This window comes from Phyllostomus hastatus, unplaced genomic scaffold, assembly GCF_019186645.2.
Source record: "Phyllostomus hastatus isolate PE091 unplaced genomic scaffold, TTU_PhHast_1.1 phas_contig_86, whole genome shotgun sequence".
Classification (NCBI taxonomy): Eukaryota; Metazoa; Chordata; class Mammalia; order Chiroptera; family Phyllostomidae; genus Phyllostomus; species Phyllostomus hastatus.
This window is the reverse complement of record NW_025333977.1, coordinates 73,822,085-73,894,173: the sequence shown is the minus strand read 5'-3', so window position 1 is coordinate 73,894,173 and position 72,089 is coordinate 73,822,085. Positions and strand designations below refer to the sequence as shown.

The 72,089-nt window shown below is 35.4% G+C and overlaps 1 non-coding gene and 1 pseudogene across 1 annotated transcript; one reads left to right on the top strand and one right to left on the bottom strand.

Moving 5' to 3' along the window:
* Window positions 1-49,160: 49,160 nt before the first annotated feature.
* LOC123827611 lies at window positions 49,161-49,227 on the top strand. The gene has a single exon (XR_006787270.1). It is a non-coding gene; the product is annotated as a small nucleolar RNA SNORD29 (small nucleolar RNA).
* Window positions 49,228-63,287: 14,060 nt separating this feature from the next.
* On the bottom strand, window positions 63,288-67,949 carry LOC123827420 (annotated as a pseudogene).
* Between the last annotated feature and the right edge of the window lie 4,140 nt (window positions 67,950-72,089).

Sequence of the window (72,089 nt, the reverse complement as noted above, 5' to 3'; positions counted from 1 at the left end):
TCTCTGTTTCTCTCTGATTTCCTCATATATTATTTCTCCCCTTTTAGGTGTTTTCTTTTGTCTTCAGTGTTAATCTCTTTGCATGTGTCACTTTCATCAGCTTCCATTCTTTCTGCTTCCCTTTCTCATTATTTCTCTGCCCTTTCCTTTCTTTCTCCACCTTTTTTTAATATACCAGCAGATTTCAGGCATAAACCAAGAAGTTGTGCTTAAATACAAATTTAAGCTTTTATTTTATACATTTTTACTAAAATAAAAACATAATTACTTTGCATTTTTTATAGTTTAATGTATTTTAATAGCAAACTTACAGGAACAGCACAAGAGACAGACAACATTAAAAACGTGTACTTGCATGTAGGACAACTCAGAAAAGTACAGTGTAGGGATGGGATTCACTGTGTGATAAAAATGCAACAAGCACCATTCAGTTCTAATCAATAAGAAATTTACTCATTAAAAAAAATTCCAATGCTGGCATTATCCAGAAATATTTAACAGATTTATTTATATTGTTTTAAAGTTGAACTGCTGAAACTTGTTCACTGAAACATTTTGACTTGCATTAATGCTTTATGCCTCTGCATTTGTATTTAAAAAATTCACACACAAATGAAAATGAGAAAACGGTCGATACCTGTTTCTGTTCCCTATTTCCCACTTGCAATCACACACTTAGGTACATTTTGACCCTACAGAAAAAAATATCTCATGTTCAGAACTACCTAAAACAGGAAGGAGATAATTTTTTTTTAAAGAATGAAATGTTTTCCATCATAGTGGGTCCTTCAGCACATTCTCCACATAGGTGGTGTGCTAGCTGGATGTCTTTTAGCATAATTGTTACATGTCTGGCATGCAGGGCACACATGGATATGTTGATATGCGTTCAAAAAGACCAAATAATGGGCTTCACTTGTCTTCTGCAAAGCACTAATAGCTGAACTCCAGAAGCTCAGATCTGTTTTGAGATCCTGAGCAATTTCTCATACCAGATGCTGGAAGGGAAGTTTGCAAATCAGAAGTTCAGTGGACTTCTGATAATGTCTAATGTCATGAACTCTCACAGTACCTACCAAGCCTGTAATGATGAGGTTTCTTTACCCTTTCAACAGAGGGCACACAATTGTGAGTGGCTTTGGTAGCAAGTTACTTCCTTGGTGCTTTACCACCAGTGGGTTTGAGGACGGTCTACTCTTGTACCAGCCATGGTGTAGAGACCTCTTTACTCACCCCCTTCTACGTGGCTGGAGCTGGACAAGCAGGAGATGACACTGGTATTAGAGACCAAGTGTGGCTGGGAGCACAATTGAACTGGCATTGTTTTAAATTGTGAGATCTTTATACATGTTTCTTGACTTGAATATAAAGGACCCATGGACAAAGACAGCAGGGCAGGGGGGAGGATTGAATATGGGAGGGTTGAGTAAGGCAGGGGAGAGTAATGGGGGAAAATTGGGGGCAATTGTAATTGGGCAACAATTAAAAAATTTTTGAAAATGGTCAGATCTTTAAAATCTGTCATAAATATCACTATACCTCATTATACCTCACTGCCTCGAACATGAAACATGGTACTTGTATGGAGTGTACATGTGGACACATGACCACATACACATGTATTAAATTTAATTATATGTAGTTCTTGGTGTGCTGATTTCCACTTCATTCCTAATTTAGGCACACACATGCACACCATGTGAACACATCCTGAGATGCTAAAGGAGTATGATAATGATGGACTTGTTAAGCCCTATTCAGTCTTGATAAAGTCACTATAGGAGGCCGGGGATCCTTTCAACTGCCTCAATTTATAACAGAGAGCTGCCCGTTTTCCTTATGTCTTGGCTGCCACTGGCTGCAGATGTCTTAAGCTTGTTTCAGTTCAGAACTGAAATCCTAAATGAATTTAGAGACTTAAGCCTCCCAACTCTTATTGTGCTTGAACAGATTTTCAGTGGTTACAAGTCCTCAAATCCTTAGAATTGATTTGAAACTTTGAAGGATATTACCTTCTTCACAAAGGGACAGGCAAAGAGTGCCTTGAAAGGTGAGTTTTCGGCAGTTGTGCATCTCCCAGACTGTGATTATTTTGTAAGTGGCAAATTGTCTAGGTTGTACTGTGCAGTGCTCCAGGGCTATATGCAAGCTCATGCCTCATGAGCTATTGTTGACTCCTTGTGGGTTGAATGTATTATGTTTATATTAGGTTATGCTTTGACCATCAGTTAAAAACTAAATCATATGGTACTCTAATTTTCATAATGCCATGCAAACCTCATTGCCTAGAAAGCAGGTGATTTCTGAGATGGCTGTTGAAACTGCTGAGATGCCATGTGGAAAATATCCATGAAGGTGAGAGCTTTATCCAGCCCTAGTTTCAGCAGCACTAAAATATGTTGTTGATATCAGGCTGCTAGGTGGTTAAACTTACTAGGGTGAGAACATCTAAAAATAAATGGGGGAAATGGCACGCAGGAATGACCTTTTGATGGAAACATTCTACGTCTGAGACCTGAAGTAGCCGACAGCACATGAGCCATAGGGGGCTGACAGGAAAGCATTAAAAGGCATCCCTGCTGGATGAGGGAAGGTTTTCATTTTTTTATTGCTAATTGAGGAATTTCACTATTGTTTTAAAAGAAATATTCTTATGGCAGAGAATCTGAAGAGCTGCTATGCATGTATAGACAGAATCTGACAGTGGGTGCATCCAGAACACAGAGCATATCATGAAGATTCTAAGAACTGCTTTTCCCCCCTGGCTAGCATAGCTCAGTGGATTGAGCGCGGGCTGCGAACCGAAGTGTCACAGGTTCAATTCCCAGCCAGGGTACATGCCTGGGTTGCAGGCCATGACCCCCAGCAACCACACATTGATGTTTCTCTCTCTCTCTATCTCCCTCCCTTCTCTCTCTAAAAATAAATAAATAAGATCTTAAAAAAAAGAACTGCTTTCTTTTTAATCTATATCTCACCCAGGGAAATTTTTATTATAAAAATATGCAATCTATTTTTGACTACAATTCTTTTAAAACTTTACTTCAGACATTTTTCAGCCTGTACTAAATGTTCCACATAATAAAATCTCTCTTCCCTCTACCCTCCCACCCTAGTCCCCCTTTGGAACACTAATGGCAGTTTTTGTTCCACTTTAGATAATGAGCAGGTTTAGCTGCAGGTTTCAAGAGGACTGGTGCTATCAGTTAACAAAAACAATGAAAGGGACTTGGATCCAGTCCCTGTTTCCTATTAACCATTTCCTGAAATGGGGTGGGTACCACATACCCATTAACATAGCTCAGAGAGATGTGAGCAGAAGTGCCTGCTCAGTCTATTTTAGGTTTATTAAATAATACTGTTTCAAAGGAAGTGATTTGTTTCCTTTTACCGAGATTAAAAAAATCTGATTATTAGTGTGGTTCATCAGTTCAGAATATTAGATCCTATTATGAAAATACAGATGTTACAGACCATTTGTGTGACAGGCAGTAATATTGCATCTCTTGGAGCAGGCCAGGCAGATAGACCCAGCTGCCCCTTTTCCCTGGACGAATTTTCTGCCCCTCACCACTGGGAAATGAGCAAAAGTATCAGTCAAAGGTCTCTGACTACAACCTCACTCAGTGTCAAAAACAGAATGGAGCAAGCGAGCGCACTTACGTGAACTTTCATTGGATGCTCCAGGCAGGTAACCCACTGTCCTCCACAGGCCTTCCTTCCCTGCTGGTGACTCCTTTTCTTTATCATTGTCACATTGAACATCACTCAGCGTTTTGCACTGTTAATCGTTTGAATAAGGAAGTGATTCCTTATTCATATTTTCACCAACCAGTAACAATTGCCATTTTAAAGAGAAAATTGCAATATTGTGTTTTGTAAAAATAACTTATGTATGTTCACCTTAGAGAATTTAAGCAATAGAGAAAAATACAAAATAACATTCAGGAAAAAAAAAATTACTGTTTAGGAATAATTATTACTCTAAGTTAACATTATTCCAGACTTAATCCAAATAAATAACAAAAAATAATTTTACAAAATTTAATTATACTTAGGATGTCTTCAAAGATAAAAGAACATTAATTTTACTTTTACTTGAAATCAAGGGAGAAAAATGTGATTAAAATTAAAGGAAATATTGAACTTCAAATAAATTTGTCTTTAACAAAAAAATTTCTTAATTTTTTTCTAAAAATATAAAAATAATTAAGACATTGAAGTCATTTTTTAAAAAGAAAACACACTGTGCCCTGGCTGGTGTGGCTCAATGGATTGAGCACCGGACTGCGAAGGAAAGGGTTGCAGGTTCGATTCCAAGTCAGGGCACATGCCTGGGTTGCAGGCCAGATCCCCAGTAGGGGGTGAGCAAGAGGCAACCACACATTGCTGTTTCCCTCTCTTTCTCCCTCCCTTCCCCGTCTCTAAAAATAAATAAAATTTAAAAAAATGAAACAATGTTTTTAAACAGTTGAAAACTTGCTGTGAAGAGAACCATTTTACCCCTTTAACATATCTTCTCAGCTCTTCTACCCTTATATCCTGATTCTTGTTGCTTATGAAATTGATTTTGAATTTTCTAGAATTGTAAAATTGATGTTTAGTTTTATAACCATATTTCTCTGATTTTTTTCACATCATTTTCTGTCTAAATGGGTCAGCTTCATGAACACAAAGAAATTGACTTTTTTACCACTTCACCTAGAGTATTATTGCCTGGAAGAGAGTAGGCACTTAAAATTTACCCAATTGAATTTTGTTTATCTCTGTACTATTTACTAAGTTGAATGAATACAGTCAGAATGATTCCTGTGTTTTGAGAATGACGTCAGTATCTTTTAATATAGGGCCTCTATATCTCAGCTGTGTACATTAATTCAAATTTATGATTTCACTCTTATGTGGAATCTAATGAATAAAATAAACTAACAAACAAAACAGAAACACAGTCACACAGATAGAGAACAAACTAAGAGCTGTCAGAGGGGAAGGGAGTTTTGAGGCTGAGTGAAGGGATTAAGCAAAAGCAAACAAACAAACAACAACAAAAACCCTCATAGAGAGACAACAATATGGCAGAGAGAAAGGGACTTGGGGGCAGGTAGAAGAGGGTAAGGGGGGATAAATGGTGATGGAAGGAGGCTTGACTTGGGGTGAACACACAACACAGCATACAGATGATGTATTGCAGAACTGTACACCTGAAGCCTATATAATTTTACCAAACAATGTCATCCCAATTAATTCAATTAAAAAAAATCTACATTATCTGGATTTTGCACACCGCCCCCCCCCCCCCCCGCCCCCTGCCGCAGAAGAGCTCTGGCTAACATATTCCTGGAACTTTTCTCATGTTTAATAATAACTTTGTGGAAAATAAAATGGAATGATATCTTGTGTGGATATAATGTGGGTATAATGTGTCACAGTTTCTGCCTTCAGGACTTCACAAGCATCAGTCTATTTTGCTCTGTTTTTGAATATTGGGGAGAAACTTGGTGCCAGACTGATTTCTTTTTACTTTTGTAGGTGATGTTCTTTATTTCTGCCCTGACATATATTTAAAAACCTTTTTTCATCTTGAATGTTGTCTATTTATTCTCTTAGGATCTTTAACGTATTAATTATAGTTATTTAAAATTCCCTACTGACAATGTCAATATTGGTGTCATATCTGAATCTGGATGAATTGATTCCTCTGGCGCCTAGTAATTATTTGTTGATGGTAGCCATCTTGGAGGGGAGAGTAGAGATTGAACTAAGTATTTCTTGTCTCACAAAAGGATACAGCATTTTCTCTCAAAAGTGATAGAGTGGGTGTTTGACTTAATCTGGTCTGGAGTTGGGCTGAACTGGAGGTTTGTTGTTGCCTTGGTGATCCTCAATGTACTAGCAGCATCAAACATCTCTAGTAATTCCACGTGGTTTGGATGAGCGCTGACCTGCCAGGCAGTTTCTCTCAGTGCATACTCCACCTTAATTCAGCTTTCGGTCATTCCTTTGTGCTGCAACTCCAGGAGGCTTATCTCTAAGTTCCTGGTACAGTATTTCCTTGTTACTAGTCTGCTGGTAATGGTGCTAGGTAGGGCATTGCATTCTTTATTATTCTGATTAAGTCTCAATTATAAACAACACTGCGTCCTTGGGCATCAGTGCCCTGGCCATTTTAGTGCTCATATTCCTACTTCAGTTGTAGTTCTGGTTATAGGATGCATTTCTCTTCCTTCCCCAGAGAAAAGACTTTTTTCCTCTTCCTTTCCCTTAGCCACATGAATTTTTACCAGTGAACTAAAAGTGACCAATTTTGTCGTTCTCCCCATACACATTAAATCACTTATACCATCAAGATCATGGGTGGAAGGATTCCAGTAAAGATGTGTAGTCTTGTTGTGGCTGCTGTTACCCTCCCCCTGCCCCGCACACATCATGGAAGACATCTTCTCAGGACTCTCAACAAGTGGGGGGCCCATGGAGTGAAAATTAGAAAGAGAATACGTACTCTCCTTATGTATTCGTCCTGATGGGCCCCCATACTCTCTTAGGAGCCCACATTTACTTCCACAATTAGTTAACTATTCTAGCTGAATTTTACTGGTGTTGAGTTGTATTTGCTTCATATAAGAAATGTTAATATGCTGTCTCTTCTTGAAGGCTTCTGAATCTTTGCAAGTATCTCTTTGCACTATCCAGAAAAAATCAACACCTATTCTGTTACTTAAAAATTATTATATTTTATTTTTGAAGTTCAACTGCTCAATAAAAGATGTCAGTGTGACCCTTTTTGTCACATTTTTCTGTACCCTCTTTATATCTTGTCTTTTCTTTATTTCCCACAAAAATTTCTTGAACTATACCACTGAATAAAGTCCTTTATTAGTTATTAATTTTATGAATTGGTTTTTTTTACTACAGGGACAGCAATTATCATCATAATGGAACATCTTTGTCTTTCTTTTAATCATTCACTTGTCTCTAGTCTTGAAGCTCATTTCCTTTAAGTTTGATGATAACAGTATTTCTCCTCTCTGAGCTCTACAAAATCTAAGGTTCTCCATTCTGTTACTTTCTTTGTTATAATCTTACTTATTTGTCAGTTATGGAGCTGGCTTTAGTCTTCAACTTTTTTCCTTGGGTCTTAAGTCACTGCTTTGTATTTTATTCTTTTATTTTATTATTTATTTATTTGTTTATTTATTTATTTTTAGAGAGGGGAAGGGAGGGAGAAAGAGAGAGAGAGAAACATCAATGTGTGGTTGCCTCTCATGTGGCCCCCACTGGGGACCTGGCCCACAACCCAGGCATGTGCCCTGACTGGGAGTCAAACCTGTGATGCTTTGGTTTGCAGCCTGAGCTCAATCCACTGAGCTATCCCAGCCAGGGCTTATTCTTTTATTTTATTGTTCATCTCCGAGCTTTTGTTTTACTGAATCAATAGGTTTATTACAGCATGGAGCAATTGTGAGGAATTTCCCACTTTTACATAAGATTTATTTTGTTCTAACTTAAGATCTTTGTCTTTTGTTGGATACATTTCTTTCTCTTTTTTTTCATGTAATGTGTTTTTTCAGTATGTTATCATGCTCTGTTCAGAATCCAGAAGCCCTATATGTCTGCCTGCCCAGGAAGCACATGCTAATATGTATTCTATTAGACATTAAAACTTTCTCTAAACTAAACTTATTATTTTCCTCCACTCCACAATGACTAATATACAGCATATGCTAATAAAGTACACTACCATTTACCTACTTTACTGATTTACCGACTTTACTTTCTTTTACAGAAAGCTAGAACTCATCCATGAGTGTCCTATTTTCTTCATCTCCAAAAGGCTCTTGCTGTTGTTTAGGTAAGACATGTTGGGGTCTGATCTTAGGCAGTGATAATCTGGATGTACAAAAAAAAGTTTGGGAAGGATTTGTGACTTATTTGTTGCATGACCCTGCTCAGGTAAATTAAATGAACTAAGCTTATGTTTTCATCATTTTAAAATTAGTGTAATATTATTGGCCCACATTTCATATTACGGTGAAATTTAAGTGAAGTGATAACTCTGGGTTTTCATAGTGCTCCATTTTGCAGAGACCAATACCTAATAAATTGTCCAATAGTAGTTGCTGTTATTATGCATTTCAAGTGGATTAATATGCCAAAAGTCATAGAGTTAATAAGTGGCAGATTTGAACTTTGAAACAAGGCTGCCTGAGTTCCAACATTAAACTTTTTTTCTTATCATGCCATTGTTTCACAGGTAGGCCTAGAGTGAGCAACAGCCTAGTGGGCAGGGGGGCACCAATTCAGCAGTAAGTCAATATACCTCTAAACTGAATGCACAGTTTTTTGCTTTATCACAAAACAAGGGAGGATTCTATCACCTGTACTTTTAAATATTTTCTGGTCAAGATATGTGACTTTTTATTTTTATTTTGACTTCTCCTGCTTCTGTGCTATCCACCAAGGAACATATGCTCAAAACTCATCATTTTTACCTTCACCTATATTGATAAATCAGAAAAGGCTTTTGATCGGAAATTGTATTTGTCCCACCTGGATTAGAAGGCAGACCATCAACTACACAGTGATTGCATGCCCAGGAAGCCTCAAGAATCATAGATCAGTTGGAAGACAGACTGTGAAACATGCAATGTTTATGATGATCTGTGTTGTACAATCATATGAGATAGATTGCATATATAATGCTCATCAGTGTGAAATCATCTGGGGAAGCATCTGCTGAATTTTGTTTGCCAGCTTGAGGAAAAGATATTGCCAAAATGTTGGCAAAAGCATTTACGTTCTTATTGTATGAAGCAAATTTATACTCTTTACTGTGACTCCTGTAGTGAAAGGGAAGTAGCACCTCTCCATAGAAGTAACCATGGGGCCACACTCACTGCTTTGCACTGCACCAAAGTGCAGTGCAGATGCCATATGCCACAGAATCCTCAAGGGATTTGAAGCAGAGAGCCTTATTCTAATGGAGTCATTTTCTTTAATGTAAAAACACAGTTGGAAAATATTCTTCTTAAGCAATAACAGCATCAAAGTGTGCATATTACATATACACCTAAGGATATGAGTCTACAGATGTGGTACTTGTAGTGATATTTAGGGGACCACACAAATCTATCAATAGAAGGAGAAAGTGATTACCAGATATAGACTACACTAGTTTTTTTCTCCTCATCTTTCACATAAATTACATACATACAAAAATAAATTATTCATTACAAAAGTGTATCTCTGGAAATGTATATTTAAAGAGCCTTATCAAAGCATAAACTCTCAAGCTCAGATGGAAACATAGCTCATTATAAATTGCTAAATTACAGTGTCTATTTCATCCATATGATTTGAAGAAAATCTTACAACTCCTTATGGTTTCAGCATAACATAGAAAATAAACATTCTTTTCTGTCGGCTGTCTTTACCTTGAAAGTCTCTCACATAGTTTACTCAACTGGGAACGAGATGGAATCTAAGATTAGGAATCTTATTTTTTGTCTGTCTCAACATCTTCTGTATTTGGGAAGCACCATGCATTGGCAAACTACTCTTTAAACCAAGTTCTAACTCAGTATGAGTAGTGACCAAACCATTTTCCATGGGGACAATAACTTTTATTCTTCATTTATTTCCAGCAATAAATTCCAATAACATATTAAACCATTGACCTACTTCCAGCCTCACTAGGTGTTCTGATCAGATCAATTCCAACTGATCTTCTATGCACCGCAGTATATGGAGTTTTCAAAGCTCACTGAAATGATCTTCAATAACTATTCTTGGGTTCTTTCCCAAGACAGGCAATGTTCTTTTCACTTTCTCAAGATTTTCAATAATGCCTCATTCTTCTTTATATAGAAATTCAGAGGAATCTTGTTTTTCAGTTTTTTCATTTGGCCCTTACTTCATAACAGAGAAAATATGTTTTCCCATTATTTTCCTGTAGCCATTGGTGCCTTAACCACATTTCCATCATGACATCCACAACCAAGATTCTTTTTTCCCCCAATAGTGTGACTAAATTTGGAGACTCCTTAGTCATAGATGAATTAGGCAAATATTTCTTCCTGACTTATCTTTATGTAATAAATTTCTTTTCATGACCCGATCACTCATGGCATAATCTCAGTCTGAATTGCTCTGATGGAGTTGTGACTGCATTCATCATTGTTATTACCAGTTATTATAAACATAATGCAAGGTGATGTTTGGCATTAATTTGTTTCTTCTGTCTTGTAAAAGCTTAGACTTTATAGGATTTGACTTCATTTCTGAGAGTTTTCTAGAAATATAGGATATTTGGCATAATACTACCTTATAAAGTTCTCTTCTTATTCCCATATATAATTGCGTATTAATCAATTAATATTTACTTATGTTTAGCAGTTAGGATACTAAAATTGATATATACACATATAAAACATTAGCATATATATTATATTGAGTGAAATATTTAGAGACACAATTCAAGTAAGAGGCTAATTAAATAACAATATTATGAGATAGTTCATCTCTATCAAAATATAAATGCTTTTTGGGCAACTTAGAAACTTGAAGAATTATATTGTCAGTGTGATGAGGTCAGCAAATGCCCAACAAATAATTTAATATTTTAGAGTTGTAAGCTGGTCAGTTTTTAGGGAAATGTTAAATTGTAGGCCATTTGGTAGAAATTAGTAAATTATATATTAAAGCTTATTTAATGATAACTGAGTAGTCTAAAAGCACACAATTGCCACTAATGTAAAGGTTTCACCTTTTCCTCCCTACTCCTGAATCATTACTTGCATATCTATTATGAATAAGGTGCTTCAAAAATAGCCAATAGATTTCTATCTATATATGTGCCATAAACTTTTAGTTGGACTTCTCTCAGAAATCCAAAATTAATACCCACTTGGAAACAAAGCTATCTAGTTCATAGTGTGTTCATTCAGATTGGTTTGATCTAAAAAGTCATTAAAAGATGAAGCTTTCTTTTCATTTCTACTACATTAAATTCTGGTTCAGCTGGATTGCTATTTATTTTCTTTGTTTTATGTAGCTATGATTTCACCCAGAATGAAAATGACTTTATAAGCAATTATAGAAGAAGTTGATGCTTTGAAGGTTATAGGACTTAAACTGTAATAGGCATAACAAGTCATGATGACCCTCTATTATAAAGGATATAATTTAAAATGTGTGTCATATGGTTACAATAAGAATGAGTATATCAACTAAATGCAAAAAAAAAAATCAGATGACTTCATCAGGCAGAATCAGTGTAATTAGGATTGGGAATGAACCTGAAACCTGTGAAGAAGCTGATGCTTCTGATATTCCTCATGTCTTCCTTACAAACTGAGTTTTCCTTTACCAAGCAACTCTTCACATCACTGTTCCTCCCTTCAATCCAAAATTAATATTTAAGAGATTATCGTTTTCTCCAATCTCTAAGCCAAACTGAGCAGTTAAGGTATTTTCATAGGAGTTCCATGTCTAAAACTGATTTTTTTTCATAGTGCCTATTCTTTATAATCCTCTGACCCATCTGAAGAAAAGGCAAAGAATGAATATAGTAAAAAGTATTCTGGAAAATTATTTTTATGTATCCATCCACTTTGTGCAAGTCATTGTAGAATGGACTGTGATATGTCAAACTAAATAAAGTTCTTTCTTTTTTCCTTTAGAGAGAGAGAGAAAGGGAGAGAGAGAAACACCAATCATTTGCCTCTTGTACGTGCCTTGACTGGGAATGAAATCCACAACCTTTTGGTGTACTGGACCACGTTCCAACCAACTGAGCCACCAAGCTAAGGCAATAGTTCCTTCTTTTAAGGAGTTTATAATCTATCAATTTTGCACAGTAATCCACTAGTACAAACAATTATTATATGAATAGTAATATATAGCCATCAAACCAGAATATGGTAAAGTCTCCATAAGTAATTCCATTAAAATATTCTATAGGAATTCATAAGAGCTGTGGGTTCAAGTTATAACAGAAGATATCATGGAAGTGTAATTGGTGAATAGTCCCAAAAAGTGTCATTTGCTGGTTTTCTTAAAACAAACTAGTCCAACAACCAAACTTGTTCCATTTTTTAATTTTATGGTTTATTAGAACAAAAATCACACTCATTTATTTATCTTTGTCTTTGGCTGCTTTCACACTACAAAGGCAGAATAAAGCATGTGTTTGGCCAGAGCCCCTCTAGCCTGCAGAGGCTATAATATTTACCATCTGGCCCTTTTCAGAAAAAAATGATCTGTTTCCTTTGGGATTAAGTTATTAAAACAGACAATCTTGTTAGACAGGGGGAATAAGTTTAAGATAGGCTCATTTCTAGACATCATGACTTTGAAGTAATTGTGTGATATCCAAGTTGAAGCATAAAAGGTAGTTGATGGGGCTTTATAATTGATAAAATTGTTCCAGGCTAAGACTACTGTTTTGATCACTTTTCCATAGTGATGCTATAGTTGACATTTTCTGATATAAGATATATTTTCTGATGGGTATTTATTAATGAAATAAAGAACAAAAGTCTAAGGACTTTTGAAGTTTTCTTTAAAGTTTATTTTAGAAACTGAAAATAGCTCAGGTTATAGGAGGTTAGGGAATGAGAGCTGAGAAAATAAAAGCATGTTCAGGAAGTTAGGTTGTAAATGGAGAGAAAGAAATATGAGTGTAACTCGAAGGGCATGAAAGACACAATAAAGATTTATTTCAAAATAAGAAGAAATCCATACAAGTGAATATTTCAAAGCAGATTGAAGAAGCCACCAAAGGAAACATGATGAAATATTTTGGTGAGAGAAAAGGACAATTGAAATGTGTGTGCATGTGCGTGAGAGGTCCCAGAGGAACTGGCATTGGGCAGCACTGAATAACACAGATGTAGGGTGTATTAGACAGGGCTCTTTCGGTCATAAGTAACTGAAACCAGTTTGAACTAGCCATGACCAGAAGAAGAGGATCTTTATTGACTCATGTAACCCAACTGTTCTCTCTTCTTCCTTCCTCTCAATTTATATCTTGGCTTCTATGTGTCAGTTTTAGCCTTTGAAACTAATTCTATAAATAAGATGTTAAACCATGAGCTGTTGGCTGCTGTTGGGCCCAGACCCTTGCAAAGTCTCATTCTAGGAGGAAAGACTCCATTTGGGAAAATTACAACAAAATTCTGTGGCTCAGCTAGATTCATATATGTGTACCCAAGAATAAACACCTTGACCTTGTCCTCTAACTAGCGAGGATATGGTAACTTCTTTGTCCCAGCTTTGATCATGCGTTCACCCCTCCAGCTAACCACTGGGGCTAGGGTAATAAATGATTGGCTCAACTTGGATCAAGGGTCTTCCTTTAGGTTTATCAATGTGTCCCCCCCGCCAAAATAGCAGAACTCTAATTTGAAATCCTGATTAAAATAAGGGGGGAGAAGACATGTGGAGAAGTCTTGTCTGTTGAAGGAATTGTTATGAACTGGTAGCTGTTGTGATCTGTGTGTGACTCTTTCAAGCCAGGCTGCTAGTCTCTAGTAAGTACCTGTCTGGCTGGACTGATTCATTGTGGTGTTTCAAACTAATTGGTTGTGGCACCTGTCATAATTGGTTGAAACTTTGTGTTAAAGACTTTAAATATTAGTTCTATTTATGAGAGGATAATCTTAGAAATAACTTATGTCATCTCATTCCCTGAAACAGGAAGGAAAGAGAAAAGAATAACAATTGGCATAGGGCTTTAAATGTGTAGAGAAAATAAAATAAGAAGCCTCACTAGATTTGATTAAAAGAGTAAATGTACTGGCAAGTCAATTTTATTTTAGAGATAAATTGTGATACTGTGAATTAATACAAGACTAATACTTGGCAGTCACTGCTTTAAGCACTTTGCACATTGTATTTTACTTAAAACTCACCAGAACTTTTAAGGTAGGTGGTGTTGTTATTTTATAGACAGAGGAACTGAGGTTGGGAATACTCTTGTGTGAGGTCACTATGAGGTGAGTAAACCTCAGCACTTCCTGCTGTATTCTTCTGGCTCTCTTAAAAATGGAAAAAAAAATTACAATAAAGATTAAATTAAAAAAGCAAAAAAATGAGTTGATTATATCTGTTTTGTTTTTTCCCCTCTCTTTTCTTTTTCACTTTTAAAGATAATCCTTTTTAAAAAAATTGCATCACTTTTAGATATATAAAAAAGTTGTAAAAATAGTGCAAATGAGTGTTCTCTTCACTCAGTTTTCTCTAAATAAATAATAGTTTATGAAATCATGGTACTATTTGCAAAACCAAGAAATTACTACTATTACATTGTTATTAATTAAACTACAGAATTTATTTGTGTTCTACTATTTCTCTACTAATATCCTTTTTCTCTATCAAGATCAAACACAGGATACCACATTATATTTTGTGCATCTTTATTGTCGCTATTTCTCTCTTTCTCTCTCTCTCCATCTCTCTCTCTCACTTTATTTTCCTCCAACTTTCCCGTGATCTAATCATCATATCTTCTTTTTCCTTTTCTGGTTTTTCTTTCTTTTTCCTCTCTCCATTGTTTCATTTTATCTGATTATTTCCTGCCAAATTGATACCATTAAAAAGAGGAAATATTTTGATGGGTATTGAACTAGCTTGGGAAATTTCATTGTGGCCTGATAAAGAGGAGTTTAACATGGAATTCTTAGTATTTTGTTGTTGTTTTATTGTAATAAACTGAGGAAAACTTATCAACTCTGTATCACTTTATCTCTCCTTAGAATCACAACCTGAAAGAGTACATTTATTCTCAAAGTCACTGGTTGAAATCTAACTCCCCATAACATAAAATGTTTTTTAAAAAGTGAATTTAGAAACAAACTTTTCAAATGTTGTAGGATTTTAAATTGGGGATTGCCATTGTACTCTATACCCTTGAAGATAATGCCTCTGGTTACATAGATTGGTTGATGGACTAGAGTATGTTTCTTTGGTAGTTTGAGCTAAGGAAGAATTACAATGCTGCAGTGCCATGTGGTGTCTTAAGGTCAAAGCAATAGGCATAAAACCCAGAGTTTGAGAGTAAAGTCAAGGCAAGAAACCAGCTTATACCTCAGTTAGACAAAAACAAAAACAAAACAAAACAAAACAAAATAAAACAAAACAAAACACACTGCATGTGCTCAGCCTGAAGAGAAAATGCAATTTTACTGGCAATTTTTTGAAATTTTCAAAGTAGAGGAAGGGGTTTTAAAGTGAACGTGATTGTGGAAAGATCGTGAGGAGTACAACCATTTCTCAGGAGGATGACAACTTCTAGAACCAAACCTCAGTTAAAGATAAAAATGAAGCCTAGCAAAATAAAAACAAGTGCATGGAGAAAAGACAAACTATGTTGGACATTAGAGTCACTTAAGTGTCTTTTCCTTTTATTTTGTTATAGTTTATTTGAAAACAGAAGAAAGGAAAGAGATCCTGTTAACTTTAAAAAGTAACTATCACGAAATGAGGAAGGATTTTAAGGCAATGTTATTTTTCCTGAAAAACAGTGGGAAAATCACACAGCACACTTGTTTAAGGTGACATATATAAGTGATGATGCAGCTCCCAATGAGCCTCCAGGGATACACTGCACTGTAATTAGATTGGCACCCTTTGCAAAGTCGCTTTCTCGCTTCCTCACACTTGGAATCTTTTAACTCAGTTGGCGTATAAACAGGTCTGAAAAAAAAAAAGACCCAGACACATTAAAAATTTTATCATCCTGGGAGTCCTACAATTTAACATGCATGAAAATTACCCCTACGTTTTGCTTATTTTGTTTTCCAAGATGCTGGCTTTTCCTTTGTTTAAACTGATGGAACTCAAAAACTGCTCTACCATGAATCCTACCATGTGTGTGAATGTTATTAGTGGGTTTCTGTGTCAGTGTGAGGCTGTGGGTCCTGGAAGGTGGTACTTATGTGCACACTTCACTTGGTGTGAGAGGTCTTGCAAACAATGTCAGTGCACAGCAGATAGAGAACTGTTGCATTTTTTATTTGTATTTATTTTTATTTTTAGCAATATAGTACATTTTTCAAATATCAATATTTCACAGCAGACCCTGCCTCAACCCTCTATATTCTCAATTTCTACTCCCCAGGGACAACTTCTTTCTTATCTTTTAGATATCGATAGAGGACTTTTTAACACACAAGGTGAAAGGTGAGTAATGACAGGTACCTGAGGAGGAGAAATGAAAGAAGCTCTCAGGTAGACTGAACAGTTACTACAGAGAGTCAAAAGGCAAACAAAATTCTGAAGGAAAAAAAATGCAAAGCAACTCATCTGGCTTACTTTAATTGCTCTCTTTATAGGCAAGGGGAAGGCATAGAAGAGCACAAGACTGCTAGGAAGTGAGAAAAAGTTTTCCATCTGATCTGGATGTGGTTTAATGGAAATTGTCAGTGGTGCCACTTGGGAATGAGAATGTGTGGTATCTGTTGGCAGTGCCAGAAGGAAGGAAGTGTTCATTATGCAAAAAACAGCTGTGAGTAGCCAGTCAGGCTTGCAGCTCTGATTCTCATTAACCCTGTTCATTGTGTTGTCAATCTTTAACATTCATTGGGCCAATCTCTAGGGCAAAATGACATGCTTAAAATAGGGAAGGATCAAGACTTAGATAGAAGAAATTGATTCTAGGAGCTCGCTTGTGCTGTCTTAGAACTTTATGTTAGAAGTTATAAGAACATCAGCAACAGCTTCCCAGTATCCAGTTGTAGTATAAGAAATTCATTGGCTTTTTGTCCCTTCTTCCTGTGACAAGACTTCTAAAATTATTGGAAATCTCTGAGTGACAGAGATGTCTTCTGTTATTCACAAAGATTCCCTTTTGATTTAACTGAGTTTATGCTAATGCAGTGACTTAGAATGGGTCCCCAATATAGCCTTAGGATGAGGCTGGTCACCAGAAAGATAAGTGACTATAGGGCTGGAACTTCCTAGGTTAGTGAACATATATAGGTCTTGGAGGGTGGCACCCCTGGAAGAGGCATGGAAGCTTCGCATACCCATACCCCTGCCCCTGTGCATCTCCCTAGGAACCTTTTCCATTTGGCTGTTGCTGAGTAGTATCCTTTACAATAAACTGATAAACTTAAGTGCCTTCCTGATTTCAGTGACCAAAAGCAAACTTAGCAAGAGAGTAACAGAACCCCTAATTTATAACTGATTAATCAGCAGTTCAGGTGACAACCTGGGACTTGTAATTGGTAGTCTGAAGTGGGTGCAGTCTTATAGAACTGAGCCCTTTACCTGTGGCATCTGTGCCAACTCCTTGTGGCGAGTGTCAGAAACAAATTGTAGGATACCAGTTGATATCCAGAGAATCAGAGAATTTTTTGTTGCTGTTGGAAAACACTGTAGACATGTTGTTTGCAACTATTTCCCACCTGCTGGAACATGGAACACTTGCTGCTCAGACCAGCGGTGTCAGCCTCCTCTGGGAGCTGGAGGGAAATGCAGAATCTCAGGCACCAGCCCAGACTTACTGCTTCAAAGTCAGTCTTTTACCAAGAGTCTCAGGTGATGCACTTGCACATTAAAATTTGAGAACCACTATGGGGGAAACTTTACAAAATTCATCTTAAGATTTATTACCCAATTTAAGAGCATGCATTTATCTCTAGCATGAAAGCTAAGCAGGTATGTCTCTTGGAGTTTCCAAAGTAAAATTGAATTTACTTGTGAGACCTGAAGATTTTTAGACTATATCCTCATTATGCAGAAAAGTAAGTGCTGTTAAATTTGAGGCTGCTCACTCAGTATTCGAGTCCAGTACACTTAGCACAATATTCAGAAGTAGTGTCTAGGCTGGGCAGTACAGGTTGCTCTGTTCTCTTGTTTTAACATTTCTACACTGGCAAAATTGTGGGAAAACAGTGAGCTACAGAACAAATCACAGTAGAGATGCAAAGGAAGACCACTAAACTGAGAGGGGAAAAGAGATGACATATTTTGTTTGGTAGATATTAGTGAGTTCAAGAGCAGGAACAGATTTCTTACAATGCTGAGCAGTTTTTGAAGTAGATTCTCTGCTACCTCCTCAAAGATCTTTTTTTTTCTATATATTTAATATTTCTCCCCCAAAGTCTCTTTTGTCACTTTTTTCTCAACGATAAGAGACCACTTAGATTTATACACAGAAGGCAGTAGAAAAACCTCACTCATCCTCAAGTACAAGCACTGGGGAGGTGGTGGAAGAACATTTTACGGAAGGAAGACAAGATGGAATTAGAAATGAAATGAGGTGAAGAGACAAGTAATAAAAAGGGGCAAGAGGTTATTTACTTCTAACTAGCTGAGGAAAAAACGGCTACAAAAATGGTGTTCCCAGTAAAGTATTTCATATATAAATGGATAAAGATTTGCATGCCTACACTTGCTTCTACTCTTGAGAGCAGACAGCACACAGACTAATCCTAAATTGTAGCAGGGATAAAAGTACTTTCTAGTTTTGCTCTAATTCTCCTTCTTCACCACCTTCTTCTGAAAGAATAAAGTGAAAAATCACTACAAAGGCATGTCTTAAAGGGGTTTATCACCCACTTTTGTTCTTACTGCGCTCAGGCCTGTAATTTGAACAGTTTCATTCTGCCTTTAAAGAATGCACAAAAACAGGGCCAAAAAAGAGAATTTGACTACTCAGCAAACCACAATCAGCTCAGTTCTCCACATTTATGAAATGAAATCATTTTTTGCATCCCATCTGCCATAATAGGGTGTCATAAATTTGGATTATATGTCAATTATCCAAATTTACCTCTCTGTACTTTCTCCTTTGAATATGAATGGGGATTTTAATGTAAAGCTTTCTTATGCACAAAACTTCCCATCGGAACTGTGTCTTATCCACCATCCCAGCGACTTCATATTGCCAAATGTCTCTTGCCAAGGTCATCAGTTTCACCACATCAGTGGAAATGAAGTGGGACGTATGGTTCTGTGTAATCAAATTTCATGCTCTACTGCTTCCATCTTACCGCCTCTCTGCTAATTGATCAAGTTTTCAATTAAAGTCTTCCATCTTTGTTTTAATTCTTTAAGGCTTTTATTCCATGAGATGATTTCATGAGACCTGAGCTGCTCTAACCCCTGCTAACCACCCCTTATCTGCCCAATGTGCAGTTGCTTGCATGGAGGAAACACTGGTAGTTTTTCTCTCTGACTTCATCCCATTTCTCACAGTTAAATATCTCTGTAGACTGGCTTTGTCTCCATTCAGCATCTTTAAAATTTTGATGTATTTGTTCAGCAGGGAATTAACTTACTTCATGTGTTATCAGGGATTTAAAAAGAAAACCCTCTTTGCACACTCTTCAGCTGTCTTGTTCAGTAACAAGCAAATTAGAAGTATAGTCTTCTAAGCAGCAGCTAAGAATTGACTGTAGTTAATAAATAGCAGGCATGTGACATTCTCTTTTACATAGGGTGCTTCTCAGTGAGGTCTCTTTAATGACCTGTAACAGCACTTGATTACCAAAACCATTTGTTGTTTCTGTAGATCAGTGAAGGCGCTAAGACAACAAATATATGTAGGCTGCATCTCTCAGGTGACACTGACTACTCACTTTTATACTTAATAAGGAATATTTTATCCCCAAAACTGCAATAAATCAAATTTTCCTTGAAATTCATGAATGGGTGGCATATTAAAATATAATAGTCATTAAAGTCAATATGAATTTAAAAACCTGGGAAAATATGCTGACAAGATCAATGTAAATAAGGTTTGTCTAGAAGGGCTTTGCTCTTTGCAATATAATTCTTAATTTCAAAAAGATTAAGGTTTACTATTTGGAGGTTTTACAATATGAAATTCTCACTTTATGGTAATCGTCACATGAAGTTTAAAAGTCCATAAAGTATCTTTCCTTTGCCTGCTTAAGATGCAAACAGCAGGCATACTTTTTCACCTTGGTTTCCTGCATCTCACTGGAACCGAGGCACCCACTGGGCCAGTGGCTCTTGGCACTCGCTTCGAGGTTCTCTGTTCACCCTGCAGGCAGTCGTTTGTAGAACACACGCTGTTTTGCTTCAATAAATATGTTTTAAAGATTCAGAACATAGTGATAACTTTAGCAGGACTTGTTTATATTTTTACAGCTTCTTTTGCCTTTATTCAGGGCTTGATAACAATTTAGCCTGTTGCATGGATCAAAATGCCAAAGAGCAGTTTTTAAAGACTGGTGTATCTAGGGCGCATGGGGTGGCAATGTCCCTTGAAAACTGGAAAACTAAGAACTCCAACTTGTGAAATAATTTTTAACCACATTTGAGAGTGCTGAATCAACAAGACTCCAACCCTAAGCTGATGTGCATTTAAGGATATTTCTGAAAAGGGGCATAGAAACATAATTCAGGAGGAAGTTGTACAACCTACTGTAAAATTTACCTGTATTTTAGGTAGATAAGCCCTTATAAAATTAAAAAAACCTTAACTGAGCATTTTGTGAAGAGCATAACTGCCTATTTTCCATGAACATCTATAATCTCCAGATATAAAACTCCCCAACTATCCCAGTGGTTGCTTGTTTTAATAAAAATCATTTTGTTTTAAAAAATTTATGATGTGCTGTGCATGATCAAATTGAACTGTACCATATCATAAATTCAAAACCAATTTTGTCTAAGAATGCACACTATCAGTTAAAAAGGCATTTTCCCCTACATTCTGTTGTTTTTAAAGTAGGGGATTTCCACCTTTCAGGTGAGTGTAGAAGAAGCACTTGGGGAGGCCATAACCCTGCACTTTCAGATTCAGATCAGACTCCTGCAGTAGATTCAAGAGTCTGAATTAGGTCACCCTCCCTCCCTCCAACTTCCCCCAACCCACTCCCATTCTGAAGCAGCTCATTCTTATGAAGATCCTCAGAGCACACTGTGAGGAACATGGTTTTTTGCAGATCAATACTCCAGTTTCTTATATAGACCTTGAACTTCCTGTTTGCTGGAAAGTGTCAGAAATTCAGACATTTTAGTTGATTTTGCAGATTGCATGATTATTGAATATTGTTTCTCCTTGTCATCATAATTCAACTTAGTATTTATTCATAACAATCTGGAAAGGCAGCTAGACCTGCATATTTTTCTTTGAAACATTCCTTAAGATGGCCATCTTCTCTAATTTTTACTTAGGTAAATTTGGTTTGAGGGACTAAATGATCTGTTTTCTGGGTTTGGGTTATTTTTTGGAGTGATCTTTAGAGTGAGCCTTATCAGGCATTAGAGTAAACATACTAAATTTTTATTCTTTAATCTCATCAAAGGAAGGAATAACCTCCATAAGACAAGACTTCTTGTTAGTTTAATTTTTGTTTCTATTTCTCGAAGGCAGTTTCTTTTCCTTACATGTTTCAATTTGAAATAAAATGACAAGTTTGGAGGTCAGTTGTGTCAAACTTGTGTTTGTGACATGATCCTCTTACTTGCTATTTTCGTTGTCAGTCAGTGAGGTAGTATTTATGTCCTTCAATGTCCTTGGGTCATTGGCCATTGGAAACCCATGTTGATTCCCTGGAGGATAGAAATCAGATTGGTGGTTGACGGATGGTCCTGATTGGTGTTCACAGACAATGAATGGTGAGTTGTATTTAGAAAGAGAACAAGGAATTCCAGATTCTTATTCCTGATAAAATTCTTGACTCTGAACGTGCAATTCATCCCTGTCATTATCCTGTATTCAGATCAACCTCACTGAAGAATATATTAGTGTAGGTTCAAATTGTTCTGTGCATTCAAGCACATGGCCATTTACATTTTTATCTGTTAGCTAAAGAGTGCACAGAAGAGCTTCCCTATAATGATTTTTGAGTGGGACTACCCTTTGAAGAAATTTTCCTTCAAAATAGTCTTGCTGGTTAATTATGTTCTTTTAAGGAGATTTTAGACCTTGGATAGCAAGACACTTAAGGGAGGGATTGGTGATAAATCCACTGGCTATCCCTTTTCTCCCCATCATAGGACAGCCAGCCCAGCTTCTGGAATTCTAGCCCCAGATATAGCAACATAAATCTCCAAATCATAGACCAGAGTTTACCTTCACAGTGGAAACTGGATGAGGCATTAATTTAAAAATAAAAATGAAGATTTTCTATTTCAGTGCATCTGCAGAGAAGATACATTCAAACCTATTTCCTTCTGAATTGTTCTACCTTTTTGAACTTCAGCAAGTGTTTGGAGAGAGTGACATGAGGGGGGGAAGGGAACAAAAATATCAGAGATCAGAGATTCTGAGAATGGGGCCTTCTGCCTTTTTAAGGATGGTGGTTTATTCCCTCTGGTAGTTTCCTGCTTAGAGTGATTTGGGAGAAAGTTACTGATAAATAATCGCATTAATCAGAAAGATTTTTCATTCAGCAGTTTGGGAAAGAGCAAAGGGATTAAATGCTATGTTACCCTATATTTGCATCAGCAAGATGAAGTCATTCTAAAACACGATGGAATCAGCAGTGGGCTTGGAATAAGAAGTGAGACCAAGGCCAGCCATGTAGGAAGAGAGTGTCCTGGTGCAAGCCAACTTATTTCGACAACCCACCCATTCTTATCTATAAGAATGTGCAAGCATGGGCTTTTAGGGTTCTTAGCCTTAAATAGGGACTGGTTATGTTTCTCCTACTTTTGGAATTGCTAAACATTTCTGCAGGATAGATACGTGCTTGCATGTTTTCTGTGCCGACTGAGGCATCAATTCTAAAGCAGGGTACATGTGTAAGCTTTAGGTGGTTTGTGGAGCCAGATGATCTTGTGCATAATTTATTAATGAGTACTTATATGTAAGGTACTTTCATGGTGCGGGTGGGGTGGTTTCAGGATTTTAAAAATAAATCAGATTCTCAAAGGAGTTTATGTCCCTAAACAATTACCCTCAAGAAGGGGAGTGTAAGAGAAACTGTACTTGTGCAGATCCAAGGAGAAGCTTGCAGATAAGCATGGAAGGAGCTACAGGAGATGCATGCCTCCTACCTCCTTTCTTGGACATGCCAATATTTAAACAGGGACTTACATGAGATATTACTATTTTGGCAGACTTAAAAAAAAACATTTTGTTCTAGAAAATGAGAAACTGTTTCAATAAAACAAACAAATAAAAATAAAAAACTAACAATGATGGAATATATCAAAGGGGCAAAAGCCAACTGAAAGCTCCAAATGACCAAAACTAGAACTACTTGAGTAACAAAATAAAGTAGTGTTGGATTGTAACCCAAAGTATAAAGTAAATATCCACAGATCTTGTATTAGCTGAATAAATGATTGAATAAATAAGTAAACTGGGAAGAATTAACAAATCTCTGGTACACAAGAATTTCAAATAATTTATGTAGACACTTCATTCTTGAGGAGGTAGAGAACATCTCACCATGCATTAAGAATGGACTATGCATAGTGACTTTCTACCAGGGGGCAGTGAATATGAAAACGTTGGGGAAAAGTGATTTTACAGTGTAGAAACCTGATAATACTCTCTCAAGTCAGGTAATCAAGATGAATATCAACAGTTATAAGTCATATTAATAGTATGTACCTTTGATATGATGTGATAATAATGTCATTTTACCTCTAGAATCTTCCTCCTAAACACACATGATCCCTAGTCATAAGACAAACATCAGAGTAATTTCAATGAGGGACATACTACAAAATTCCTGACTAATAATCTTCAAAACTATCAAAATCATTAAAAACATGGAAATTTTTTCTGGGTTCTCCATTCTGTTCCATTGATCTATGTGTCTTTGTATGCCAGTACCATGCTGTTTTGATTACTATGGCTCTATAGTATAGTTTGATGTTAGGTAGCATGATTCCTCCAACTTTGCTTCTCTTTCTAAGGATCACTGTTTCTATTGGGGCCATTTGTGATTCCATATACATTTTTTAAATGTTTGTTCTAGTGCTGTGAAATATGTTATTGGTATCTTGGTAAGAATTGTATTGAATCTATAGATTGTTTTGGGTAGTATGGAAATTTTAATGATGTTAATTTTTCCTACCCATGAACAAGATATGTGATTTCACTTTTTTGTACCTTCTTCAATTTCTTTCTTCAGTGTCTTATAATTTTCCTAGTATGGATCTTTTATATCCTTGGTTAGATTTGTTCCTAAATACTTCATTCTTTTGGAAATAATTGTAAATTGAATTGTTTTCTTAATTTCTCTTTCTGATAATTCACTATTGTCACATAAAATGCAACTGATTTCTAGATATTAATTTTGTATAGTGCTGCTTTACTGAATTCATTTATCAGTTCTAGTAATTTCTTGGTGGAATCTTTAGGGTTCCACATTTTTATAGTCAACTAATATTCAACAGAGGAATCAATGAGCTAAAAATAGTTTACTCAATAAATGGTGTTGGGAAAATTGGGCAGAAAAAATAAAACTAGACCACTTCTTTATACCATGCATAAGAATAAATTCAAAATGGATCAAAGACTTAAATATTAGAACCAAAACTGTACAAGTCTTAAAACTAAACATAGGCAGTGAAATCTTGGACATTGCTTATAGCAATATATATGTTTTTTATTGTTGTTTAATTATAGTTGTCCCACTATTTCCCCTGTTGCTCTTCCCTGCCCCACCAACCCTCCCCCCACACTCCCACAGTCAATCCCCACCCTGTTGTACAGGCCCATGATTCCTTTATACATGTTCTTTGACTTATCCCTCACCTTTCTTTCTGCTTATAGTGACATTTTATCTGACATATCTTCTCAGGCAAGGGAAAGAAACAGACAAAAAAAAATCAGACTACATCAAACTAAAAAGATTTGCATAGCAAAGGAAACCATCAACAAAATAAAAAGACAACACACAGAATGGGAGAATATGGTCACATATATATCTGATAAGGGGTTAATATCCAAAATTTATAAACAACTCATAAAACTCAACACCAAAAAAACAAACAATCCAGTTAAAACATGGGCAAAGGATCTGAAAAGGCACTTCTCCAAAGAGGACAGACAGATGGCCAATAGACATATGAAAAGTTGATCAACATCACTAATCATCAGAAAAATGCAAATTAAAACCACAATGAGATATCACTTCATACAGGTCAGAATGGCCATCATTAATAAATCAACAAAGAAGTGCTGACAAGAATGTGGAGAAAGGGAATCCATTTGCACTGTTGGTGGGAATGTGGTTTGGTGCAGCCACTGTGGAAAGGTGTATGGAGATACCTCAAAAAATTAAAAACGGAATCGTCTTATGACCCAGTGATTCCATTCCTGGGAATTTATCTGAAGAAACTAGAAACACTAATTTGAAAGAACATAAGCACTCCTATGTTCCTTGCAGAATTATTCACAATCACCAAGATCTGGAAGCAACCCAAGAGTGCATCAGTAAATGAGTGGGTAGAACAACTATTTATACAATAGAATACTACTGGGCCACAAAAACAAATGTTTTACCCTTTGTAACAGTATGGATGGATCTGGGGAATATTATGCTAAGTGAAATAAGCCAGTCAGAGAAAGACAAATAGCACACGATTTTATTCATATGTGGAATCTAATGAACAAACCGAACTAATAAGCAAAACAGGGACAGACCCATAGAGACCAAATTGACAACAGTGGGGGAGAGGTTAGGGAGTGGAGGGATCAGACACAAAGGAAAAAGAACTCACAGGCATGAGCAACAGTGTGGTTATTGCAGAGAGGAGTGGGTATAAGGGGGATAAATGGTAATGAAAAAATATAATAAAATGAATTTATAAACTCTTAAAAAAACATGGAAAGTCTGAGAAACTGTCATAGCCAAGAGAAGCCCAAGGAGACATGATTACTAAATCTAATATGGTATCTTGGAAGAAAAGAATGACACTAGGAAAAATTCAGATAATCTGGATAAAATATAGAATGTAGTTTTTAAAAATGCTAAGTATTTGTATGTGTATATTAATACATCCTTGGAATTGTAATGAAATTTATTAGAAATGAATTCATTAAGAGCGGACTCAAGATCTTGAAATAATGGTTCAAATCCAGGCTCTCCCAGTAGTTATAAACTGTGTAGCTCTCAGTAGTTATTGAACATCTCTGATTCTTGTTTTCCTTAATTTAAAATTGATACATGTAATGTTCTTAGAGTGGCATCTGAACCACCAAAACATAATTATTATTAATTGGAAAAGTGAAGTGATATAGAAATATGAGCTTACATATTAACCTATATAGTTATACGTGTGTTTAATTATAATGGTTATAAAAATGCTTGTGTTTTATAGTTTATACAATGATCACATGTGCATAAATCCATTGGAGCTTCATACCATCACTATGAACTATTTTAATATATTATGATCCTTATTTAACAGATGGGAAAACCAGTTCCAAGAAGTATTGGGGATTATAAATAAATACCAGAGCTGGGGTACAACATATTCTGATTTCAAAACCCATGTTCTTTTAATAGTGTAAGGCAACCTTTTAGACAATTTCTACATATAAATTCTCCAGAAATTTAAATTAAAAACAAAAGAGTCCTGAAGACATTGTTCTAAAGTTTTGTTCTCAACATTTTATTACATTATTTCTCATAGCACCTTTAAAGAGTCAGAAGAATCAGCACTGGTTCTACATTTTGCAGATACATGTGTGAGTCTTTAAGATTTTTTTTTTCCATATTAGGTATTTGTGAGACTCTGGGAGAAAAAATCTACCTTAAAGCATTAACTTTTATTATGGTCCAATATACAATGATCTGTGTTAGATATTTTGGGCAACGCAGTGATGAATGCATTATTTCCTTCAAGTGCTTGACTATGTATTACCTATGTCTTCTTTTGATCTAAACCCCAATTAGGCAATACATCCCTCATTTCATGCTTAAAGGTTAATATATCACAACATGATCATATTTTTACAACCAAGCATTAGACAAAACATAGCCATATTTTTTTTGCTTTATGAGACAATTAAATCTAATTTATACAGTGAATAAATCAGCTTTGTTAAGTAAATTTAAGTTGCATAAATTTAGATTTTCTGAAACTACATACCTATATAAATTCGGTAAAATATACATGCATTTAAACATGTATATATGGTATTTTCGGATGATGTATGTGGGTACTCTGTAGAGACATAATCATATAGGCATGTAACTATGGATGTTTGGTAAGGGAGGGGAGAGGAGAAGATGGAAGCCCAAGCTGTCCATAAGTCACAGTTTATTTTCTATTATTGTGTAACAAATTACCCCAAAACTTAATGACATATATCAGTAAGTATCTCAGTTTCTGTGGGTAAGGAATCTGTGTGCCTCCCGCTCAAGGCTTTTCTGATTACTGATCTCTGTAAAGGTGTCAGCTGGGGCTCTGGTCTCTTCTGAAGGCTTAACTCTGGAAGGATCAGCTTTCAAGCTCACTCACTTAGTTGTTGGATGAGACTCTCAATTCCACACTGGAAGTTGGCCACAGGCCTCCCTTTGTTCCTTGACACATGGGTCTTTCCACAGAGAAGCTCATAACATAGCAATTGACTTCTCTCAGAGCATGAGAACAAATGAGTATCCAAGAAAATCAGTATTTTTATAACCAACTCCTATTAGTGACATCCTTTCACTTCTGCCATATTCTTTGCAGAATTTAGTCACTGAACCCAGCACACACTTGAGGGAAAAGAATTACACAGTGCATGCACAGAAGGTAGGGATCTTGGGGAATCATCTTGGGGACTATCATGTGACTATAGTTTTTATAAGGAAATCCTGACAAACACTGAAGGAAATTTGTCTTATTTTGACCTGGGGATAGATGAGTTTAGGAGCAAAGTTGGCTGATGGGTATCTCAGATCTCTAGATGGGATAAGGGGAGTATTGCCTCTTGTCTGCAGTTCCAATATACAGAATTGACAGATATGTCAGACTGGATAATTGTTTATTTAACTCATTTTCTCTTTCTGGGCTAGATCAAATCTGCAAACATTTTTTTTTCAGGGAAATGTGCACATGCTCCTGAGTTCTAGACAAAGCACAGTCAAATCTCAGTTCTCAAACATCTTGGTTCTTGAAAAATTCCATTCTTGACCAAGTTGTTCATAGAAAAAAACTTTTGGTCTCCAAACAAAACTTGTCTAACAAAACTTCTGGACTCTCATCTTGACCAGACCACCCTTTCATGCTGATACCTGTATGACCAGTCATGCATCGACCAAGTGATAAACAAAGAGGATTTGGCTTTTGAACAGGTCACTTCTGGAACAGTTTTCCAGGATGAATTAAATTCAAGAATGGAGATTCCACTGTAGTGCAAATAGCAGTTATATGAACCACATTTAGGTGGATACAAAAAAACTCGCACTCACAGTCCTCCATGTTCTTTTCTACTCCAGGCTGGATAGGATGGAGACAAACGCAAGAGGGACTTTGTAAGTCCCATGTTGAATATGACAGGTCTCAAGATGAAAGGAACATTGGTATCTGAATACATGACTGGAGGAAAAGCTTCTACCGAATGAAGCCACCAAGGATACGGAGTTCATTGACTGTAGAAGCTAGCTTCACTGTAACTACGACAAGAGCCAGGTATCTGAAGGGGCAGTCCTGGACAAAACAGCTGAGCTCCAACCATGCAAAGACAAATCAGAAATGTGAGATCATAGATTAATTATTCTTTAATCCAGATGTTTTTGTACAAGGTGCATTTTTTGTCATTTTGGTTAAATGATAGAGGCTGAACCCAGTTATTCAGCTAATAAAGGGCACTGATGTATCTAAGGTTTGAGAGTTAGCAGGAGGAATTTGAGCCTACAGCAGTATTCTGAATAATTTTCTTCCATGGTAGTATTTTTTGACAGTTTGTTTTGCTGTTGTTAATGAATTGCCTTCAATCTCTAGTGTGCAATTCTAATTAAACAGGTAAGAAAATGAGAGGCTCTAGTTAGGAGCTTTAGAGTCAAAAATTCAATTTAACAGCAAGTAGTTTAGAGGCACTGACTACAACAATACATTCAGTTTACTAAATACTCACCTTTTCAGCCAGCTTTCCTTATTGACCCAGATATATCACTGCTTCCTTTCCCACCAAAGCTTATTAAAGACTTTTGATTCCTTTATAGATTACACTATATCTTATAAATTGGTTCTGTACTGTGTGTCCATTCTCTCCTATTTTTATTTAACAAACATGTACTAAGGACTTATTATGTGCCAGGCATTTGGCCACTTGTTAAAAATATTGATATGGAAAAGATAAGGGTTGCTCAACCTAGGAAATTTAAGGGGGGGAAAGGTTACCTTTGTAATGTGCTTTAATGACCAGTAGCTAAAGTTTTAGCATTAATAACATGATACTTGCAAAGAAAATGTAAGGAGAATACGACAAAGTGATGTTAATATCCGCCTAAATTTCCTCTTCATTATTGTATTCCTTGTTTTCAAATCCTGTACATTTGCCACATAGTTCATTTTTGAATTATTTTCCAGTGTATTTTCTGTTTGCTAACATTGTTCCATTTGGTTTGTAGCTTTAAAAAAAAAAGAAAATAAATCATGCCACATACAGCAACACTTTCTATATTGTTTGGGTAAAAATGTTACAACTCCACAATCAGCAGGAGTTTACTTCCCTTTTGTGGCAAATAATATGTCCCAAGGGGCAAACATCTGGCTGGCAGCTTGGGGCAGAGCAGGCTACATGATGGCTGCAGCTTAGGAAATGTGGGCGAGGGAGGTAGGACACTTAGGAATGGAAGGCCTCTCTATGAACCTAATCATGTCCTGTGGATTTGCAGAATAGTCAGAATCCTGCTGAGCACTGAGGTCTAACACAGTAAAGGGAGGCAGGCCCAGCCTGAGGTTTGCTTTTCTCTATTTATGCTACTTTATTATTTTTTTCTTGACACTGTGGTTTTCTTTGACACTCTCTTGCTTGTCCTTAGTGAACACCTAGTGCCCCAAGCACTTAGGCCATGCCTGGCACTGGTCTAGCATCATATCAGGTAGTACTCATGACAACCTCATGAGAAAGGGGCTTCATTTCATCCCTAAGTCACAGGTAAGTGAGGCTAGGTCTAAATGTTGCACCTCTAATTAATAATGTGGCAGTCTGGCTCTGGCGGACTGCCTCTGATAACTTTATTTTCTAAATACTAATCCACACTTTTTCTAAAATTCCTTACTTTCTCTATTAAAATTAACAATTAAAATTGCTCCAAATATTCATGGTTACTAAATCACTTGCTTATTTTGAAATGTATTTTTTCTTCTCTTCAGAAAGAATTGTAATTGGCTTAGAAAGCAAGAGAAGGAAATAAAAATCACTGTAAGCTCTCTGCACACCTTTGGTGTATTTCAAACACATATAAACACATGTAGCTGACATCCACTGAACTTTTATGATATGCTAGGTCTTACAGATGATAAAACGTGTTAGGTTCTTTCAAGTTTCAAGTCACAGACACACACTCAGGCTAGTTCAAATGATGATGTTTTACTGGAGTATTATAGGATAACACAGTGGCTAGACTTCTCGTACTAGATGACTTCAGGAAAAAGGTAAATTTATCCTGGAGTTGCTCAAATAGTCTTGGGTCAAGCCTGTTAATCCAGTGTAATTATTGGCACATCCTTTTTCCCTATCAATAATTTTTCCCAGTTTGAATGATAAATCATATGGTTATCATGTTCCCAGCCCGCTCGCTGGCTAGTCAGAAGAGGGCGGCCAAATTAAGTGAGTTAATAATAGATCCATGACACAGGTAGGTAAGCAAAACTGTCATATTAAGATTCTCCTAATTAGATTGACAACAAGGAGGCAAAAAATTAATTTTTAAAAATTTACCTGAACATCATGACAGTAGAATAGAATTAACCATTATTTGGAGAAAACATGGGGAAAGGATATGAAAATGTACTTCCTTTTCAAGTGTAGTAGGATCTTTTCAAAAGGATCATCTACTGGAATGAAAATGTGTGGAAGCAATTCTTAACAGCTGATATTCTATAGAATACATTTTAGGCTACAATACATTAAAAACAGAATGAAAGAATGAGAATGGAATGAAAATGAGCCAAAGGTAAAAAAAAAAATCTTAAAAAGAAAAAATCCAATGCCTAAGTTAGGGAAGGAATTTAGTATGTAATAACAAGAAAATGAAATGAAAATATAAATACAATATATAAAAAGAATGGAATTCTGCCAAAATAGCACTTAGAATAAAATTTGTTGCTCAAAATACCTCTCTTTGTATGGAAAGAAGGGAAAAGCAATGAACTAAGCCTCTAACGAAAGTATTTAAGAAAAAAATTAAGTAACATGTCAAGAAAATGGAAAAAAGAAAATGATAAAAAGTAGAAATATGTGAGAACAATAAGATAAAATGGATTAAATTCACCATAATGCAAACATGAAATGCTTAGGAATGAATCTAAGAGCTAAAAATGATGCATAAAATTACCAAAGTTTATTAGGAGAATACTGAAATAAGGGATAGTAAAAATATATTTAACACCACACTTAACATTATTAAAACACTATTCTAAATATGTCAGATGTTCCCAACTTTTAGTAAAGCTCTGTGTGATCTCAGTGAAAGAATCGACATGATTTTTGTTTATTCTAAGATAAATGAACAATTTTAAGAAAGTCAAAAAATTCTAAGAATGTATCTGAGAGCATAAATACATAAAACTATCAAAAAATAAATTTCAGAATATTAAATCTCATGTAAATGATAAAAGTGTAAATGATAAAAAATAAAAGCAAGATTTTCTTTTTGTGGAAATAAAGTAAAATTTAAAAATTCTAAGAATGCATCTGAGAGCTAAATAGATAAAAATTTCAAAGATGTTTTTCTGAAAAAGAGTTGAGAATCTTGTAACCATGTAAATGATAAAAAATAAAACCAAGGTTTCCTTTTTGTGGAAACTTCAAGTATATTAAATATAATATAAACTTCAAATATAAACTTCAGATATATTAAAATTTTAAATGTAAAAATTTATGTTTAAAAAAAGAAAAATGACTACTTACTAGAACTTTGAAATGGTCACTTCGCAAGCAGAAAAGTTATAGAAAATATTACAATTAATATTAAAAGAGCCACAGGTCATACAACAATTTTTAGCTTTTATGAAAAGCAAATGAATTAAAACAAATGCAGAAACAATTTGAGATAAATGAAAATATGTTAATCGGTACTATATAAAGTGTTCATTTAGCACTTTAAGAGACTTAAAGGAAATAATTTGAAGATATTTTAAAATGGTTACTTAGTTAAACAGATACTTATTGAACACCCAGGTTCTCAGGATACTTATAAACACATTATCACTGCCCTCCAGGAGCTTGCAGCTGCTAACCATGTAAACAGTTGGCAGAGAGGTGCAAATGTGGAGGCCATTGAACCATTTTATACCTACTTAACTGGTATAATTAAAGCTAAATATAAAACCTTAGTATAGATGATTTTTTAAACTAATTCATTCATGGTACAGATATCAATTCTCAAAATTCATTTACATTTTTGTACTTTTAAAATTTCACCTTTATCCATCTTAACTGTTGAAATACTCAGAAATTTATATTAGCAAAAAGAGAACATCACTTTTAGCATTGAGAAACTATAGTTAAGATTTTAATGAATGTTATTTTCACCTTTTTTCTGTGTATACATATTTACCAAATAAGATCATACAATAATATTGCTTATAACCCTAGTATTTAAATATATACCATAAGTATTTTCTATATTAATAGTATACTTCCAAGTGATCATTTTCATTTATTTCATTAAATTCCATTGCAAAGATATACCATAATATATTTGACTAATCTCTTTTATTGGCTTTCAGATTCCAGCTTTTCACTAGTATCTCATTCATTCAGCAAATACTTACTGCATTAATTGATGCCTTCACTTCTTTGGACAGAGTGAAGAACATTGCAGATATGGTGTCTTTTTCCTTGGGGCTCATATTTTGGATTGATGTGTTGAACATGCTGTCCTGTCCTCTTTCAATTTCAGCTTGATGAGGCATGCCAACACGGGGATTGCATCCTGTTGCTACAGTGTTCTACTTTTGGAAGGGATGCTACAACCATCCATTTCCCTTGCCATAGTGATGAACCACCAAGCTCATGCTACCCAGCATGTCCTTCTGTACTTTTCCCACTAGATTGGTCCTTTATTCCAGCCTAGGTTTGAATTTTATAAATTTGGATTGCTTCTTGTTGTCAGAAAATGGTTAAGACCAAATTCATCATTCCTAACTTCTTTTTATCTTGGGTCATCACCCAAAATATGAATTGTTGCAGGCATCACACTGATTACTACATGTTATTTCTGAAATGCTTGGTGATACCTTTCTCTTAACTTTCTACCTCTCTACATTCCCCCAAACTGTTTCACAGTGCCTTGAAAGGAACTCTCCCTGTATTACAAGCAAGTTTACCAATATCCACAAGTGTTCTCCTTACTAAGTTTTTATTTTCCCTGAGAAAATCACTACTAGGCTCTTACAGGCTGCCTATTTTCTTAAATATTCAACTACCTTAAGGTTGGATGAGAAATTGGTATTTGTAGGTTTATTATTATATATTATTTTGCATTTTATTTTATCTTTCCTCCCCTAAGCTATGGTTCTTATTTGTTTCATTTGTAAATTTGTGATTGTGTTTTTCCAAAAATATGCTTTTTGTGTGCATCAATTTTTAATAGCTTAAAAGATACTAAAGAGTAACATCAGTAAGATGGTAAAATAAGTCCCAGCCACTTCACATAAACACACATAAAACAATGACATTTGAGCCAAAATAACTTCCTGAGAATTCCGGAGATTAGTTAAGAAGTTACAACATCCAAGACAAGACAAGAGAAAAAACACTTTGAAACAGGTAAGAAGAGTACTTTCACTTCTCTGGTGTCAGTCTTTCCTTCCCCAAGTCAGTACAGTTCAGTACCAGGAGAGATCCAGCTGACCTGAGATGTCTCCCTTGCAGGAAAGAGTGAGCGAAGCATGCATTTGATTTCCCTTGACTTTTGGGATGTTGCCCCAGAAATCTACTTCTGTATAACTTCAGACAGGCTATTGAAGCAACCAGCTTAGTGAGAAAGCCTGGGGGGGACAAAAAACAAAGAAAAAGTGTGTGTGGCTCTCAGTAGCCTGCATGGTTCTGCAGGACTGAAAAAAGGTGTGCAATTTTAAGATTTCTCTTTCAAGAAAGAATGAGAAATATGGAACTGGCAGCCAGGCTCCTGGCATTCCAGCCTAATCCCCTAGGGAAAGGTAATGGGTGGGTGGCTCTTAGAAGGCAGCATGTGCTGCAGGATTGAGAGAAGGTGCTCAATCCTGAGACTTCTCAAGAAAAAAATAAAAGAAATAGAACTTGCACCCAGCTTCCTGGCATTTTAGTGCCCTCCCTGAGGGAAAAGAAGTGATTAGCTTTGAGCAAGCAGTCTGATTCTATGGGATTGATGCACAATCCCAAAATGTCTCTTTCAGGAGGAAGGCGCAAAGTGGAGCTTGCTGTAACATCTTGACATTCAGTGTTCTAGGGAAAAAGCCCACAGTTCTGCAAAATGGGGAACAGGCACACCGCCCAGAAACATCTCCTTAAAAAGGGAGAGAAAGGGGTGGACCTTACCATCCTGACATTTTAAAAATGAGAGAAAATATTTGTAAATCAAATATCTGATAAGAAGTTAATATCTAAAATATATAAAGAACTCATGCAGTTCAATAAATAAATTGGCATAGGAACAAATCCAAAGAAGATATGCAAATTGACAACAGGAATATTTAGATATGCTCACCATGACTAATCATTAGGAAGGTGCAAATACAACTGCAATGAGCCCTGACTAGTGTGGCTTTGTTGGTTGGGCATCATCTTGCAGAGAGAAGGGTCACAGGTTCAATTCCTAATTGGGGCATATACCTGGGTTGTGGCTTTAGTCCCTAAGCACAGGAGGCAATGGATTGATGCTTCTCTTCCTCTCTTTCTCCTTCCCTTCCTCTCTCTCTAAAAATAATGATTTTTATCTTTATAAAATCTTTATAAAAATTTAAAAAAACTACAGTGAAACATTGCCTCAAACCTATTAGAATGGCTATAATTAAAAAATCAAGAAATGACAAGTGTTGGTGAGGATGTGGAGAAAAAGAAACCCTTGTGTACTGTTAGTGGGAATGTAAATTGGTACAGCCACTATGGAAAAACAGTATGGAGGTTCTTCAAAAATTAAAAAAAGAACTACTACAGGATCCAGTGTTGGGAGAAAGTCCCAAAAGTCTAAATTCAGGATCAATTCCAAAAAAATAAGGTAGCCTCATTTAAATTCATAAAAGCCTTTATGGAAGAAACTTACACAAAGGGCAAAACAGCTGCTTCCTCATGGTGGCTGATGGGCAAGAGTCCACACCCTTCCCAGGACAGGGTCTACTTTTTATAAGGGTTAATAAAACTATATGATGGGAAGCCATGTGGACCACCAAAAAGCACAATATATTTCTAAGTTAACAGACAATATCAGGCAGTTATCCATACTCCATATATTTATTAACCTCCTTCTGGGACATGACACTTATTTTGGGGTGGCATTCTGAATAGTCAGCCAAGCCTGAGGCTACAGAGAGGTAAACAGTCAGAGAAGGTTAAACAGACAGTCCAACATTTCCCAGACACCTCTGCTGCTAGAGCCATTTTCCATTTCTAAGTGAGTTCCCCTACATCCAGGAAGAAAAAAAATCACTATCTCTAAAAATACCCATGCCACAATGTATACACATTCTTTCTAATAGCCAAAAAATGAAAACAGGCTGTCCAAAAAAGAATGAATGGGTAAAAAAAATGTGGTATATATATATATGATGAACTATTAATGATAAAATGAAGGAAATTCTGCCACTTGTGACATTGATGACCTTGAGGGCATTATGTAAGTGAAATTAGGGAAAGATGAATACTGTGTAATCTCAGTTATATGTGGAATTTAAGAAAAGCTTGAACTCATAGGTACAGAGAACAGACTAATGGTTGCCAGAGGTAGGGCTTGAGGAGTGAGCAAAATGTGGGAAGGTAGCAAAAAGGTACACATTTCCAGGTATAAAATAAATTCTGGGGATGTAAGTGAATACAGCCTGGTGACTAAAGTTAATAAATTGTATTGTGTATTAGACAGAAAGTGTTCAATGGCAAATGATCCTTGCAGACTATTTTTGAGAGGGTACTATAGGCTACACAATCTTATTCACAACTATTGTGGCATTTGTAAAAATGTTTTAGCAAGCCCTGGCTGGCGTAGTTCAGTGGATTGAGCGTGGGCTGTGAACCAAAGTGTCTCAGGTTTGATTCCCAGTCAGGGCACATGCCTGGGTTGCAGGCCATGGCCCCTAGCAACTGCACATTGATGTTTCTCTCTCTCTCTCCCCCCCTTCCCTCTTTAATAATAAATAAATAAATGAAATCTTTAAAAAAAGAGCATTGTATCTTTAAAAAAATGCTTTAGCAAAATATCTGAACTACCATCACTTGAGAAATTTCCCTACAGCTATGTTTTAGGCAAACTTCTAGTAGAATTTGCATTCTTGCTTGTCAGGAAGCCTTTTTAGTCTGCCTTGAGGCTGGGGAGAGGAAGTTGGATACTGGCTAATTTGATTGTCCTGTTGATCAGCTTTGGCAAAATACACTTTAATAATAAGGGTGAATGAAAAAAGGGGGTCCTGTGAAAAATAACTTTACACAATGATCTGATCACAATTTTCTAATGGACAGGTCATGGTGGATAGTCATGACACAGCATATAACTTTATTTTCCTATTTAAATTTATTTATTTATTTTTTAAAATTTTGCCTTAAGCCTTTTCCATTGCTTTTTGTGCATCTAGGTTAACATGCCTTTGAGATATCAAAAGTATTGTAGCAGTCCTAGAAGGCATAACTGCCCTTAAGAAAGCACATAATCTTATTGACTATCCTATAATTTGGTCCTTGACTTGCTTTCTCATATCCTCATGTAATCACCCTTACTTTCTTCACTTAATCTCAGATGATAAGAGAAGCAGTGAAACTGTTATTCTCTGGAGCACTTGAGGTCTTTCTCCCTGACATATGTAATCAGTTTGGTTTAAATATAAAAAATCTTCTACAGGTTTGGATGTTTCTTACATCAACATAAGAAATGTAGATTATGTTAACTTGACTATGACTTTCTATTCTCTGGATACTTTTAAAAAAGATTTTATTTACTTTTATTTTTAGAGAGGGGGAAGGGAGGGAGAAAGAGAGGGAGAGATACATCAGTGTGTCATTGTCTCTTGTGTGCCCTGACTGGGATGTGGCCCGCAACCCAGGTGTGTGCTCTGACTGGGAATCGAACCAGTGACTCTTTGGTTTGCAAGCCAGCACTCAGTCCACTGAGCCACACCAGTCAAAGCCTATTCTCTGCATACTTATATGCAGAGAATTTCAGAGGCTCTTGGTAACAATTTATGCCTGCTTATGCATACCAAATGGCAGATATTCATTAAATGTTTGTGACCCTGACCTTCTGTCTTCTGTCTCTTAGTATTAAACAACCCAATGTCCTAGTTGCTGGGCTTACCCTTCTTCAACCCCTCAGTTAGAACAACACATTAGAATAAAAATGCTTCTTACAATTCAATGTGCACACAAAGTATTTGGGATTTTGTTAAAGTGGAGATTGAATACAGCTGGTTGTGGGGTGAGACCTGAGATTTTGCCTTTGTAACAAACACCCAGATGAAACCTTTTGCCCCTGGTCTACGGACAACAATTTGAGCAGAAATATTTATAGCAGAAGTCAGCAAACCTTTTGTGTAAAGGGCCAGACAGTAAAATTTTAGGCTTTATGGCCCATAGAGTTTCTTTTCAACTATTGAGTTCTCCTATTATAGCATGAAAGTAGTTGGACAATATGTAAATCATGGGTGTGGCTTACAATAAAAGTTACAATAGAACTTTATGTTCCATGAAATGTAAATTTCACAAAATTTTCACAATTTAGAAAGCTTTATTCTTTTTTGATGTTTTCTAGACACTTTAAAAGTATAAAAATCATTCTTAATTGAGGGCTACACTAAAAGAAGTAGAGGGCTATCTTTGGCTGGTGTGCCATAGTTTGTCAGTCCCTGTTCTAAAAATAAAAACCTCAGAGGCACAGACCCAAGTGCGGGTTCTTGCTCAGCCATTTACTACTCTTGCTCAACCCAGTCACTTGACCTCTAAAACAACAACCCCCGCAAAAAGACAGAAAACAATGAACAAAATGGCAATAGTAGGTCTTTTCCTGTCAATAATTGTTTTAAATATAAATCAATTAAACTTCCCATTCAAAAGACTTAGAGAGGCTGAATGGATAATAAAGCTAAAACCAACTACATACTGTGTAAAAAAAGATTCATTTTAGACTTAAGGACACAGGCTGAAAATAAAGAAATAGAAAAAGAGCAGAGGTGGCTACACATAGGTAAGATAGACTTCAATTTTTAAAAAAACAAGGGAAAAGAAGGATATTATATAATCATAAAAGGATCAATTAATCAAGAATATATAACATTTATATATATATCATCCAACATCAGAGCATTTAAATATATAAAGCAAATATTAACTTAATTTAATGAATAGTTATCAATACAATAATATTGGGGTGGCCAAAACATTCTTTACATTCTTTTTTTTTCTGTAAGATGGCTTGAGTAGCATTTAGTTGTCTTTAACTTCATTTGAAACAATTTTGCTAGATTGCATTGTGACAACTGTCATATTAGTGTGTATTTTAAAAAACTTATCAAAATTGGTGAATTTTTGTGTAGCCATTTTAATATTGAAGATGGAAGAAAATATGCAACATTTTTGGCATATTATGCTATATTATTTCAAAAAAGGTAAAAATGCAACTGCAACACAAAAAAAATCTGTGCAGTGTATGAAGAAGGTGCTTCCAATGTGTCAAAAGTGATTTGTGAAGTTTTGTGCTGGAAATTTCTCACTGGATGTGGCTCCACAGTTGGGTAGACCAGTTCAAGTTGATAGCGATCAAACTGAGACATTAATTGAGAACAATCAATGTTGTACCACATGGAAGATAACCAACATACTCAAAATACCCAAACCAAGAGTTGAAAATTATTTGAACCAGTTTTGTTATGTTCATTGCTTTGATGTTTGGGTTCCATGTAAGTTAAGCAAAAATAAAAAAAAATAAAACTTCTTGACTGTATCTCTGCATGTTATTATCTACTTAACTGTAATGAAAATGTTCTGTTTTTAAAACAAATTGTGATGGGTGATGAAAAGTGGATACTTTACAATACTGTGGAATAGAAGAGATCATGGAGAAAATGAAGTGAAACACTACCAACCACACCAAAGGCCAGTCAGTCTTCATCCAAAGAAGGTGATGTGTAGATGGTGGGATTGGAAGGGACTTCTCTATTATGAGCTCTTTCCAGAAAACCAGATGGTTAATTCCAGCAAGCATTGTTCCCAATTAGACCAACTGAAAGCAGCACTTGATGAAAAGTGTTTGGAATTAGTCAACAGAAAATGCATAATCTTCCATCAGGATAATGCAAGACTGCCTTTCCTTTCCTTTCCTTTCCTTTCCTTTCCTTTCCTTTCCTTTCCTTTCCTTTCCTTTCCTTTCCTTTCCTTTCCTTTCCTTTCCTTTCCTTTCCTTTCCTTTCCTTTCCTTTCCTTTCCTTTCCTTTCCTTTCCTTTCCTTTCCTTTCCTTTCCTTTCCTTCTCTCTTTCCTTCTCTCTTTCCTTCTCTCTTTCCTTCTCTCTTTCCTTCTCTCTTTCCTTCTCTCTTTCCTTCTCTCTTTCTCTCTCTCTTTCTCTCTCTCTTTCTCTCTCTCTTTCTCTTTCTTTCTTTCTTTCTCTTTCTTTCTTTCTGCTACACTAAGAAACAGACTACTCAAACTAATAAAAGAGAAAACATTATAATGAATGCCACAGAAATATAAAGGATCATAAGAGTCTATTATAAACAATCATATATCAACAAGTTAGACAACCTAGAAGAAATGGATATATATATATATATATATATATATATATATATAGATTGAATCATAAAGTAATCTAAAATCTGAACAAATCAATAATGAGTAAGGAAAACAAGCAAAACAGCTCTAGGAACAGAAGGCTTCATTATGTACTCTTCCAAATATTTAAAGAAAAATTTACACCAATGGTTTTCAAATTCATCCCAAGGAAATTGAAGAGGAGGGAAGACTTCCAAACTCATTTTATGAGGTCAGATTTTCTCTGATACCAAAGCCAAAGAAAACTACAGATTGATGTCCCCAATGAATATAGATGCAAAAATCCTCAACAAAATATAAGTAAACTGAACTCAATGGCACCTTAAAAGGATCATACATTATAGTAAATGGGATTTGTTTCTGGAATGCATGGATAACTCAAGGTATGCAAATTAACAAATGTAATATGTCACATTAATAGAATGAAGTAAAAATATCACATGATCATTTTAATAGATAAAGAAAAGCATTTCAGAAATTAAACCCCATTCAAATAAAACCTCCCAACAAACTCATTATAGGAGGAATGCTTCTCAAAATAATAAAGACTATATATTAACAAGCCCACAGCTAATATTATGCTCAATAGTCAGTAATTCAAAGTGTTTTTTTCCTCTAAAATAAAAAAAAGAAAGCTGTCCAGTCTCACCACCTTAATTTAATATAGTATTGTAGCATAGCAATAAAGCAAGAAAAATAAATAAAAGTCATTCAAATTGGAAAGGAAGAAGTAATGTTATCTCTGTTTACAGATGACATGATCTTATATGAAGAATACTCTAAAGACTCCAAACACATACAGAAAATTGTAAGAACAAATAAATTTAGTAAAGTTCCAGGATGCAAAAGGAACATAAAAATCAGTGGCATTGCTATACACCAACACTGAACTACCCAAAAAGAAATTAAGAAATAATCTTTTATAGTAGCATAAAAATGCTGTAGAATAAATTCAACAAAAGATGTGAAAGATTTTCCTGAGAACTATAAAACATTTCCAAAATAAGAAATATATATAAATGGAAAGATATCCTGTGCTTTATATAGTTAAAAGTATATATAAGAGACTTTATATTGTTAAAATATTTATATACTCTCCAAAGCAATCTATAGATTCAGTGCTATTCCTTTAAAATCCCTAATCACAATTTTTACAGTATCAAAAAAAGACAATTATAAAAATCATATGGAACCACAAAAGCCCAAGAATAGACCAAAAGATCACGAGAAAAAAAGAAGAAAGCTTTAGGTACCACACTTCCTGGTTTTCAGTTTATTTTAAAGTTATAGTAAGTAAAACAACATGGTACTGTGATGAAGACACATATATAGACCAATCTACCATCATAGAGACCCTGCAAGTAAACCCATGAAAACATAGTTACCTGATCTTTGACAAGGGTGACAAAGGTAGACAATGTGGAAAAGAGTTTCTCCAATATATGGTATTGGGAAAACTGTACATTTGCATTCAGAAAATGGAACTGCAAATGGAACTCCCTTACATCATCCACAAAAATCAGCTCAAAATGAATGGATCTGTAATTGTAAAAATCATAGAATTAGACATAGGGGAAAAGCTTCTTGGAATTGATTTTAGCAATGATTTTTAAAAATATAACAACAAAAGCAAAATTAGTCAAGTTGGACTACATCAAACTATAAACTCTGAACAGAAAAGGGAACAATCAACAAAATTAAAAGGCAACCTATGGATTGGGAGAAAATATTTGCAAACTATCTGCCTGATAAGAGATTAATTTCCAAAAAGTATAAGGAACCCATACAAGTCAATTGCAAAAAAACCAAATAGCCCAATTTTAAAAAATGAGCAAAGGACCCAAAAAAATGTTTTTCCAAAGAAGATATACAAATGACCAACAGGTACATGAAAAGATGCTTGACATAATTAATTATGAGAGAAATGCAAAATTAACACTGCGATGAAATATCACCTCACCTGTTAAGATGGCTACTACTAGAAAATACAGATAAGAGTTGATAAGGATGTGGAGAAATTGGAACTCTTGTACATCAGAAGGTAAATTGGTGCAGAAGCTGTGAAGAACAATGTGGAGATTTCTTGTTATTCATGGGCTCTGTATTTATAAATTGTCCTGCTTGCTAAATTTTTTTGTAACACCTAAATCAATAGTCATGACACTTTCACAGTCATTTGTAGACACGTGGGTGTGCAGGGTGGTGAAAAATTGAATTGCCCAGTGCTTATTTTTCTAGCTGAGATTGAATAAGAGGCTAGTTCTGCCTTCTTACTTAAACTCTCATACTGTAAGCAAGTGTTTGTTTTATGGTTTATGTAGTGTATTATTTTTAGCTTTCTTGAGCTGTTAGATTGGTGATTTTGTTATTTAAAATGGTCCTCAAGTGCAATGCAGAAGTTCTGTGTAGGGTCCCCTGGTGCATGAAGTTTGAGCTAAAACTTGTGAAGAAAGTATGCGTGTTAGGTAGGTTTCTTGTAGGCGTGAGTTATAGTGCTGTTGTCTGTGAGTTCAGTGCCAATGAACTATCACTACACAGGGTCCAGCACAAGTAACACCCCTCTTTTATTATAAAATATTTTATTATAAAATCATAAGCATATAATTCTGTTACATAACCTTATCACACTCAAGCATACCATATGTTTTAGGTAAAATATTCAAGTTAAAACCATAAATTAGTACATTTATGTTATTATCCTACCAACCATACTCAAGCAAGCCTTACTTCTGCTGGACCCTGTGTATTAAATAAAGTATCTTCAAACAGAAACACATAAAAAACAAAGTTATATATATTGATTGTTTGATGAAAATTTTGTGGCTAGAGTTTTTCAGAAACCTAACACTGTATTTCTCTTAGGACAATGATTCAGCATTTAGTCCTACAGTGTTCAGTGTGACTTTATAGGACATAACTACTGTGAGTAATGAGAACCCACCGTGATATCCAGGATGGGGCAAAAGCAGGTTTACAGTTGTTCATATGGAAAATATACAAAATTAATAAAAAATAATACAAGAATAAACTCTCTTTGGCATAAACTGTAAACCTGTTTTTGATCCACTCTATACATACAAGCATATGTATATACATATATATGTCATATATGTATATATCTACAAAAGGTTGAAAAAATTGGATTTGTGAGAAAAGCAAATGAAATCAATTGTTTTTAATTCCAGTAGAAATAACATTTTCTACCAATGTCGATTATATATTTGTACATATTTGTATAATTAGGAAGAAAAGCATGAACAGATATACATGAAGATATTAATATTATATGCCTCTGAGCAATGGAAATGGAATAGATGAGGAAAGATTATTAACTTTTAAAAATATAGTTTTGTATAAATTTTTAATCATATTCCTTTTACTTAAAAATACATAAAGAAATTAAAAAAAATTCTTGCCCAAGTTCAGAGAACTATAACTAATAGCAATCTGATTATTTTTTTTCAGTCATTAACTTTATTCCTAATACAGGGTTATTTTCACTACATCATATTGTCATTAACATTAGTAGCTTCATGAATTATATTGATATGTAAATAAAATGAACAACAATAATGTTACGTTCTAATGTGTTATAGATGACCTGTAGGTGTGCCTATAAAAGGGAATTTTGTGAGTTGAAGGTAGAGTTATATAGACATTCATTTATTTTTTCTGTTTTAAGTTTAAATATAAAATAACAGTGACTGTATTCTGAGGAGAATCTGAGCAAAATCATGTAACATTATTACATAGATTTCAAAAAATATCCTGACCCTTTGTATAAAACCCTGACTACTCAGTATAATAATTTACAATGGCTACCTTTTATTGAATACTTCTTGAATACTTACTAAGTCAGCTACTTGACATATATAATTTCATAATATTTCAAGTGCCAATTTAAGTTTCATTTCCCCCTGAATTTTCTTTTTTATCTATTAATGGAGGAGGCCTGCTCCTGTTTAGTGCCTCAGGGGAGATATGAAGAAGGCAGAAGATGAAAATAGTCTACAAAACTTTCTCATTTATATGTTCCATGGCCAAAGTCTTGAGGTAGATTTAGACTCTTTTGTACACAAGTCAGGTGGTTTATGGTGGGTTGGGTCAGGTACTGTTCATTCTTCTCAATGTATCTTTCCCCCTTCTTGCACAGCAATAGTTTTACATTTAGTCCTAGATATTTCTGCCCAGAGAAATAATTTTATTTCTTAGCCTTCTTTGCACACCAGATGTGGACATGTGGATAAATTTTGTTAATCTAGTTAGAGTGTCATATACTAGATTTGGGCATTTTCCTTCAAAGTAGGTCTGTGTGCCCCCTTTGCCTCTATTAACTTTGCCTCTTCCATCTTCCTGACACTGAGAATGTAGCCATGATGGATGAAGCCAGTGCAGCTATTTCCAACCATGAGTTGCTCTTGATCATGGTAGTCATGCATGGCAGAACAACATGATAGAAAGATTTACTGTACCAGATACACTCCTATCACTCCTGGACAGCCAATTTTGGACTTTTGCATGAGAGAGGTTGTACTTATATTTTATTTAGCCACTGTCATTTTGGAGTTCTATTACAGCTTAGTCTATTTGTAATTAATTCATTGGTATGTGGGGGAGGGGAGACATTGGGAAACAAGCAGGAAGAGCAGGAACTTCTCACATAGATCACAGAGATATTCTCTATAACTAGGAAGTCAAGAGGGAGCATGAAAAACCTGTACTCTTTCTAAGCCAGCAAGGAATGAGTGCATGGTATACCTATGAGGATGAAACCTGTGCAGCCTCACAATACTGTTTGTATTTGACAAGGAACAAAGAAGCAGTTTAAAGTCTCCATGTCTTACATATAACATAATTCTGGGGACACTGTCAAATATTTAAAAAAATTCAAATCAGAGTGTGTTAGGAAATTCTCTTTTTTTTGTTCATTAGATTTCACATATGAATGAGATAGTATGGTATTTGGCTTTGTCTGACTGGCTTATTTCCTTTAGCATAATAATCTCCAGGTCCATCCCTATTGCAAAGTATAAAAGTTCCTTCTTTTTATAACCACACAGTATTCCATTGTGTAAATGTACCACATCTTTTTAAACCATTCATCTACTTATGGACACTAGTGCTGTTTCCAGATCTTGGCTATTATAAATAACACTGTTGTGAACATAGGGGTGCATATATTTTTTCTGATTGGTGTTTTGGAACTCTCAGGATATATTCCCAGAAGTGGGATTTGTGGGTCAAATGGCAGTTCTATTTTTAGTTGTTGTTTTTTTCCTGAAGAAACTCCATTATGTTTTCCACAGTGGCTGCACTAATCTGCAACTTCTTTTCTGTTTTAATATATTAACATCCACCTAGTATGACCAACTTGCTGGGTGTTTTGTATAGTTTATTTCATCATTAGTTAATATTTGTAAGACCCCTGTAGAATAGGAATTATATCATATTGATAAAGAATAATACTGGTAAAGAAACCTGAGGGATAAAGAATTTAACTTGCTCAAGGTTGCATAAGTAGAAAAATCATAAGCAAGCTCACTTTCAATCACAGGTCCATCTCTTTCCAACCATCTGCTGTAGTTGAAAACAAGTGAAAACATGAACAAAAAACAAAAGTACTTCTAATATGTTAAAAATCATCAAAGGAAAATATTAACAAAATTCTAAATAACTGAGTCTTTATACTTGATTGTGAAATACGTCATTTTATATGTATATAACACATGCAAATATAAACAAATGGCATACTTAAAGAAATTCTCAAGAAAAATATTTTAATATTTTACATGAATTTTAGAAATATGAAGTGAGATTCTCTATAGTAGGCTTGGTAATCTAATACTATTAGTACTAGAGGAAATAACACTATATATAGTATTTAGATAACTGGTAGGAATATGTTACATAACATGATAAAATATAGAAAGAGTATCTTATATCTTGATTTATTTTAAATTAAAAAATCTGATCCCCCATTATTTGGAAATAAAATGTCTGTTATGTTTCTTGGTTGTTAACTCTTTTCCCAGGATAATTCAAAGGTCTGAGGGATTTACTTGGTCCAAAAAATTTGGTAAAATTCTGGTTTTCTATATACCTTGATTGCCACTGTGATAGTCATTGCCCACATTGGTGTGGTCCATTCTAGGAAAGTGGTTGTGCCGTCACATGGCCAAGCTCAGGCACAGTCATTTTATACTCCCAGCTTGCAAAGCTGTTCTACTTAAGGTAGATACCACAGTGTACCACCTGAGTGCCAATATGTGCCTCCCAGAACTCATTATATAGCAGCAATCCTATTCCTAATTGTGACCAGAGACAATTGCTTCTGTTAGTATGAAATTCCTTTCTTGGAATCATTCCTGAACAAAGTTTGAGCTTTTTCCTCCTCTGATAGGTGATCCTAGGAAACTCTCTATGAAGTGATAGGTATGAGCTAAGGGAGAGACCAATATGTCAAAGTAGTAGGTGACATGGGTTTCTGAACCACTCATTTGCACTATTTCTGTGTTAGGATGCATTTATACTGGGCTCATCCCTGTTTGTGACTTTGTACAATTGGGGGCACTCTGTTTATCATTGACTCCAATGTGAGAATTTCATCAACTAAAATCATGCCCATTCTGATTTAACATTCAGAAATTAGAAAGCAATTACAAGTCTGTGTAAAACAGACTTGAGTAGAGACTCTATTTATTAAGGATATACAAACCCTCTATATATCCTTACTCTAATAGGTGGATCATGACAGGGCTTTGGATCTTTTGAGTATCCAATAATCTTTTATAGAAAGGTTCCATGGGAAATTGGGTGTTCTTATTTATTCAGTTATATTTACTAAACAAAGTCTAGGAGGAGCCCTTGGGGAATGCCCAGGAAGTATATTGGTTTGTCTTCAGCTGGACCCCTTTATAATTATAAGATGACTGCTGTGACTTCAGGACTTAGATGCAGACATGACATTGTCATCATGTATGTCTTCCTTTGTATCAGTAAGGACACTTTCCTCAGAAGTCCCCAGCAGACTTTTTCTCATGTTTTATTGACCCAAAATGGGTCAAACATTCTCACTTAAACTGTTGAAAGGGAAGTGGGGATTTCATGATTGGCTTAGTCTTACCAAGAGTTACCCTTGAAACTGGGGACAGGGCCACATTTCTTTGATTTTTAAAAGATTAATAAATTGGGGGGCATTTCATAAACTTGTCTAACTTTATGTACATCTTCTCAGATATTATCCTTACTACACCACCACACATCACCAGCAGGTTTTTATATCAATATATGACCTGGAATAAAACCACAAGACTTTTTTCTACCTTCTTGTGTACCAATGTAGGCTAGAATGCAGGATAAAGCATATTTTTGTGAAAAGAAAGAAAACAAAAATAAATATGACTATTTTTAATGTTTTAAATATTAAGACAATATGATAAAATAATAACTTGTTATATAGTTGATGAAAAGTTTGTTATAATCTTATGTTGTTCTCACCAAGTAAGGCAGTCCAGTTAAGAAAGTTAATTTATCTAAGTGGATCTGTCAGCATCATTTAACAGTAAATCAACATGTAATTTGCTCAACATGTACCATCATTAATACCCTCTCCACATACTCACATATATACACTTTAATGTAGAAAAGTAAGCTTTCTATAGGAGACTTAGTTGACCTGAATGTGAGTTACTTCAAATGGACTTAGAAAGTAAGAGGACACAGTGATGAAATGGCTCAGTGATCTGAAGCTGACTGGATGGCTGCGGAGCTGTCAAGCATCCTGAAGACCAAATTACTTTCAGCCTTCTTAAGGTGGAGATAACTCTGGTGTTGTTATTAACATATTATTTAGCTTAAACCAGATACTAAGTGCATGAATTTGCCAGGTGACAGCCACCATAGATTAAGGAATGTTATATTTTAAAAATAATATGTTTTGTCTTTGTGAATAGCATAGCATCTGATGAATAGCTGGGTCTTTGTAAAATTTTATAAAGACATAAATAAACCATTCATGACTTCAAGCTGCAACCATTCTGAGAAACCTGAAAGCTGTTTCAGAAAGAAAATGACAAATTTATTGAGAGTTAGTACAAAAGAAAGCACTTGTCTGTTGAATCTGTTTCATAGAACTGTATAGCTAGTAGTCTCTTTGGATCTAAAATAATAGCCTGTTGTTTTATTTTGATGGCTGGCTTATCTATGGAGCTAATAGGAAATCACGTAAGGCTTTGTGAAACTGAAAGATTTTTAAATGTTTTCTACTGGGTGACTGAGAAAAAATATAAAATAAAATAAAAATAAAATAAAATAACCAAAGTGATTTGAGAATTGTGGGTAGTACTTAGCTATTTTCCTTTTTGCTACAGGGTTTAAAAAACAACCTGCAAGGTCTGACTGGGTAGCTCAGTTGGTTAGAGCATCATCCCAATACTCCAAGACTGGGATTTGATCTCCGGTCAGGGCACATATAAAAAGCAACCAATGAAGGCAAAAATAAGCTGAACGACAAAACCAGTATTTCCCTCTCCTTCTATTTCTCTTTCTCTCCCTTTTTTCTCTTTCCCTTCCTCTCTCTATTTAAAAATCAATCAATAAAAAAATTTTTAAATCAAGTGAGTCTACATTTTTATAGATTCCATTTGCATTATACAAGTGATCTATTATTATTATCAGTCAAGCAAGTTAATCATTACATGTATCACATGTGGGGCAAGATTCTGCATTTTTCTTGTGTATATCTTGAATAAAATTTGATGACAAATGAGATATTGACCCTAAAGTATCTACGTTACTTCAGGCTACATCAATAAAATGATATTGTCCTAGGTTTGTGCCATGCATCTTCACTCAGATTATTATTTATAGATTAATGATCTACTTGGTTTTCTCCATGAACTGTGGAACATGGCCTCTGTGGCTTAAAAGGCAAGGATATTTTTTCTCTGACTCCAATTTGTAATCTCTTCTCCACAGAAATTTTGCCAGATCAAAAAATTTAAATGGATTTTTTTTAACCAGGAATAGTGTTCAACTATTTTTGCCCTAGGAGAAGGAAAAGAAGAATAGTGAGAAGATCATAAACAAATTTGTTATCTTAAAAAATAAATTACTTTCTGTGATGAATCAAACTAGCTCACTATGATTTACATAATGAAAACATTTGAACACCTGAGGAAAAAAAAAAAAATAAATAAATAAATAAATTACAATCGCTGTGATTCAAAAGCAGGCCACATCAGTACCAGTCATCATTTCTTGGTTATTTCTCAGGATCACCTGAGAGAGAATAGAAAAATTTAGTGTGTGGTTTCTTTATGCATCATTACTGTGGTACATTAGTATTAAAATCAAAGTAAAATGGAGGGCCTTTAGGGGGTTAACCCTCAAGAAAAGAGGGTGAAACAGTGAAGAACCATAGTTAATTAAAGGAAAACTGGCCTTTTTTTCAGTCTCTGGTAAACTTTCCTTACTCTCTCACCTTTGCACTTATGCACTCCTATTCAACGCTTTGCTGGAGTAAAGTCATCCATCATTCCTTGCATGTCTGCTTCCCAAGTCCAGTAATAGGTGACCAAGATATCCTCTTCTGTGAACAGCAGCACTATTAGTCTATAAGAGCAGATGGACCACTCAGTTTGAACAAAATGTCAAACCAACTGTGGAGTTTGACCTCATCACCTCCAAGAATGACGAGTCTGAGACACAGCTGCTGCAATTATTCATCAGGAGTTAGAACAGAATTTCTTCTGGGATGCAATTTTTGCAGTCAAACTTAAAGCTAAGAAAGGCAATGATAGAAAATGTATTTTGACTTAAAGTCTACTTGGCATGAAGCTCTAAATTGATTCTGCATCTGCTTTACAGATACCTATGAATACCTTCCCAGCAAAGTTCTTAACATCTCCTTAAATTCTATGTGCAGACAACCATCATTTTTCAACTCTAATTAACCTTCCTCTCCAATTTTTACATTTGTGCCAACTACACTATTATCCTCCCCATTAACTAAATGAACTCTTCTGGTGTTATTCCTTCTTTCTCTTATATGCATATTTTCCAAAAGCTTGGACAATTGTCCTTTACAAGAACTCTTAGATTTATACCCTCCTCTCCGTTCTCACTGTTAATACTGAGATATAGGGCTTCCAGTTCACAGGTCCACCTAGTCTTTGTGTCTGATCCCTTTCTGCTCTACTACATTTAGTACCAGAACAGGTGCAATGTCTCATATTCAATGAGGCCAAAGAGATACCCTGGTTCTATGAGAGATTATATGGTGACAATGGGCAAGTTTGGTAATCTTGTGTGTCCCAATGTTTTGTTTTGTTTTCTTTTTGTCTGTTACCTTAGGTTAATGATCTACCTCTGATTGTTACTATAAATATTTTAAAGAGATTTATTTAAAGTATCTCCATATGAGAAACACTACGTGTGTTTGCCATTTGTGCATTTGTGTTATCTGAAAAAAATTTCTACCTTTAGGCTTGCTGATTAAAAGTCTAGTAGTTTTCTGTGAACAACTGATACAAATTCCTTAGTCTGGTTATACAGACTTTCCATTATATCATACTTCTTACTCTAATTATCCTTAATTTTCCCCCTCACCTACAGGCAGACTCTAGGTAAAGTCTCTATTCTTCCCTGCAAACTTAATATCCAGTCCTAACTTCATCCCTTGTTTACAAATTCAGCACCCTTCTTCTATAACTGGGCTTTGCCTCAACTACTTCATACAGTCTTCTCAGATGAATTTATCCCCTGGTGGCTTTTACATCATGCCACATTTTTCTCAATTATGCATATAATTTGCACTCTAAAACCTTCTTCTGCTTTAGATATTTGAGATAACACTGCTGTCTCTGATTTGCACTTAGGCCAGTCTTCTCGAATAGGCTGAGTTCCTTGAGTTTGGGAACCATGCCTTCTGCCTTCTTTTGTGATTCCATAATGCCTGGAATAGTAAATTAGACAGGAAGTGATTAATAAACACTTGTCTAATTTAGTTGATTAGTGGCTTGGAAGTTTTCTATTTAGATTACTTTGTATATGCATTCTTGGAAGAAGTCCAAGAGACAGGGAAAATGAAATTTCAGGTCACTTTGGCTTTTTATAGCTTTAAACAGCCAATTAAAAATAATATTTTCTACTTAAGAAACTAGCAAATTAAAATGCACATTTTTTGTCAAAATAAAAAGGTGTTAACCACTCCTTTCTCCCCAATTCCCTCCTCTAACCAAACTCTACAAAATTCTACACAATGGTGCCCCTTTTCAACTTGCAAGCTCACACCACCAATTCTCCCTCTTTCTGCAGCCAATCTATACCTGCTCTGCCCCAGTTCCTTGAGTACACCACCCTGTTTGCAGCTACTTCAGGGCTATTGCATTTGCAGTTCTGTTTGCCTAAATGCTCTTCTTCTGACTCTTGTATCTACTGCTCCCTTACATTCTTTCAGCCAAACTCAAGGGTACATCCTCCAGGGTCACTTCTATGCCTACACTGTTCAAGGGAAGGTCTTGTCCTTTCCCCATCACCCTCTGTCTTACGACTGTGTTTATTTTTTCATAGCACTGATCACAACCAGAAATCATCATATCTATATTTTTGCCTTCCTGCTTATTGCTATATTCCTTCACTGGAATGTATGCTCCACAGTAGCTGAGACCTTAGTTTTCATGTTCATTGCTGTATTTCTAGTACTTGTGAGTGCACCTGACATACAGTGGTCACTCATGGAATAATAGAATGAATAATAACCTTATTATAGTAAGTTTAACCTGTAAAATGTATGTATTATCTACTGAGGTATAAAACAAATACTCTTAAAAGGGGTGCAGTGAGGTGGGAATATGAAATGTTGATTGCTTACATATTCTCCGTAGAAAACAAAGGGGGTCTTGGAGTGAAGTTAGTCTAATGTTGTAACCCAATTACTGTATAAGGCAAGGTTTCATTTTTCCCAAGATGGCATATGTGTTTCCTATGTTTTAACAGATGAAATGAACAGACTTATTTTAATAGCTGCTACTGTTTTCAAGCAAAAGTGAAGCATTAGAAACCTCTGAGTTTTGCCTGCAAAGTTTGCCAGGATTTCTGACTCACTCTGCCAGTTAGTGTGCAGAGGGAATAAAATTTACTCCTGCAATTTCTTCAGCCTCTTATAGATGTGGAAACAAAACAATGTCTCAGTGTATAGTGTAAGAGTTTATATGATGACATTGCTGTATCAATTATGTACTCTTACTAATCTAGGAAAATGTATACTTCCTTGTCACCCACTGTATGTCACCCACTGTATTCTTCTCTTTACTTTTAATTATCACTGTGCATGTTTATCTCCTGCCGTCAGCTCTCCAATTCTCCCACTACACAGTCCTCAATCTCCAGCAGCAGTCTCATACTTAATCTTTCTCTCTGTGTCTTGGCTGATGTTTCTTCCCTGGCCTAGATGACCTTTTCTATTGCAAGGTCTAGTCCAAGCCCTGCATCTTCTAAGAATTATTCTCATCTACTCCTATTTATTGTATTTTTCACTTGTGTCCTTGATTATGTGATTTTTAAAAGTTTTCTACTTTTTAAAAGAAATCTTTGTGCACTCTGTCTAATAAAAATTTAAAGGTTCTCTCGAAAAGAAACTATTCCATATATTTCTTTTCAATCCCAATAGCTCCTAGCACTGTCTGAGCCCCTCACATGTGGTGCTCAGTAAATATTTGCTGACTTGAACTGGATTGTAAGAAGCCATAAAGAGAAGGGAAATAGAAATCTACAGTGCATAGTAAAGCTCAATTAAGCCTCTGTTTCTAATATTCTTGACAGGGAAGTCTTTGAAGAAAGCTTCAATGAAGTTTTAAAACAAACTTTTCTTACAAAATTCAAAATGTCAATAAGAATGACCAAAGAGCAAAAGAGTGTGATAGAAAAAGAGAAAAATTTACATGTTAGATTTATATGTTACATGTTAATGAGAAATTATTCTCATTAATTTGAATCTCTAAGTATGCCAGTTTTGCTTTCTGTGAAGACATACACACTCAGTCCAGGAAATGTAGTAGAAGCTAAAGAGATATTTGGCAACAGAGCATTATAAAGAAATATGGTCGGATGGAGTAAAGCAAGACCCGAAGAAGTCTCCATCTTAGTCAGAAATTGGAGAAACTCAATTTCCTGTGATTCCCTTTGTCTCTGTTCTGGATTCCCAAAGAAACCTGTGTTGGTTCAGAGAATGGATGAGTTAACTACTGGTTCCTTCCAACTCTCCTGTATAGGAAAACTTAGTCTTTCATAAAAATCAGATGGGCTTTAAAATTTTAATGATAAGAACTATGTTTTTCCTTTTTTTCTCTTGGTAGACAGGAAGTTTTCATACAACTATGGGAATTTTCCTGAGCTTAGGTTTTCTGGAACAATATTTTTATTTTTCTACTTCTCTTTTTCACAATTCAGTTTTTTTAAGTGAGCTTTAAAAACATTTTAAATTTTATTATTTCTATAATTTTCAATTTTATAAGCCCTTTTTAGAAGTAGGTAGGACCAAACAATGTTATTTCCTAGGATCTTGACCTACCATTATAAGCAAATACCCTGTCCTAGATAATCAAAAGTACAGTAGAAGGTTTTTTCTCACCAGTGTACTTTCCCTCATTCTCTGCTCTAGACTGTGCTCTAAGTGTAGCTGTCCCCTGAGCCCAAGTGCTTGCAGTGGAGTCTCATAGTTACTCTGGTATTGAGAAGGAGAGCTAGGGAGCAACCTCCCATTTCTCAGCAGCACCATGAAGGCAAATCTTATCAGTTAGTGATTCCAACTGAAGGGGAGAAACAACAATGTTAATGCAATGCCAGTAGGGAAGATGTAGTTTTATTTCAGAGATGAGATGAAGGATATGTATACGTATAAACTGTCTGGATAGAGGGGCTTACTAGGCATGAGAGCAGGATACCTATTTCAGGTCTCTTGACATGAAAACCTCAATGAAGGGGGGGGTTAGAATTAAGATAAGGAAAATTTGACAGAATCCTCAAAATTCACGAGCATCACCTATTCTGCCGTATTGAATCATTTGAAGAGAAACATAAACTTTATCTTGGTTAGCAGAAACATTACACTATCTTCATCAAACATTTTGTTTGCACCATTCACAATCCCTACTGCTTTATCTAAATCCAGCCAAATGTGGATGAGTCTATTTCAGAAAGAGAAATGCCTATTGAGTCTCTTTAGAATTAGAGAAATCTATATTGGAATAAAAATTCTGATAAGCATTACTATGCTGATATAGCAGTGATGTACACATTACAATGGAAGATAAATGGCTTCAGGCCAGGAAAACTTCTCGATAGCATAAATTGTCCTTATTCATTGCAACTTTCTATTTTAATAATTTGGGATGGAAGTCATTCTAAAGTATATCATATACTGATTTACTTTTCTGAACAGAGCGTAGTGATAATTATACACTCATTTTACTGATGACAAGAGCATTCAAAATGAATAATTATTATTTGGTGCAAAAATATAAAAGCATTTTTTACAGTCTGAAGTGAAAAGAGCTTTCTCGCTAGTGCAGTACAGCAGAGAACTTAGTATTGCCATGGTGTGATGGGAGGGAATCTGTTCAATAAGTAAGAAAGTGAAAGGTTAAATAATTAAAGCCTGAAGTTAATATTGAAGCACAAACAACTTATATACATACACTTACTCCTGAGACCAAACTTCATTATTACTCTGTTGTTTCAAAGTGCCCCTGAGGTAGCTTCACATTTATCCTTAAAATTAAAGTGAATGGTTTGAAATGTGCATAACTGATACACAAACAACATCCCCAAAAGGCAGATGGCTCTAACTCTTCCACCTTTTCCATCTTTGATTATGTCCAAATGCAGCATTCATTGAAAATATTCTGCCTTTACCAGGGTTGCAATCATATTTCAGTTGTTCTTGGAAGACCCTTGTATCACCATTAGAATCACTAAAATTGTTTTGGTTAAAAGTTACTTGGGGGAATACTTTCTGATGATATTAGCTCTAGAGTAGTTTGGGTGCAAAACATAGTATCATAGGGGCAGGAAATGCCTCCTTCACAGGAAAGGACATTGCTCTGCTGTCCATGTCTCTGAACTTGACTGTGATATACGGTAAACTTGTTATGATGCAGGATTTGCTGCAAGATTCAGATGATTTCTTCTGGGTAAATTTTAATTTTTCAGTAAGTTCTCATGACCCAGTATATTTATCTAGCCATTAATAATGTAGTATTCATGATCTCACAGCACTCATTCATAAATGTAGGAGCATTCTATCCTCTCCAGATGCATGCCTCTTCTCCTCCTTATGCAAGAGGAAAAGATCGATCTGATTTACAAAGTCAAGACATTTCTTTTTTTTAAAAAAAGATTTTATTTATTTACTTTTAGAGAAAGGGAGGGAGAAAGACGGAGAGAAATATCAATGTGTGTTTGCCTCTTGCACACCCCCACCGCCACTGGGGGCCTGATCCACACCCAAAGTATGTGCCCTGACTGGAAATCAAACTGGTGACCTTTTGGTTAGAAGGCCATTGCTCTCAGTCCACTGAGCCACACCAGCCAGGGCCAAAGTCAAGACATTTCTGGAGAGCAAAACTGCTCTTTGTACTTAATTGGAGATAATCTTACGGAAACAAACAGAAGAAACAATTTGATCAGAGACAACTATAACCTGACAAATAATAGCTCTTAGCTCTTTATAGCACTCCAACTGGGTCTTTGTTAAATGTGTGGAATTCTGAGCTTTTCTCATTCCCCCAAAAGCCTCACCTTTCTAATAACTTTGAAGAGTGGCCTGGTAGAGGAATGTTCTGTGGCGCTAACTAGTAATAGCTTTTTCTGTGAATCCCAAGCCCTCTTAACTGACAGGCAGATAAAACCCTATCATCTACTTCATTTTCTCTATATCATTTTTCCTCTTGCCTCTAGGAAAAAAATTGAAAATAGTTGGCAGCACATTAAGGACACAAGGTGGAGAAAAATGTAGGTTCCTGTAATGTTTAAGGGAGATGAAAATCATCTGCTTTTGGGAACTGCTAACGGAAGTTAGCTGGTGCATTAGTTATCCAAATTACTTCTTGCTTTTATCGCAAAGACAATATAGAGCTGAATTGTTAAATAATGTGCACTTTTTTTTTTCCAAGAGCAAGATTGAACACTTAATCAGGTCAATAATTATTCACACATTAGCACAGTCTTCTTCTTAAAGTGTAATGGTGACTCACTGGGTATATAGTCATTATTACTGATTAGCAGGAAATTATTTTTGCGCATCAGTGGTTCATGTGAAAACAGCTAAATTTATTATGCTGAGTTATTTAACAGTTGGACCGTGTGAGAACTCTGGCGTTACTATTAGAGTAGGCAGTTAGACAGGCATGAGCAGAGTAGGAACAAGAGGCCAGATGCAGAAGGTCACCAGGGTAGAAGGCCCTGGGTGCCTAGCAACGAGCAATCTGGGGAACAAGTATTGTAGGGTCAGACTTGGCACCCAGGGTGACATTTCCTCCCCTAGCATGGGGTCTAGATCTCCTGATATTTCATATTTATGGTCATGTGATTTTAGACCCTCCCCTGACCTTTCTTCTCCTGGCATATTGCCAGCCATGTAGTAGAACCCCCTTAGAGGAGGAACAAGGGACCAGAGAATTGTCTCATATGACTCCCATACAAGCCCTTGCATGACTACTCTCATAAATATTAAGCCCCTAGGACAATGAAATTGTGTCCTACATGAAATAATCTTAGGAACAAAGCCTCAGAGACAGTTTTGTCAAACTGGAGGTAACATCTAGGCCTCAGATGTGTTTCAGCTGCAGGCTCAGAAAAGCAGCAAAACCAGATGAAGTGATGCCATGGCTGATATCACGACTAGATACAATAGCTAAGGACCCAATCCCCGAGCACTGACTAATCAGTAGAGGCCATGACCCTGAAAGGACACACCTGGTAACGATAATGAGTTATATTGAGATCCTCCCCCGAGACCTTTCTTAATATCCTAGCTTTTAGGGAAGCTGATAAAAATTCTCAAAAGGAAGAACCCAGTGTGCTGGTGCTCGCGCTCTCTCTCTCTCTCTCCCTCTCTCTCTCCCTCTCTCTCCCTCTCCCTCTCTCTCTCTCTCCCTCCCTCTCTCTCTCTCTCTCTCTCTCTCTCTCCCTCTCTCTCTCTCTCCCTCTCCCTCTCCCTCTCTCTCTCTCTCTCCCTCTCTCTCTCCCTCCCTCTCTCTCTCTCCCTCTCTCTCTCTCTCTCTCTCTCTCTCTCTCTCCCTCTCCCTCTCCCCCCTCCCTCTCCCTCCCTCTCTCTCTCTCTCTCCCTCTCCCCCTCCCCCCTCCCCCTCTCCCTCTCCCTCTCTCTCTCTCTCTCTCTCTGTCTCTCTTTCTCTCATGCCTACTCCTTTTCCTCCCCCTTCCATCTCTTAAAGTGAATACCTTTGCTTCCTTTCTTTTGCCTCCATAACTTGTTTCTTGAGTTCATGCAGGCCAGCTAGCTCATTTCTTCCATGGATCACTTCAACCTCTGTGACTTTCTAAATAAACTTTCACTTGTATTTGCTTCTTGACTCTGAATTCTTTCTTAACCAAATTCAAGGATGGAGGTCGAACTTTGCAGGTAACATCTGGTGCTGTTTGCCATTAACGTTACTATTGTGATTAAATCTTTATACATGTACCACTAGATACCTATGGAAAAACTGTGTTGCAGACTGTTACTGTTGAATATTGCTACTAACGGGCCCAATTTTCTGAATTCTGATACTCACCTTGGGCATTCATAATGCATTATAGAAAAGCACCATTATAAGTAAATTTATTTGCTAAAAAATAATGAGGAGCAAAAAAGTAAATAATGTTTTTAAAAAGTAGAAGATAAAATATAAACAATAGCAAATAAGTGTTACAAAAAGAGATAAAAAGTGAAAAAAAGACAAGAAATATTGAATGAGATAATGCAATTTCACTTATATTGAATTGTTATTTGGATGATATTTTATGAAATACCTATATTTTGCCTGGTTTATTCAATTGATTTTTAATATTTTAAATGAAAGAAAAATTCCATGTTTGATTTCAAACACTTCTATATTGAAATTTTCCAAGAATAAAATGTGCCAATCATTACTGGTTTTGGGGGAGCAGGTAAATGCTTCTTACAGATGTTTTATTATGGTGATCCTGTTTGTATTCTTCTTTCATGTGTACTTCCTCTTATTTCTCTAACTCAATATATTTTGAAAAGTAATCAAGATATTTCATAATCTATATGTAAACATATTATCATATATTACTAAAATGTAAGAACTCCTTTTTAAACATAGCCATAATATTATCACATATAAAAATGTATTAGAATTAACCCATTACTATAATCAGACATGAAATCTATATTCAAATTTTTCCAATTTTATATGTTTGTTTACAATTGGTTTAAATTTGCATCCATGTAAGTTCAAAACATTGTATTTATTTTGGTATGTCTCCTTAGTATCTTTTAATCTGTAAATTATCCCACCTACTAATTGCAATTTATTTGTTGGAAACCAAATTATTTTTATGTCTTGATCTGACAGGCTCATTTTGGCAAAAACACATGACATGTGATGCTGTATCTTCCACCAGAAGGTACACGATGTCTGGTTGTCTCTCTCCTTTGTGATTAGCAGTTATGTATTTTGTTCACTTGAGTATTTGTGAGACATGTTAAATGCTTGGCTGTTTCCTGCTATTTACTTTTTAAAACAACTTTTTAAATAATTATTTTGTGATCTACCATCACTCAAAGTGATTAATACCTTTTGAAATATGACTTTGATCTTGTGGATTTTAACATAAATTTTGCAATCATTTCATTGCAGTTTTAATTTTAATTGATGTGCAAATTGCTCATCTTTGGCACAAAGAGTCTTTTCAAGTTGGTTCTTCCATCCTTTGGGTGTGACCCTAATAGTCTTTGATGGATTCCTTGCTATCAAGTACGACTTGATGTCCAGGGTTATCTACAACATTTTCTCTTTCAAACCTGGCATTAGCCATTGCCTCAATAATTTCTGAGTCCTGTTGGTGGAAAATGGTGGGTTGAGAAAAGAAAAGAAAACCTAGGGCCTTCTTTGTTGGTTGGTTGGTTTTAACCAATGATTATTTATTGTTTCTAAACATTTTTCTCTTTTTAGTGGACAAGTTTATGAATATAATTTTAAGAGAAAGTGAACCATGAATGTATAATTCTGTATTTCCAGCTCTAGTTGATAATCATAAAGTTCCAATTAACTCCACTGATTTCGTAAATACCTATTTACTTATTTTTGTATATTTAACATTGATAAGCAGTTTAATTATGTATAGTATTTTTTCTTTTTGTCTTTATGGTAAATTCCATAATTTACCATTTAGAAAAGGCAAGCAAATCACTATACTTTTAATCACTTGATATTAGGATATTTTTGATAGTTAAGCCAGCAACTAAAAATACATTTGGTTTTGCTACTGAATTTTTGGGATTGTAGTTACTTAATTTTAATATAATTTTATCTTATAATTATAATATACTTATGTGGCTGTAAATACATCTACAAAACTATCATATTCAGAGAAGTTTAATTACTACCTTCAACCATGTTCCTCTCTCCTTCATGTATAAAGTAATCTATACTTTATTCTCTTATTTTCTTTTGAAACCAAACAAGTAAATATTTGTAAGACTTGTTAGATAATGTTAGTCTGGCTTTCTTTTTTTTTGGCTTGTTATTAAATCCTGGAGATTACTCCATAGCTGTCTATGGAGCTCTCTCTTTTCCCTTTAATGGTTTTATTGTATTCTACTCTGGATTTACAAAAGTTATTCCACCAGTTCCCTATTGATGAACTTGTGTTTGTTTCTAATAATTGTGCTTTAATGAATAGCCTTGTGCATAATTTCACCTGTATTTTTGCCTCTGTATTTTTGGAATAAGATTTTTAGAAGTGGAATTTCTGGGTCAATGAATAAATGCATATGCAAATCTGTTATACATTGGCAATTTTTTTCACCATTTTCTGTTCTCAGGTACAATGTTTGAAAGTGTTTATTTCCCCCTCAAACTTCACCAGCAGAGTATATTATCAACCTTTTAGAATTTTATATATCATGATAAAAACTGGTATCTCAATATAGTTTAATTTGCATATATCTCATTAAGATGTTAATTTTTCATGTTTAAAGTACTTTGTGATTATTTTTTAGTGAGCTGTATGATCATATCTTAAGGCTATTTTTATATATTACTGTTAGGTTTTTGTTTTCTATCTTTTTATATAATACACTTTTTAAATGAATTAGGATATATGGCAGGTTGCAAAAATGACCACACTCCTTCACTCCTTCCTCAGCCATTCTCTTTGAAATGTTTTTTTCTCAGCTCCTCATATGAATGAAAATTTGGAGTCCATTTTCCAATTGCTTTGAACCAAGGTAAGACTTGGGATGTTTGCTTGGGGCCATAGAATGTATCAGAGGTGACTTTGTACTATTTCTGAGCTTAAGCCTGCTTTCTTCAGTTTCTTGGAACTCTGCCTAGCTGCCCTGTGAGGGATACTAGCCATTCTACTGGGGGATGAGTGTCCATTCACATGGAGCAGAGATGAGCCATTATTGCTAAGGCTGGCTTATACATGGCAACATGAGTGAGCCTAGCAGAAACCAGAAGAACCAAATACTCACTCCAAAATATCAACCTCAAAATCATGAAGTAAATAAGTTGTTTTTGTTTTAAGCTTCTAAATTTGGGGGTATTTCTGTGTGTGTGTGCAGCAAAAGCTCACACAAGGGTAATAGTACTTTTTCTATGAAGTGTTACAAACATTTCCCCAGTTTGCATATTGTCTTTCTTTTAAAAAAAATTACTTATTTATTTTTAGAGAGGGGAAGGGAGGGAGAAAGAGAGGGAGAGAAATAATCAATGTGTGGTTGCTCTTGTGCACTCCCCACTGGAGTCTTGGCCTGCACCCCAGGCATGTGTCCTGACTGGAAACTGAACCAGTGACCCTTTGATTCTCAGGCCAGTGCTCAATCTGCTGAGTCACACCAGCCAGGGCATGAATATTGTCTTCTAAATAGTTACATAGTCTGGGTATTTGCTTTGCATTTACTTGTACTATATTTTAACTTCATTTTTTGCTTTCACTTTTATTTAATTTTTATTATTTTTTCCACATGCAAACATGGTTTTAAATAGTAGCAATCACAATGAACCTTTGATTTTATATCCTTCCATTTTAACTATATATCATAAATATTTTCCTGTTTCTACATTGTGCTTATAATTACAAATTCTTTTATGTCCTTGAATTTATCATAATTTATAAATCTTTTATTTTCTTGTTGGACATTTACTTTATATTTGTTGCCATTATAGATAACTTTATAAGAATTTTGCTTTATTTCATTGTTTCCTTATGATAAATTGCCATGAATGAAATTAAAGAGTAAAAACCATACAGAATCTTCATAGTTTTTGCTTTATTTTGACATACAGTTTTTTAAATATTATGATGTATAATGCAATAAATAATAAACTCTTTCTATTTTTTTAAAGATTTTATTTATTTATTTTTAGAGAGGGAAGAGAGGGAGAGAGAGAGAGAGAGAGAAACATCAATGTACGTTTGCTGGGGGTCATGGCCTGTAACCCAGGCATGTACCCTGACTGGGAATCGAACCTGCAACACTTTGGTTCGCAGCCCAAGCTCAATCCACTGAGCCACACCAGCCAGGGCGTACTGTTTCTTGTTACAGACTTTTGCTTTTATTTTTTAACAAATTGTGTGCTTTTTTCATGAAGCAATTCTTGGAAATAGTTTAAAAATCAAAAAGTAATGATGTAAGGCACAAAACTGAAGTCTCCTGTCCATCTGTCCTCACAACAGTTATCCACTCCCCCAGCAGATGCCACTTTCAAGTCTTTCAGCCATTTTCTTTGGGATTTAGCTACTTTCCAAAATAATTTATTTTTAATATCTTCATAATTTTCAGATATTGTGTATTGACTTCTAATTATGGAAACTGAAGATTAGCTGTCTTAAACTCCTCTCACACTCTGATGTTCCTCTCATGTATGTTTCCCTTTCCTGTGAAACAAATCTAGTTTTTAATATTTAAGTAAGTTTTAATTAAAGTGGTTGTTCATATACTGTTTAATTCAGAGCCAAGACAAACAGTATTATTAAATTTCTTTTCTTATACAAAATATTTTTTTATTTTGTGGAGTTAATTGCCATTTTTTACTGTTGTTTTTTCATTTAATTTTCTTTTATAATTTCTTGTTATACATTCTAATATTTTTCAATACTTCTCAGTCCCATTTTCTGCTAAGTCAAGATGTCAAATCTATTCTATTTTTTAGAATAGGAATTTTGAAAAATCCCTCCATACTTAATTTCTTAGTCTTCTGCTTTAGTCTGTGTGGTTGTTCTCTAGACTTGATGCATATCTATCATTCTCACACTCCTTGTTCTCCAGGAAATTTTCTTTACCTCTCGCCTGTGCTGGATCCAGTATTTCATGGATACCACAGAAAAAGAACATCTGTTCTTTGTTTTGTATGCCCAGCATCTGAAGCTTTTTCTTGATTAGGGAAATCCTCACTCTCATGGACATTTCAGAAAACCAAAGAGTGGCTTACTGACAAGTAGCTGAAAATAATAGATTCTCACTCTTCCTGATGTTCTCAGGCAGACACAAATGTATGAGCTAGAATGGCTGTCAAATGTGTCCATTGAAAACTTTAATGTGGCTCATGATGCATAGAGGAAGGGACAGGGAGTGCTCTCTCCAGTGGTAGCTAAAATAAAATGGTTTGTAAGGTGGAGTTCGTGAGGTAGGAAGAGGCAACTGAAGGCCTCCAACCAATGCTTTCAGGTGCCTCTGGTAGTTAACTGCTTTCTCATTGCTTCCTTAAAATTCCAACAGAAGCCAAGCTTGCTTGATCTTCTGGAACCTCACTCAAAATCCTAGCTTGTAATCATGTAATTGGCCCAAATCAGTGTTTTTCTCACCTTGCTTCCCAACAACCAGCAGGAGGTACATGTATCTACACTGTAATCTTAGGCACATCCACAGGCAAGATTCCCAGTGTTTTTGTTTGCAAAATAAAAAGGCTTCAGTGACCTGTTTTAAAATTTTCATTTACTTATTTATTCTTGCATCCCAAATCTTCAATAACAAGGTAGGGTCTGGGTTAGTTTTTGTAGCCATAGCTGTCCCTTTGGCCTTTGGAGCACTTGAAGTTCTGTATTTGGAGTGCATGTAGGGTTTGGTGTGGTTATACACAGTTCCCTAGGTGTTGCTGAAATGCCTGGATACCTCTCAGGCATTGGGAGGAGATCAGATTGGTGCCAAAGCCCTTGGGGGAATTGTGGGCCGACTTGTTGAAGGTGAGAATCTTAGCCTCCTGTCTAGAGGATTTGGTTCCTGGCAGGGGTGCTCATGGGCAGCTCACACCTTCAATTTGGACATCTCCTGGGCAGGTACATCATTCCTTATAGTCTCTACAACCACAGTTGTTCTGTCTTCCTGGGCAGGAAGCTGCACCTTCCGCATCATCAGGGAAAGGGATAGAGGTAGTTCATTGGTATGATGCGATAAACAACCTCTTTAGCACAACTAGGCTGAAGGTGGAGTTGGTTGTCTGTCCAGAAAGCTGTACAGCTTGACCAATAGCCCTCAGTAGATATCCTGACACTTGAGCTCCTTGTGGGAAATCTTTCAGGTTTTTGTTGTGAAGAATTATGACTCACATGATGGAGACACCCCACAACCCACTGTCATTACCTCTTAAGAGATGTAAGATATCACATCTCTTTGGTGACAATGCTGTGTTGTGGCTTATTTTTGTAGCCCTTCCAATGACTCTATAAATTCTCATCTTTTCCAGATTAAACTCTTTATCTAGACAGTAATCCAGAGTCCTCTTTGTTGTTTTGAACCTAAAGCTCTGATACAGAACTAGAAGACACATTGTACCTTCCTTTCTTACATACTACCTTGTTTTGCTGAAGAACGTTCCCCAGCAGCTTTTGGTAATTATAGGAAAGCAGATATTTTTTGAGAGTATGTATATTGAAATATTTTTTCTGCTCTCATAGCTGATGAATAACTTGCACTTAAACTTTTAGGCAAGAAATCATGCCTCAGAATTTTAAAGCCTTTTTTACATTTGTTTTATTGCTTTCAGCATTGCTGTCAAGAAGGCTGATAGTATTTTTCTACACAGTTCTTTCCACATTTATTTCATCTCTCTCACTGAAAATTTTTAGGATTCTCCTTTATCCCTCAGGTGATAAAATTTTGTAGTTGCAGATTTTGGTGTCGGTTGTTATTTTTTTCTATTTATTTCTGTTGGGTACTTTTTGCACTTTTTGATATAAAAATTAATCTTTATTATATTCTTTTCCATTACCATTTAGTCCCCTCATAACCCCCTATCCCCAGCAATCATCACACTGTTGTCCATGTCCACAAGTCCTTTTTCCTTTTTGCTCAATCCCTCTACCCTTAAATTCCACCCTCCCTCACTAACTGCCATCTGTTCTCCATATATGTGTCTCTGCTTTGCTTGTTCAGTTTGTTCATTAGATTCCACATATTAGTGAAGTCATATGATGTTTTATTTCACTTAGCATAATGTTCTCCAGTTCCACTCATACTGTCACAAAGGATAAATTTTCTTTTTTGTTATGGCCAAGTAGTATTCCATTGTGTAAATGTTAATAGTGATTTTATCCACTCATCTACTGATGGACACTTGTGCTGCTTCCATGTATTGGAAATTTTAAATAATGCTGCAATGAACATAGGGGTGCTTATGTTGTTTTAAATTAGTGTTTTGTATTCCTTCAGAAATAATCCCAAAAGTGGGATTGCTGGGTTGAAAGGCAGATCTATTTTTAATTTTTGGAGGTACCTTCATACTTCTTTCCACAGTGGCTGTACCAGACTGCATTCCCACCAACAGTTTAAATGGATCCCCCTTTCTCCACATCCTTGTCAGCACTTATTGGTTGATTTATTGATGATATCCAGTCTGACAGGTGTGAGATGTTATCTCATTATGGTTTTAATTTTCATTTCTTTGATGATTAGTAACACTGAGCATCTTTTCATATGTCTATTGGCCATCTATCTGTCCTCTTTGGAGAAGTGTCTACTGAAGTCCTTTGCCCATTTTTTAATTGGGTTGTTTGATATTTTGTTGTTGAGTGTTGTAAGTACTTTATAAATTTTGAATATTAACCTCTTATCAGATATATTGATAAATATGTTCCCTTATTCTGTAGGTTGTCTTTTTATTTTGTTGATGATTTCCTTCACTGTGCAAAAATTTTTTAGGTGGATGGAGTCCCATTTGTTTATTTTTTTCTTTTGTTTCCCTTACCTGGGAGATATATCAGATAAATAATTGCTACAAGTAATGTCCAAGATTTTGCTACCTATGTTTTCTTCTAGGATATTTATGGTTTTAGGTCTAACATTTAAGTCTTTGTTCCATTTTGAATTTACTCTTGTGTGTGGTGTAAGCAGGTGGTCTAGTTTCATTTTTCATATGTATCTGTGCAATTTTTCCAACACCATTTATTGAATAAACTATATTTAGCCCATTGCATATGCTAGCTTCTTCTGTTGAATATTAATTGACTATAAAGATGTGGGTTTGTTTCTGGCATCTCTATCATGTTCCATTGATCTATGTGTCTGTTTTTTATGTTAGTACCATGCTGTTTTGATGACTATGGCATTATATTATAGTTTGATGTTAGGTAGTATGATTCCTCCAACTTTGTATTCTTTCTCAGGATCACTGTTGCTATGCAGGGACTTTTGTGTTTCCATATAAATTTTTGAAATATTTATTCTAGGTCTGTGAAATATGACTTTGGAATCTTGATAGGAATTGTACTGAATCTATATTACTTTGGTAGTTTGGACATTTTAATGATGTTAATTTTTTTATCCATGAACATGGTATGTATTTCCACTTAGTTGCATCTTCTTCAATTTCTTTCTTCAGTGTCATAATTTTCCATGTACAGGTGTTTACATCCTTTGTTAGATTTATTCCTTGGTATTGTTTTCTTTTTGAAGCAATTGTAAATGGGATTATTTTCTCTAATTTCCCTTTCTGCTAATTCATTATTGGTATATAAAATGCAACTGACTTCTGGATATTAATTTTGTATCCTGCTACTTAACTGAATTCATTTATCAGTTCTAGTAGTTTCTTTGTGGAATTTTTGGGGTTCTCTATGTACACTATCATGTCATCTGCAAATAATGACAGTTTACTTCTTCCTTTCCAATTTGGATGCCTTTTATTTCTTCTTCTTGCCTGATTGCAATGGCTAGGACTTCCAGTAATATGCTGAGTAAAAGAGGTGAAGGTGGACATCCCTTTCTTGTTCTCAATGTTAAGGGGAACACTTGTAGTTTTTTCCCATTGAGTATGATGCTGGGAGGGTGTTTGTCATATATGGCCTTTATTGCGCTTAGGTATGTTCCCTCTATTTCAACTTTGCTGAAAGTTTTTATCATAAATGGGTGCTGGATTTTATCAAATGTTTTTTCTACATCTATTGATATGATCATGTCTATCAGTTAAATTTGGGAAATTTTCCTTGTGTTATTATATTTTTTGATATTTTTCCCTCCTATTTTCGCTGCTTCCTTTATTTGGAACACCTCATGTAAATATGGACCTCCTAAATCAATATTGTTTTCCTTTTGTCTTATATTTTCTGTCCTGTCTTTCTTTGTTTTATTTCCTGGGGGATATCCTCAATTTTATTTTCCAATCTATTATTTTTAGATTTTGCTATTGTATTTTAGTTTTCTAAGAATGTTTCTTTTTCCTGAAATGATCTGTTTTTCTTTTTGGAGCATTCTGATGTGGGGATCATAGTTATAATATCTCTCTTTTTTTAAGAACAATAAAATATTATAAATATTTATTTTGCTGTTTAAATTGCCTCAGTTTCTTCATTTACTATATATTTTTATTTCATGTTTCATATTGGAGACTTTCCAAAACTGGCTGGTGGTCCTTCACCTGTTTATACTGAATGAGGCACTAAAGCAGGAGTGTCAAACTCATTTTCACTGGGGAGCCACATCAGCCTTGTGGTTGCCTTCAAAAGGACAAATGTAATTTCAACTCCTTAACCGTTAAGGAGTAGTTACATTTATACAGTCCTAAAATTTTTTCGGTCCTTTGAAGGCAACCACTTGGCTGATGGTGGTCCCTGGTGAAAATGAGTTTGACATTGCTGCACTAAAGTTTATTGAAGCTCTGTTTTCGCAGGTGGAGCTGGTTTATTTACAGGTTTTACTCATAAGAGAACTCAGGCTTTTTATTGTGTTTGAGGGGTTCCCTTATTGTTAGTATTGGTGGGATTTTTGTTTTATTGTGGTCTTGTTTTTCCTTTTATTTCCTGCCTTGGGGATTTAGACCTAGAAGTAACAGGAAGAAGAGGAAAGTGGTGGACTCAGTACTCAGTAAATAATTTATCACTTAAATCTCATTATTAGTATCTTACCTCTTCCCTTCACCTGTGCCTTATAGCCTTACATGAGGTTCTCTATGCTCCAATTTTTTTTGGAGAATAAATCCTTTGTCTTTAGCATGGGTAGGAGAGAGGTAATTATTGGTTGCTTGTGATGAGAGAAGAGGGTATAGCAGCTCTTTTCAAAGACTTAGCCACTTAGTTTTCTTTCTGCCATGCTTTGCATCTTTATTGAAATAGAATACCCACCTGATTCCTCAGGTTCTTGTAGTGTGAAATGGCTAGATTCCTGTCACTATTCCCCCTTCTACACATACCCACCCACATACCTCTTCCCCATTCATCTCTCTTAAATCAATGACTGCCTATTTGGTTTTCTCCAAAATTTAGTTAATGTTTCTCTTCTATGCTGATCTAGTTTTCTTTTACTTTGTGTGCCTATCCTTTTTCAATTGCTACTATTGGGTGTTCTAGATGGAACAGAAATAAATGCATGTTTAATTCACAATGCTTAAAGAGAAAATTCTAAGCACATTTCCTTCATAAGTAAAAATTTGGTGATAAAGAAACCTTCTATGGGTAGATTGGATACTAAGGCCTATATTGGCAATGGAAATTCTGAATTCTAAAAATTCTTCCTGTTTTTTCATATATCTACTCTTTATAGATTGGCATTTGTTAGGATTGATTTATTCTAGAATTGACTATCTTTCTGCTTTTCCTCTATTACTGTACTCAGTATTAGAAATGTGTTGTTATTTTATATTATATGCCTTTCCTCTGACTTTATTTCAAAGGATAAGAGCAACAATATCAAAAATTATAGCCTTGTCAGTCACATTTCAAATTCTAGTTTTGTATTCTCCAACTTAGCTGAGAGTACAAGGTCTTTCCAGTAGGTATTCAGCAATGTATATGAAAAACAGAGACATTTATTGAAAAAGATACAAGAAACATTTTACATAGGACAATGATGCCTCAGTCTCCTTCAAAGTAGGCACCATGGGACTTCACACAGTTCTCTCTATCACCATCAGGTGATCTATCATATTTTCCTAAATTTCGTCGAAGATCTGAAATATCTTCACTTTCAAAGTTGATTTTAGTTTTGGGAAAAGCCCAAAGTCTCCAGGCACTAAATCTGGGCTGTAGGGGGGGCTGAGTCACCTGGTTTATTTGATGTTTTATCACAAAACTTTGTAGGAGACATGATGCATGAGCAGGCGCATGGTTGTGATGAAGCTACCAATCACCAGTTTCCCATAGCTGTGGCATTCTGAATTATCCTAATAGTTTCCACAGCATAATGTTCAAACTTAATGCAAAATTTGATGCAGATTCATTGCTTTACTTGCTCAGTCATTTTGAATGTGATAACCACACAGTACACATGCCCACTCAATGGTGTCTACCACCCCCACTGACAGTGAAATTATCATTGTTCACACACGTGCATTCCAGTCCATTCTCCTTGGCTGCCAGGTTACATCAATGTCACACAAATTATTCTCATTATATTAACTATGGCTAGACTTCTTCCAGACAGACTTCATATTAATTGATTTTTTCCTTGTGAGGTTACTCTTTCACATTAACTATGTTAGGAAATACCTCTTTTTCTTCGCCCTCTGAAATTTTACTTTGTTCTAAAGTAATTTCATTTTAATTAGTAAGTATGTGGCCTTGGCTGGTGTGGCTCAGTGGATTGAGCACTGGTCTATGAACTGAAAGGTCTCTGGTTTGATTCCCAGTCAGGGGGCACATGCCTGGGTTGCATGTCAGGTCCCCATTGAGGGAACCAATAGATGTTGCTCTTGAACATTGATGTTTCTTTCCCTCTCCTTCTCCCTCCTTGCCCTTTCTCTAAAAAATAAATAAATAAAGTCTTAAAAAATAAGCGTGTGCTAACTAATACTTACATAACTGTTATGCATTATTAGTTATACACATAAGGCATTCTATTCTCCTATCTCCTTTCCAGCCATCAACAAATTATATGTTCAGTAAATCTTAAACATTGTAGATAGAAAACAAGAATGTAGAAAATTAGGAAATGAAGATTTATTAGGTATAGATTGCAGGAAAAGAACAGGAGAAAAATACCTTGTCAGTCATTGTGAGTCAAATTATCATCAAATGTCAAAAAACTGGATATTTATTTTCATTTACCTCCATCATATAACATATAATACCTGAATCTCTTTTTTTTTAATGATCTGTCAGAAGCTAGACCATATTGAACATTCTGTTTCTAATACCTATGAGACACAAGTAAAACACTTGCCTACATGCAGAAATACCAAATAAAGGACCTGAAATGGAGAGTTCCTTTCTGTAGAGACCTGTGCAATTTTCTGCTAACATCACTCAGTCCGTATAGCTCTCTGGAGGAAAAAAAGTTGGCAAAATTGCCTGTAAACATCTCTTTAATACAGGTTTCATTTAATTTTTTTCAATGACTTGTTTTGTTGTGAAAAACACTAAGTAAAATACGTATCTATTCTACAATAGCTTTAAAACTAAAAACAAAACAAGTTATATGAAGCAGAAAAAATCATAAATATATGATTTTCCTCTTAGGCAGATATGTAAGGTATGCATTTAAGTAAATAAAAGATTACTAAATGCTTTCTGTTTTTGACTTTGTTGCTAGTCTAGTATAACTATGGACATGGTTATCTCATTAGAAAATATCTGCTTGTTCGTGACTGAGATGACAGGGAACCCGTAAAGCATATCATTTTGGTTTTCAGATCGGAAACTTGCTCTGTGGCTTCACCTTCCACCACTTTTTGTGTTTGGACCAGCATATCTATTTTCCTCCAGACATTTTTGTTTGGCTAGGTCAAGAATCAAAACCCTAGATTCCTGAAGAAAGTAGGTTCATAAATCAATTATGCTTGAGAAATGGATATTTTAACTTTCTTTTTCTTTCCATATAATGCCTTAGATTTTTACTCTAATCCCAACAGTACCTTGCCCCAGTCACGGAATCACTTGTTTCATATTGATTCAACTTAACATAATGTTTTTATTCTATACATGTAAAATTGTCCAGAATAGATACTTAAAAATGTTCACACTTTTTGAGGTTTAATATCCTATTTTAACAAAGAAATGAAGTGCAGTATTGTCCCCAACTTTCACTTGTCAAATATTTCCTATCTTTACTCTTTACCCTCACTAAATTATATTACTACTCTTCTTCCCTCTCAGGCTGTCTGTTCCAACATGAACAGGGATTCTCTTTCAGTTCACTCTTATATTGCAAGTTTCTGTCTGACACGCTGTGTTTCACACAGGAGGCACTCCATAATTAATTCATTATGAAACACCCTGATCTTCCTTTTCTGTCATGGACACATAGCATTTTCCTTTTACATTCCATATTCTGTAATATCCATTTAATATTTTAAATGCTGGAATTGAAGATAAAAATTGATTACTGAATTGCCTCTTCAACCAGAGTAGTAGTGATGATGTATCTTAGAATCAACGCTGACTTTTATTTGATAAAATAGCATAACTACAATTAGTTGAATTCCTATTGCATGTTAATGTGTATAAGGTCTTTTTTTTTCTGTTTTACAGATGAGGAAACTTAAGTGCCAAAGTTAAGCAACTTAGTTATGTATCACTAAATGATGTCATTGAATTGATATTGTTCTAGTCCAAAGATTGTGCTCATTATATAAACTATGTATAAAGCTATTTATCATATAAGAGGTATACCAGGACAGAGCCCTGAAGTTGTAGAAATAGAATAGTATATCCCACAGCTGGAAAATATTTAGAGGGCATGGATTCTAATTTCCTTATTTTGTAAATAGGAAAAGAACTCCAGTAAGGTGAAGTGATTTGCTCTAGGTAATAAATCTAGAAATTTTCAGACACAGAACTGACAAAAATGATGTGTCCTTGCTACAACAAATTCAGATACCACAGAAGTGTATAAAGTACAACAAAATCTTGCTCCACCCAATCCTGGACATAGTCCACCTTTCAGAAATGTAGCATACTCATATACTCTGCAGTTTCCAAATAGGACTAAAAATGGGGTGAATGATGTAAACATCAGTAATATTGTTAAATTTACTTTGAAAGTCAAAAGGAAATATTGCTTTACATGTAACTTTTATAATGTCTCCTGCTACTATTAGTAAGAGAAGAATAGAAGTAGATAACATATAGGAAGACTTTCAGAATATCTGTTATGTACCAGGTATCCATCATGCCTTAATTAATTTTATCCTCATCAAAAAATTTTGAGGTAAGATCTAGCTTCCTTTGTTGCCATTTTGTGAATGAGATAATAAGAGTTTACAGAGATCAAGTAATTTACTCAAGGTGTAAAATTGGGACAATTGAACACTCAGACTCTGGCAATGATGCCTTGGGTTACTGAAACTCTGGCTAATTGAGATTCTGGCTGATGGTAGAGGTAATAACCAATGGGTAGTGGAAGAAGGAAGTCAGACTTTCAT